General features: G+C 48.0%; 2 protein-coding genes across 5 annotated transcripts; one reads left to right on the top strand and one right to left on the bottom strand.

Annotated features, from left to right (window-relative positions):
- Nucleotides 1–11,803: 11,803 nt before the first annotated feature.
- KAT7 (lysine acetyltransferase 7) lies at nt 11,804–43,654 on the top strand. 4 transcript variants are annotated; one of them, XM_015083371.3, is made up of 15 exons: nt 11,804–11,937; nt 14,383–14,530; nt 16,876–17,052; nt 18,655–18,894; nt 24,254–24,336; nt 27,629–27,718; nt 29,170–29,268; nt 31,951–32,061; nt 33,582–33,773; nt 36,382–36,471; nt 36,701–36,841; nt 37,935–38,028; nt 40,270–40,416; nt 41,031–41,137; nt 42,041–43,654. In XM_015083371.3, the coding sequence occupies exons 1-15, from the start codon at nt 11,923–11,925 to the stop codon at nt 42,140–42,142; spliced, it is 1,836 nt and encodes a 611-aa protein (XP_014938857.1). In that variant the 5' UTR covers nt 11,804–11,922; the 3' UTR covers nt 42,143–43,654. The 4 variants fall into 4 exon arrangements, 3 of the variants coding, with proteins under 3 accessions (XP_014938857.1, XP_026889839.1, XP_014938858.1); XR_008294001.1 differs by lacking the exon at nt 42,041–43,654 and having other exon boundaries at nt 40,270–40,739; XM_027034038.2 differs by lacking the exon at nt 16,876–17,052 and having other exon boundaries at nt 42,041–42,952.
- Nucleotides 43,655–51,750: 8,096 nt separating this feature from the next.
- Nucleotides 51,751–58,467, bottom strand: TAC4 (tachykinin precursor 4). The gene is made up of 4 exons (XM_015083363.3): nt 58,145–58,467; nt 54,592–54,685; nt 53,936–53,968; nt 51,751–52,140 (listed from the first exon to the last, which is right to left on the bottom strand). The coding sequence occupies exons 1-4, from the start codon at nt 58,262–58,264 to the stop codon at nt 52,097–52,099; spliced, it is 291 nt and encodes a 96-aa protein (XP_014938849.1). The 5' UTR covers nt 58,265–58,467; the 3' UTR covers nt 51,751–52,096.
- Between the last annotated feature and the right edge of the window lie 11,350 nt (nt 58,468–69,817).

Here is a 69,817-nt window from a genome sequence, read left to right as displayed (position 1 = left end):
CTGATCAAGGCCTCCAGAGCTCCAGAGCCAAGACTCTTAAGAAATCTCTGTAGTGTGGCAGGTAAAGTGAGAAAGCTCTTTGTGGGGTCAAAAGAGAGGCGACAAGAGGAGGCCCTGTGGAAGCCTCACCAGAGGAGGGTGGGAAGGAGGTCCTGGTAATTGATCCGGGCCCCGGATGCCTGCGTGGCTCTGAGGGTTAAGAGTGGACTCTTGGTTTCAGCTCAGGTCATGATCTCACTGTGCGTGAGTTTGAGCCCCACGTTGGGCTCCATGCTGACAGTGCAGAGCCTGCTTGGGATTCTCTCTCCCTCCTTCTCTCTCTGCCCCTTCCCCACTCCCGTGCTCTGTCCCTGTCTCTCTCTCTTCAAAATAAATAAAGTAAAAGAAAGAAAGAAAAAAAAAAAAGAATTGATCCAGGACCAAAAAAGTGTGCTTGAATTCTGAAACCACCGTAATCAAAAACGAAAGGGACTCGCCCCTGGGACTCTGTCTCCCCATCTTTGGGGTGGGGGAACAAAATAAATTGCACCCTTGCTGGATTGTGCTCTCCACGGCCACAACACACCGGCTACACCGCTTGCCCGGCCTGTCCGACAGCTCGGTGGGGAAGCGTGTGTTTGGCTGATAAATGATGAGCACCGTTGCCTGTTGCCCATTTTCTTTTCTCCCTGCTTAGTTTGCTGTAAACTTCTGCCTGGCAGGGAGCCCCCGAGAGAGGTGGGGTAAAAAGGGTCCTCCGGACAGTATTTAATACTCAGTGATTTATGGGCTGCTGGAAGGTGGGCAGGGGGTGGGGTGCAGAAAGGGGAAGTCCCCGGGACTAGCTGCCACCGTGACGCGTCAGCACACCATTGACAAGAGTCAAAGGTATTTACCTGATACATGTGCCTTCGGTTTCAAGACACCCCTCCTGGGCCCTAAGACTCGGGTACCATCTGGGATGAGACGCGTGCAACTGGCTGGAATGAGTCTAATTGGACATACATCCAACTCTTTAGCCTTTCCTGTAAGCCTCCCACTGCTGGGCGAGGGAAGAAATAAGTGAGGTGGAGAAGCTCAATGGCTGTTTTGGGAGGATTTATTTTTTTTAATGCATAAGAATTCTTTTGAACCCTCCACGGCTCCAAGAAAAACTATTTGAAATGTCCCTGCTTAAGGGGCCAGGGGGTTAAGTGCCAGGGATGGAAGGCTAAATGCCAGAGATGCTGGTCGCAGGGATTCTTGGGATGGGGGCTAATGGCCTCCCTGCTGTGGGCTCAGGAATACCAGGCCCAGGCTTTGGTTGCCCTGAGAGATGCAGCCATTTTTACTTCTGACTGAAGGGCACCACCTTCTGGGATTTTCCCTTCTCTGGTGAAACACCAGAGTAGAATATGCCCAGGGGACCAACAAGGCATGTGCCCAAGAGCCTGGAGGGCACTGAAGAGATAACAACGTGGGGTAGGGTGAGGCCTGTGCTTTATATAGAGTTTGGCCCTTGCTGGTGGAAAGAAGATGCATTTTGTGAGAGCGCCTGGTAAATTACCCTTCATAAGTATGATCTCAAAAGGTCAAGGGATGGGCCTTGAATAGCCCTAATGTCCCTGAAACAGTCTATTGTATAGCTATTGTCTATACATGTAAAGGAACCCTTCTTGGCCCTATTCATACTTCTCTTTCTTTCTTTCATTCTTTCACTCGGCCTTTGGGGTTTCCCAAGTGAATGACTGCTTACTACCTTATCCCCTGACCCAAGATTACCCGCCTTTAAGCTCTAACAACAAAATAGCTCAATAGGCGTTTCTTGAGCTCCTACTATGTGCCAGGCATCCCACTATGTGCTAGGGATCTAGAGATGAACAACACACACGGTTCATTTCTCTGGGGGAGTCCACAGTCTAGTTTTCAAGAGATTTTCCTTTGTGCTGACCTTTGGGGATTTGGTAATCAAAGCGGCATCTGACCCCTCTCCGTTTTCGTACGCATGGCTCAGCCCCTCAGCCTCCGTCTTTCCAGTCTTTTAAAGTTTGTTTCATACTTAAAGTTTGTCTCCACTTTTCCGTTGCTAATTTGCATGACTTTCTCTGGACTCTGACAGGTCTTCCTTGGGAGCTGAGTGACCAGAATCAGGCACTGTCCTTTGTAGACAAATGCTATGTGAATGTGTGCGCGCGAGCAACACTACGTTTTCTGACTTCCTTCATTGGTCTGTTTGCCATTCTTGCAAACATCCAGGAGTCACTGAGTGCCCACTAAGCACCACGGTAGGTACTGCACTGGGAACTGAGGTTGCAATGGTAGGTGAAACGGACACTCCCCTCACGGAGCCTTACGTCTGGGGTGTGTGTTATGGGGATAGAAGATAAAGAATCCAAAAGGCACCGAAATGAACACACAATTACAAACTTGAGATCGAGGGCCGCGAAGAAATGTACAGGGTGCCTCAGAATGTCGAAATGGGGGCCTGGAAATCCAGTCTGGAAAGGGTTCCCTGAGGAAACGACATTTGACCCGAGATCTGAAGGAGTATGGAGGTCGGTAGAAGGGTATGAGGGAGAACATTGCGAGTAGAGTAAAGTGCAAAGGTCCTGAGGTCGAAGGGATCAGCGTGCTCCAGTGAAACTGCAGGCAGGCCAGTGAGGCTACATACAGCACAGAGAATGAAGTTGTGTGGGATAAATGGAAGAAAGACCATGCAGGACACTACGGGCTAGGTAAGGATGCCAGTCGTTATTCTAGAGCAGCACATGAGGCAAATATCTCCGGAAGAGTGGCTCTTTTCCCCCAGCTTACTAATGCTGCTTTTACTTATCTTGAAGGAGAACAGGAACGATGGTCTGAGCTCCTAAGAGCATTCCCGGTGTCCTGGCATGGTGTGGCTATGTTTGCCTGGCACTGGGGAGGCCCAGGACTGATAAACCAGCCCCAGCCTGGCAGCCCTCAGGCCAGGGATGGCCCCTGCTCCTGCGGACAGAGGAGCAGGGTTGGAGGGTGGGTGGAGTGCTTTGCCTGAGCTATCAGCTCCACAGTGACGCTTGGAACAGCCCCAGGACTATGGCTCTTGTTCCTAGATAACTCTATCAGGTATACATACCCCCGTTTAAATGGCCTGCTCGCCCTGCCACCCTTCCTGTACAACTGTTCTCCTCACCTGGTCTGGGGGAAGGCCCCTGGATAAGAACTCTGACTGCCTAGAACCTGGGGTCTTGACCTGCTGAGTTCAGGCATCTGTACTGTCTGGAACTGTGTATATTTACACATCCTTGATAGTTTTCCATGGGAAGTTTTCCTCCTGGAAGTCATGGGAGCAGAGGGTCATGGTGATTGGACTTAGCCTTTCTGAAGGCCTCTCCTTCCTTCCTTCTTGTCCTTTATTTGGAGAATGTGGTTTGGTGTAGTGACATCTACTGGCAAGGCTAGGCAGGTAAGCAAATGACCAGATGCCCACTCATCCTCAAGCAATTTCTAGTCTAGTAAGACAAATCATCCTAAGCCTCTGATGTTGGTTAGAGCAAGACACGTTGGACCACGTACGTGCTGGTTTGCCTTAAATACAGAAATGTTCTTTCTAGTTGTGGTTTCCATCCCTCGCTCTGGCCAGCTGATTCACATTTGGGTACAGTTAGTCACAAGGGAGGCTGGGTAAGCATGTGTAAATGACTCAGAGGGACCCATTCCGAGCCCCCATTCCTGGGAAAGCATCTCCCACCAAAATAAAACGACCCACAGTTTACGCATGGCAAAATTCAGGGTCGGTTCTCATCGTCCTGAAGTTTGACTGGTTTGGGAAATGTTTCTCCCTGGGACTCAGTTTCTCCTAAGTCGTTGGGAAAATGTCGTCTACAGAACCGTCTTCAAGGTTCCTGTAGTTGGCTAAGAGGGACTGGAGTTTTAAAGTGGCTCCTTGACTCTTGCTGAGGTAAAACAGAGTCTGCCTCCTCACTGCTTTAACTCCTGTCACCTGCATACTCTGTTCACTGTGTCGTTCTCTCTCAACAGCACGCACACTTGACTAAGAGTTGGCCCCTAGAGGTAACTGGGAAGCCAGAGCAGAGCAGGACAAAGTACTGGACCAAGGATTACGAAGCGAACGGTCTGCGTTCTTGACACAACTGACTCTGTAACCGGATGTGGCTCGCACGAGGCATGTCTGTCTACCTGTCTATACCTCGTTCGGACTTAAAAAGAAAGTCATCAAGGGGCGCCTGGGTGGCTCAGGCGGTTAAGCGCCCGACTCTTGATTTAGGCTCAGGTCGTGATCTCGTGGTTTGTGGGACCGAGCCCTGCCCTGGGCTCTGCTCTGACAGTGTGGAGCCTGCTTGGGATTCTCTCTCTCCCTCTCTCTGCCCCTCCCTGCCTTGTGCTCTCGCTCACTGCCTCTCTCCCTGTCTCAAAAGTAAATAAAATAAACATTCAAAAAAGAAAGAAAAGAAAATCATCAAGGCCTCAGTAGGGAAATGAGTAATGAGTGGGATTTCATGGAAGAGGAAGCAGAACTGGTAAAGGGACACATGGAAGACTGAAGTATATCCTAACCAGAAATAAAAATCAAAAGGACATTGGAGGGACGCCGGGGTGGCTCAGCCAGTCTGACTCTTGATTTCCGCTCAGGGTTGTGGGATTGAGCCCCGTGTCAGGCTTCATGTTGAACGTGGAGCCTGCTTAAGATTCTCTCTCTCTCCCCGCCTCTGTCCCCTCCCCTGCTAGTGCAGGTGCGCATGCTCTCTCTCTCAAAAAAATAAAAATAAAAATAAAAATAACTAAATAGGGGCGCCCAGGTGGCTCAGTCAGTGAAGCGTCTGACTTTAGGTCAGGTTATGATCTCATAGTTAACGAGTTCAAGACCCGCATGGGGCTCTGTGCTGACAGCTCAAAGCCTGGAGCCTGCTTCAGTTTCTGTGCCCCCCCCCCCGGTCCTCCCCCACTTATTCTCTCTCTCTCTCTCTCTCTCTCTCTCAAAAATAAACATTTTAAAAATAAATAAACATTTAGGGGCGCCTGGGTGGCTCAGTTGGTTGAGCGTCCGACTTCAGCTCAGGTCATGATCTCATGCTCTGTGAGTTCGAGCCCCACGTCGGGCTCTGGGCTGACAGCTCAGAGCCTGGATCCTGCTTCGGATTCTGTGTCTCCCCCTCTCTCTATCCCCTCCCCTGCTCAGGCTCTGTCTCTCTCTGTCTCAAAAATAAATAAATAAAAAAAAAACATTAAATAAACATTTAAAAAAATTAAAAAAATAAATTTTAAAAAGCACATTGGAGGCACAGTTTTTGTTCTGACGAAATAACAAGATCTTTAAAAAAAATTGCAAGATCTTATTAAATGGTAACACTTAATCACTTCTGGGAACAATGTCTTAAAATTGGCACCCTCGCACAATGACGGTGACACTTTAAATGTGGGCAAGTGTTTGGGGAAAGAAATAAAGCAATATATAAAGGATAGACATAGTAACAGGACAGACCTATGGAGGCCTGCAAACACTCGCTACAGCGTTATCTGACCCTCAATAATCTCGAATAGAGGAAAGAGCACATTTTTTATTTTTTAATTTGAGGTAGAGAGAGTGAGAGGGAGCGTGCGCGCAATAGGGAGGGGCAGAAGGAGAGAGAAAATCTCAAGCAGGCTCCACACTCAGCTCAGGGCCCAACATGGGGCTCGATCCCACAACCCTGGGATCACGACCTGAGCCGAAATCAAGAATCGGACGCTCAACCAAGCCCCCCAGGCGCCCCAGAATGAGCACTTGATGTCACAGTACCAAAGCGACATCACACAGCAATTGTAATTTCAGTTATGAAGACCATAGAGACACATGGCGAATGTTGAGAATATGTAAGAAAATGTGAAATTTCATGTAAACGCTGAGTGCGTCTATGAAAAAAATGTGCACAGTAATAAACTGTATGCCTGTGGAGAGAAACTGAACCGCACCCTGCCGAAAGAAAAATAAATAAATAAAAGTAGCTTGGTGGCAGCAGTGAGGTTAAGATGTCTTATTCTCGAAAGTCATACTCTCCCAGCCCCCTCTATACACACTTGTCCTGCATTGTCTGCTCTGGGAGGGGAAGGACCATGTCCGTTTATCCACAGTGTGCACTCAGCTCCCAGTCCAAGCCTAGCACTTATCAGATGCTCAGTAAATATTGGTTGAATAGGGGCGCCTGGGTGGCGCAGTCGGTTAAGCGTCCGACTTCAGCCAGGTCACGATCTCGCGGTCCGGGAGTTCGAGCCCCGCGTCAGGCTCTGGGCTGATGGCTCGGAGCCTGGAGCCTGTTTCCGATTCTGTGTCTCCCTCTCTCTCTGCCCCTCCCCCGTTCATGCTCTGTCTCTCTCGGTCCCAAAAATAAATAAACGTTGAAAAAAAAATTAAAAAAATATATATTGGTTGAATGGGTACGTGAAAATGCCTGCAGTCCAAAAAGTCTCAACCCAGGATCGCTGGGTAGGTTCCATCCTGGGGAATAAACAGGAACTTGGTTTCGCTCGAATAAAAAAATGAAGGCGGGGCTCCCGGGCTGGCTCAGTCCCTAGAGCATGTGACTCCTGATCTCCAGGTTGTGAGTTCAAGCCCTCAAGGTGGGCGGAGCTTACTCAAAAAAAAAAAAAAAAGAAGTCCTATCCATAATGACAATTCCCTGGTTTTCTTGATAAGTGAATTTGGGCATGGAGAACCCAGGGAGAGACAGTCTGTTAGAGCAAACCCAATTACCACCCAGGAACATATGTTGCCCTGAGGCCTCCGCTGCCATAACGACACCCTGTAACTATAACTACAGCCTTGGAGGGCTTTGGCCTTGTCAAATGTGGAAAAGGATGTCTTTATCACAGGCAGGCTTTGTGGGCAGATGGACTCCCCCCCACCGAGGGAGATGGGATCAGGGAAGGGAGGTAGATAAATAGAGGAAGGCGGGTGATGAAGGGCAAGGGTGAGAGAAGTACTATGGAATCAAGATTAGGGTGATTTTTTTTTTTAAAGCCATTTTCAAAATGTGGTGATTTGACTGTTTAGTTTTGGTGGTTATTTATAACCCCAGCTGCAGAGGCGGGGAGCTATGCCTGAGCCTGCTGGGATCTGTCCAATACCTTCCCCCAGGGTGGGGTTGGGGAGGGGTGGTGGCTAAGGGGGATACAAGAACCAAATTCCCAAGTGGCCAAGAAGGTAAGAGAAGTTCCAGGCCACCTCCAAGAAGAGTAAGAAAGACATGACCATTCGTGGCTGCGCTGACTCCATTTTTAAGGCAGCTGTACACAAAAATATTTTAATATGAATTATGGTCACATCAGCAGCCTCTGAGCTTCTCCCAAAGGGATAGAGACTAAGCCAACACCTCTACTTAGAAGTTACGAGACTGGCCTGGCTACCCTAGCCGCTAAAATGGCCAAGGCATGCGTCTCCACCTTGCAGGTCAGCTTTCTGCACGCAGAGGAAACTGCTGTTTCTAACCCTTCCTAGACCCATCACTGGTCAAAAAGCAGGTTTAAGAGGAGAGAGGGTGGCTGGTTCCTGACTGAGCCAACACTTGGCAGTGGCCACTGCATTTACTGGGCCCTTTAAGATGTCAGGCAGCAAGGGAGAAGCTGGAGATGGTGTAGCCAGCCAGGCAAGGCCCCTAACCTCCAGGAGCTCCCAGGCCTTGGAAGGAGACAACCACCAACCACACTTTGCATCTGAAATATGGTACCTATCATTTTACTGACAAGGGAGCATTTTAAAGGAAGTTGAGGGATTTTTTTTTAACATTTTATTTTACGTTTTGAGAGACAGAGAGAGACAGAGCACAAGCAGGGGAGGGGCAGAGAGAGAGAGAGAGAGAGAGAGAGAGAGAGGGAGGCACAGAATCCCAAGCAGGCTCCAGGCTCCGAGCTGTCAGTACAGAGCCCGATGGGGGGCTCGACCCCACGAATGCGAGATCTTGACCTGAGCCAAAGTCAGATGCTCATCCGACTGAGCCACCCAGGTGCCCCAAGGAAGTTGAGGAATCTTTTAAAGAGCTTACACATGTGACTGAGACAAGATACAGACACAAGAAAGAAAACGCACAAGAACATACACAAAAGACTACCCCCACTTCTGACCTTGCTCTGTTCCTCTTCAACTCAGGGTAAGTTATCATAGAGTCTGATGTTTAACCAACTGAGCCACCCAGGCACCCCAACACAGATGTGAGAGACAGAGAATCTTTTTTTTTTTTTAGTTTTTTTTACGTTTATGTAGGTTTTTAAAAAAAATTTTTTAATGTTTATTTATTATTGAGAGGCAGAGATACACAGAGCATGAGCAGGGGAGGGGCAGAGAGAGGGGAGACACAGAATCTAAAGTAGGCTCCAGGCTCTGAGCTGTCAGCACAGAGCCCGATGCAGGGCTCAAACTCACGAACTGTGAGATCGTGACCTGAGCTGAAGTCGGTCGCCCAACCAACTGAGCCACCCAGGTGCCCCTACATTTATTTAGTCTTTGAGAGACAGAGCATCAGCAGGGGAGGGGCAGAGAGACAGAGAGAGGGAGTCACAGATTCCGAAGCAGGCTCCGGGCTCTGAGCTGTCAGCACAGAGCCCGACGCGGGGCTCGAACTCAAACCACAAGATCATGACCTGAGCCGAAGTCGGACGCTCAACTGACTGAGCCACCCAGGTGCCCCCCGCCCCCCACTCTGTGTTCCTTGAGCTGAAGCGAGGTTGAACAGACATAAGCAATCATTAGACCATGTGCACATTCACAAACATTAGGATGCTAGCCATGACTAGGGTGACTGGAATTATAAGTATCAGTAACAACGGCCATTTATTGAGCACTTACTCTGGTCAGGAACTTTGCTAAGCGCTTTACCACAATCACCTCTTTTGAGCCTTACAACAGCCTTGTGGGGGCGGCTATTGGCATCTCCATTTCACAGATAAGAAAACCGAGGCACAAATTCGAAAACTTGTCCGAGAGCACCGCAGAGAGAAAGTGGCAGGGCTGAAATTCAAAGCCAGATCTGACATCAGAGCCCTGTACCGGACACTAGGAGAGCTGATGGACGAAATAAATAGGAGTTATGTTCCCATTATCTGTTTGGAAAGGAGAAAGGGGAACAGGACACCTACCAAGTTGTATAAGGAAAAGTGTAAATATAGTAGTAAGTGCAAAATACCATATCACGGTGCCTTACTACCTTAGAATGAATAAATCAGGAAAGACTTTCTGAAGAAAGTAAATTTTTTAATGTTTATTTGTTTTTGAGAGAGACACACACACACACACACACACACACACAGAGCATGAGCGGGGGAGGGACAGAGAGGGGAAGACACAGAATCCGAAGCAGGCTCCAGGCTCTGAGCTGTCAGCACGGAGCCCGACACGGGGCTCAAACTCACAAACTGTGAGATCATGACCTGAGCTGAAGCCGGACGCTTAACCTACTGAGCCACCCGGGCACCCCGGAAGAAATAAGTTTTAAAGAAAGTTGGGAGAGGCATCCAGACAGGAGGAAAAGCCTGTGTAAAGGCAGGAAAACCAGTGGAGCTACCTACGTTAAGTCTGGTGGATGAGGATGGGCAGGGGACAACTTAGTCAAGAGACTCTGAAACGCAACATCAGTCCCTGCTTCAAAAGCCAATTGTGCCACGATGAAAAATGACCCTCAAAGTAAAGATTATATTTAATTCAGAAAAAGAAAGGAAGAAAAAGAAGCTTTTAGGGTTCTCTCTTCCCCATTCTAAATACGCCTACCCATTCCGCTTTATTTTTTTTTATTTTTTTAATTTTTTTTTTAAACGTTTATTTATTTTTGAGACAGAGACAGAGCATGAACAGGGGAGGGTCAGAGAGAGGGAGACACAGAATCTGCAACAGGCTCCAGGCTCTGAGCTGTCAGCACAGAGCCCGACGCGGGGCTAGAACTCACGGACCGTGAGATCGTGACCTGAGCCGAAGTCGGCCGCTTAACCGACTGAGCCACCCAGGCGCCCCCCATTCCGCTTTAAGTATACATTTTCCTTAGGACCATCTTTCTATCCTATTGATGTTAGTTTTTTTCATCTTTTTTTCCAGAGTGCACATTTTCCAAGGAGAAGAACCATGTCTGAATGAAACTGTACATTCTTCCGTGTCAGCCGCAGTGTTGGAGAATCCAGCGTAAGAGATTAACGTTGAACATTCGTAATGCTGGTGTTCGTATGACGAGTGGTTACGTCAGGATAAGATCTTCTAAAGTGCTAATTTCCAGGGAGGGATATTTCACCATCTTTGAGGGCTATCCATTCTGAGACTGTGAAAGGGTAAACATGATTGGATCGACTAGCAAGCATTTCCTGTGCATAGAGGACCGTGTGGACACTATTAAGGATGACACACAAAACTGAGATGTGCTTTTAGCATTAAGAGCTCCAACAAGTTCTTATGTCCAATTCAACCTAAAGCAGGTTATTCAGAGGTGTTTATACTAAACCCTAGAAGCTAGATACTAAATACTGAAAGCTGCCTGTATTACCACCGGCCCAGAATGCCCCCCCCCCCCCCCCCCAGGAGAGTGCTGGCTAAGGGTCTGGAACTTTAACTCTTCCTAGTTCTCTGTTTAGCGCATCAGTCGGATGTTTACCTTCGGCTGCTGTGTTCTTTAGCTCTGCTCCAGGGTGAAAACTCCATCTTACTTGGCCTCAGGTGAAACTGGGGGTCCAGGAGTCTAACTTAATGACTGAGTATGCCTGGATTCCACCCGGTCGCTCTTCGCCAACCTTTGGTCCTCTCAAAGCATTTCCTCCAGAGAGATTACATCCTCAAAGCCTGCTCTCCACTTGCCAGCCTTTTTAAATTGCTCTTCTCTTAGCCTTACATCCTTGACCAACTCTTCCTTCCTCTCAAGACAGGCCTTATTATTATTATTATTATTATTATTATTATTTAAATATCCATGCCTTTTTTTTGTTAAGCTCCAGCTTTACTAAAAATATTCCTTCCTCTCTTCTTCCCTCCCCCAACTCCTGGCTCAAGCATCTAGATTTCCAGAGTTAACTTGGGCTAAGTGGGGATCACTGCTTCTCCGACTCTCGCTACCGCACCAGCACCCGCCCCCACCCCCGCGAGCCACCCAGGGCTCTCAAACCCACACAGAATGGGGGAAGGAGATGGGCGCTCACCACAGAGCGAATGTGGGAATTCTCTGGAGCTACAGCCTCTGGAGAATGGTTCTGCCTCTTTCCGCGACCTGAACGACTAACTAACTTACTTGCTGTTCGCTACGGGCAAGGACAATGTCTCCTCTACCAGACAACAAACTTCCTGATGATGGACGCTACCCTTCAGTTCCTTTTACAAGCCCCCATTCCCATCACTTTGAGACACGGGATGGCTTTTAAGATGCAATTTCTGGGGCAAAATATTCCTTCCCAACGTTGAGTTTAGAGGATAAACAGAAACGTCCTTTGGTCAACCAGGCAACCAAGGGGTTAAACCTCAGCCACCTGATGGATTCTGGGGGTTTCCTTCCTCTACTTCAGAAATTAAAACGAACGGGAAGGGAAATTTTGCCCAAGGTAAAGATGAGAACCGTTAACTTCAATTGTCAGGCTTCAGCCCCAAACAAGAATGGCTGCCCACGTCCACAAAAGGTGCCAATCCCCTGACTAAACATGGCTGGCCCGGGTTTCTACCACCGCGCTACTTTCTGCCCAATTCTAAAATGGCGCTCACTAGCCTCACCAGAAGGAGCGAACCTCCCAGCACCCTCTCTGGCCCGTAACGTCAGGTGACGCGAGCCCCAGCCGGAAGTGAAGGAAAAAGCGCCTCAGCCCGCGGCGCCTGCGCAGAAGGGTCTAGACGCTGTGAAGCAGGAGGCACTTGGGATCGTCCGCAGGATTGGGACTGCTACAGAGGCCGCCACGGAGCCCGCCGGAGCCACCGTTCCTGCTGCTGCTGCCGCCGCTGCCCGAATCGGAACTGTCGGGCCGCAGCCGCCGGCAATGCCGCGAAGGAAGGTGAGAGGAACAGGACAGAGGGATGGCGGGTGTCTAAGGACAGTCGACTGAGCAACGTGACGCAGTTGGCCACGCCTCACGGCGGTTGGGTGCCAACTTCCCGCTTCCCCCAATCTAGCTCAGCAACCCTCTCTTCTGTCCATACCCGACAGAAAAATGTGGGCCCGATCCTGGCCTCGGCCTATGCTTGCAACTATTCCCGCCCTCTGCTTGCCTGGCTCGGAGGCGTTCTTCTCGGTAATTGGTCGCTGAAACGCCTGGAAGCATATTGATTGGCTGGTGACACCGCCCATTTGGGTCCAACGGTCACCTCCCCGCGTGCGGGGGCGGTGTCGGGGCCTGGCCCTACAGCTCTCCGACTGGCTGTAGAGAACGATCCCTCCTCTCTTGATTGGCTAGACTTGGCAGTCTGTCCCGTGGGGGCGCGGCGTAGCAGTAGCGCGATTGGGGGGCACGAATCCCCGCCCTTCCGGCCGGGGATGCTGATAGGTGCATGGGCGGGGTTTTGGAGCATCCTTCCTCTCCAGGCGGGGGGCACAACAAAGCAGAAGACTGGGTGGTAGAGAACCAGCGCCCACTCCCTAGGGATCCCGCTCAGGCCCTTTTGCATCTAAGACGTATTTTTTTCCTTAGCTGCTCATTTGGACAGCGGCCAGAAAATGCAGTTCGTAAAGTCAAAAACTTTCCACAATTAGATAGGATTTATAAGGTCACCTAGGGACACCCCCATCCCTTTTCTTTGCAGCTGAACAAACAGACGCCTAATGGAGTGCCCTAAGCCACTCCCATTAGGCAATAGCAGAGCCTGGACTACAGAACAAATCTAATTCAACAAATGTTTATCGACTGCTTGCTACTGTGCTAGTTGCTGGGGATTCACAAATTAATCAGACATGATCCCTGGCTTAAGGAGATCACAGTCTGATGGGGAAAACGGACATATAAATAAGTGTAGAAGGAGCTAGTAAATTTTCTACGTGGAGGTGTATACAAAGTATTATGGGAGGGAAGTAAGAGAGCGATTAAGTCTGCTCTGGAGTAAGATGGGAAGGAGGTTGGTGAAAGCCAGAGAGAAGAGCTGAATTCCAGGGTCAAACCAGGAAGGGATGGTCAGGGATTCAAATAACTGGATAACTGGACTAGATGACCTGTAGACTCCCCCTTCATCTTATGACTCTGAAGTCTCTGCTCATTTCTGGGCAGTTTACCCTTGAAATATTTGGAAAGCTGCATGGTGTTCTTGCTTATTTCTGCAGAAATCTTTTTTTTCACAGAGGTGTTTCAAATAAAACATCTGAACCTTTTATTTTCTCCTAAAATGGCCTACATTGGTAGGTGGTATTTATTTATACGAAGGCTAACCAAATGCAGGAATAGTGTTGGTGCCTTGGAATAGGTCCACAGTCCCTTTTCTGCAGTTCCCAAATACAAAGAGCTTTTGAAAATGTAAGTGTTTTTAGTAACTTATTTGGTGGCAAAACCTGTCCTAAACTATCCTGAGGCTACTTATAGGTTTTGTGTGTCTGATTTGGGGCGATTGTTTCTATATTCTGCTGTAGAAATATTAGTGTGTTTGATTATGGAGTGTTACTTGAGGGATATATGCAAAGTATTCCCTTTCCAAAAAGCCAAAAAGTTAGGAATTTCAAGCACAACTGGCCCTAAGGGTTTTGGATAAAAAATAGAGGACTTGTGGTTTGAGGCTTTGTATTGTTTTCTAAGCAAATGCTCTTTCCTTCCTGGCTTAGTAAAGGGTGTAGCGGTAATGTTCAACTGATAAAAGTTACCTTTATGGCTAATCATCTTCAGGAGGCTAAAAATTGACAAACGATTATTGAAAAGATGAGAAAATCTCTGTTCTTAGATATTTACAAGTCTTCACATGCAAGCCGCTTTTTTTTTTTTTTTTTTAAAGCACTTTCAGCATTCACGTGGAGAAACTTCGTAGATAGATAACATAAGAAGAACTTTAGTCTTTTCCTTTAAGTTCTCTTGGGATCAGAGTTGTGGACCCTGGTATTTTGAATTAGTATATGGTTTAAAAAAAAAATGTGATGGCTGTTCGTGGAGACTTTGAACAAAAGCTACTCCAAAGTTAAAAGGGGTCTAGCGCTGACATTTTTCTCCCCACCATGGACTCGAAGTACGTAGTTATGTCAGCCAGACCATTTCGAATTAGGTACTTTTATTTCCAGTTTGTGGTACTGACCTCTAAATGTACTTGTTTCAGAATTAGTGACAATAAAGTAAGAATTAATTCTCTTTTTTATTTAACCAAGGTGCATTACTTGCAGGTTGTTCCATTTAATGCCTTAAATAAAGGGAATTTGGCGGTGGAATCCTTTCTTAGTGTTTTCAGTATCATAATTCATTTTATTTCTAGTGTTAAGACAAACCCACAGAGTAAATGCTTCTGTGCTAATGTCTGGATCTATGGTGTTACAGAGGAATGCAGGCAGTAGTTCAGATGGAACCGAAGATTCCGATTTTTCTACAGATCTCGAGCACACAGACAGTTCAGAGAGTGACGGCACGTCCCGGCGATCTGCCCGAGTCACCCGCTCCTCAGCCCGGCTGAGCCAGAGTTCCCAAGGTATAAGAATTCATTCTTCCTGACCGTGCCTCATAGCCACCTTGCTGGTCATCATATTCTTGTGTGAATGTGGAAACTGGTCCTTTGGCTTGGTGTAGATGACAAAATCTGGTAAAATGCAGGGTCAATGCCTGCAGAAGTATCAGGTTCTTAAAAATGGTTCTGTTGGGGGTTGTCCAGTTTGTAGACCCAAAAGAACTATATCTGATACAATGACTGTGTGGCGTGTATATGTCTTAAGTCATTTAACTTTTGTTTAGAATAATAGTTTTTCCATGAGTAAAATGGGAAGACTATATTTTTACTTTCTGTTAGAATGGCTTAGACTTAGGCATTTAAAATAGTCTCTTGAACTTGTTTTTGGAGGAGGTTCAATACTTCTAAATACTTCCATAACTTATATGTAATTCTGTAATGTGGTCAGACATGATTCATAGACATAAGTAGTTGCATCCAACTACTTTACAGTTGTAAATGCCCAGCAGTTGGCTTTGGTAGTAAAGAATAGAGGACCTCCGTGTTGGAAGGCAGTTTGAAGGTTCTCTAGTGCGATTAGCCATCTGGGCTTTGATTTAGAAGGTACCCCTCATCCCTCCTGGTTCTGCTCTGGGATTCATTTCCTGGGGAGGAAAGAAAGTTGCAGTTAATACAAAAAGCTAATGATCAGTAGCTGATGAGAGATTAAGGGGGAAAATTTTGTAATATGCTTCAAGCACTTAAATAGTGCAGGTCTAGTTACTGCTTTAGGAGCACGTTACAAAATGAGAGAAAAACATCAGTTTTTCAAGGGAGAAAATGAGAACATTCTCAACAACTGTTCCTAACTTTATTTTTGTATTTAACATTTCAGCCAAAGTATAGCTGTTGTCTTTTTGTAAGTTTGTAAGTTTTGTAAGATTCTCAATTTGTAAGTTTTTATTTTTTTAGCATACTGGGAATACTGATAAAAAAACCTACTGTAATTCAGATACTATGCTATGTATTAGAATGCCATGATAGAAAAATCATAGTTCCTGCCCGTAAGGAGCTCACAGTTCAGTGTGAAATATAGTATGTCAGCTGATCGTAGTAATGCATTGTGGTTAAGAGCTCTGAGATGTTTGTATAGCATATTATGGAAGTTCAGAGCTGGGGCCGGTCTCCAAGATGGAAATCTTAAAGGATCTGCTAGGAATTTACAAGCTGAAAGGTGGGAAAACATCATTCTAGGTAGAGAGAACAGTATATGCAAAGGAAAGGGAGTAATATTCTCACAAAGCGTAAATGGCTGTGCCCTGGCCACCTGAAAGTTGAAAATATTCCAAACAGCTAGGAAATAACTGGGTCCTGGGTCACTTCTTAGTTGTTCTACTTCATAACTATGGAGTTGGACAACGCCTAGAGGCATCATTCACAATGTAGTCTGTGTAAGGTGGCTCTCTCTAAAGCAAGATATAGACCCTATTATGAATTGGCTGAGTCCCCTGGAGGCGTGTAAACTGATAACCTAGCTGTGTGCTTTTTTTTTCTTTAACCCAAAAGTTTGAGAATTTCAATTTTCTTCTTTGCAGAATAAGATGTACATATCATCTTAGGATCTTTTGTTGTTTAAAACACACTTTAGTTTCAGCTTTGGATCTTTTTCTAATTCTTTTTTCAGTGTCATCAAATTAGAGATGTGAAAAGGCTGCTGGGTGATTCAGAATAGTTTTGTTATCCAAAAGAATTTCAAAAGCTGTGTTCTTGCCTTACCCTTCATGAATCCATTATGACTTTGCTTCAGAGTATCAGACAGGGTAATCAGGAAGAACACAAGAGATGTCTGAAGAAAGGAAATACGTGTATTGTTCTACCTTTAGAAGTAGAGTTCCTGTTTGATGGTGGGTTGGAATAAGGAAAGAAAGAGACGTTGCAGCTAATACTTAGAAAGCTATAGATCTAGGTACCAGGGATTACGTTAAACGTTTTTATGAATTATCTTACTTACTTCTCACAACAAAGGTGAGGAATGTACAAATAATTTACTTTTTTTTTTTTTTTTTAATAGTTCAGGGAAACAGGCCTGGAGAGATGAACTTGCCCAAGATGTTATAGCTAGTTGGTACGGTGCAGGGGAATTGAATGGGAGTCAGTTTTGATTCCAGAACCTAAAACTATTAATTCTGTACTATATTGGATTTCTATGCCTGATCTAGTCTCTTTAGCTTCCATTTTATTTAATAAAATAGACATTTTAATGATTTGTTGGATTTTGTGAAATACGAAGAGGAGGGCACAGATGGTAATAAGTCATATGGATGAGAAATAAAACAAATTTCCTTCTTTTCTCTTTAATTATTTTATTATCTTTTAAAATTGGGGATCAGATTCCAGCCCGGTTCGAAATTTGCAATCTTTTGGCACTGAGGAGCCTGCTTATTCTACCAGAAGAGTGACCCGTAGTCAGCAGCAGCCTACCCCAGTGACTCCAAAAAAGTACCCCCTTCGGCAGACTCGTTCGTCTGGCTCAGAAACTGAGCAGGTGGTTGACTTTTCAGATAGAGGTGAGTGAGTATAGTATGAATTGGTCAGTTACAGAGAAGATCTGGTCAGTTTCCTCTTAAGGAAGGCTTGGGGCCACTGCAGGTAGATGCCTGGTACTGACGAAATTCAGCTAGGTAAATGCTGTTTGCCGGATTCCTTTCTTGAATGTCTTGCTGAGGACAGTTTTGCTCTAGAGTACTCTTGAAGTTTACAGTCTCTGGAGTATATTGGGTTGGACCTATAACAGGCAAAAGGGACTATGGCCCTCTTACCCACAGATGAGGAAGGCCTAAACCAGATTTTCTTACGTTCATGCTTGTCTGTCCATTTATCTCTGAAATTCTGGGGAGAGGTGACCTTCGGTAATGGGGGATGGTGAGCTGTGGTGATCGTGATTCACCAGCCCAAATCAGAGGCCTTAGCGCATGGCTTCTAGACTGGGGAGCGTCTAGTCTGCCAACACGCTCAGTTGGTTTGCTTGCACAGGGTTCCCATTTCTATTTTTTATTTTTTCAAAGTTTGCTTTGAGAGAAAGAGAGCACGAGCAGGGGAGGGGCAGAGAGAGGAGGGGGGGGCTCTTAAGCACGCTTCACGCTGTCAGTGTGTGGAACCTGATGTAGGGCTTAAACCCACGAACTGCGAGATCGTGACCTGAGCTGAAATCAAGAGTCAGACACTTAATCGACTGAGCCAGCCAGGTGCCCCACTGTGTTTACACTTTTAAAAGTTTGTTGCCAGCATTTGAAAATACAGAGATTTCATATAAAAACCTGAGTTACTAGTTTCCTTTAAAAAATGCAAATCTCTGGGAACATGAATGAGGTAACCCATTCACTCACAGTATTGACTAGAGCGGAATAGTAGTTGTCTCCTTGAGATGGACAATTGGGTCTCTGTTTGGCCTTGCCCAGCTCCTATAGGCATTTGGTTTACAACCCATGATTTATAATCTACGTTGTTAGATTACTCACAAGCTATCTCGAGAGCCAAGTTCATTCACACTCACACACCAAGCCTGTCATCCATTTCTCTTCCATCCTGTGTGTCTCCTAGGAGTGGAATGGGTTATTTTATTTTATTTTATTTATTTCATTGCATTTTTATTTTTGCTTTTTGAGAGAGGGGGAGAGAGAATGAGAGTGCATGCATGCGTGTGCTGTCTAGCGTGGGAGGGTCAGACGGAGAGGGAGAGAAAGAATCCCAGGCAGCCTCCATGCCCAGTGAGGAGCCTGAGGCGGGGCTTGATCCCATGACCCTGGGATCATGACATGAGCCAAAGTTAAAATTTGGACACTCAACTGACAGCCAGCCAGGCGCCCCTGGATGGTAATTTTAAAGAAAAATTTGCTTCCATCTAGTTTTGATTATCCATGGTTGGGGGTCTGTGAGGAACACAGATAAGTGAAATGTATTGGGGAAACTCCAAACTTAATTGTAGTCAGAATGTAAAGTTGCACAAAGGAATGATGTTAGTTTCTCTTCATTTTCATTTATAGCAGATAAGTGGTTAGAAGTTACTGGTTAAACGATAGAGGATCTGGAAAGTCCATAAACTCTTCTGAATAGTAAACCTCAAACAAATGAACTTCATTCATGAGCTCTACCAATTACTTTTGCTTTAGAAACTAAAAATACAGCCGATCATGATGAGTCTCCACCTCGAACTCCAACTGGAAACGCACCTTCTTCTGAGTCTGACATCGACATCTCCAGCCCTAATGTGTCTCACGATGAGAGCATGGCCAAGGACATGTCCCTGAAGGACTCAGGCAGTGATCTCTCTCATCGCCCCAAGCGTCGTCGCTTCCACGAAAGCTACAATTTCAATATGAAATGTCCTACTCCAGGCTGTAACTCTCTAGGTGAGTGCGCCCAGCTTCACGATGCCTGTGTTCTGTGCTTCTTGCCCTCTGGACTTAGGCTCCTGAAGAAATGTTCTGTGTTCCCTTGTGACCTAGCTCCTTAGGTTCTTCAGCGGTGCTCAGAGTATCACTGGGTTGCCCACTTGAATATTTTTGCTTCTTGGCCTGTTGTCCGTCCATAATAACAGATCTGATTGCAAGGAAATTAAGTGGGATGCACCATTCTGCTTATCAAGAGCTTCCCCCCTGTGAAAAATTTCCTCCTTTTTCCTGCAAAAAACAAAGCAGAGGACCAGTTACCTTCAGACAACTCATTGTATGGCGCTTAGTTCAAATTCAATGAGTGTAAGCTAATGCACAACACCGGTTGTGCGGCCACAGCTGTTAAGGAAGTGAGAAAAACAGATTTCTTGTTGCGTGGCTTGAAACTAAAAGGGCACAGAGGAGACCCCGGCCTTTTGTGACTTCAGTGGTTTTAGGTCTTGTGTGCTTAATCAATACAAACCAGACAAGTATTTCTTCTCAGATAAATAAGTATGTCTTTGTTTTCTTATGACCTTGACTCCTGACTGACAGATTCTTATAGTGGTTTAAACCTTATTAATTCTCCTTAGGTGAGCTTCAGTGCACATGTTGGGCATAAGTTTTTGTCTAGAGTTGGAAGGTGCTGACTTGGAGATCACAAGCATTTCTCCACCGGGTCTACTTCTCAAATCTGTGAACTTTTGAATGTGGCCATCAGGTTCAGAAAAGGTAGAACAGAGTGAGCTTCTGCTTTGTGGGCCCACAGTATGTTTTCCCTGGTATTTAATTTATTTGGATCTTTTCCGGGTCTTGGCACTGGTTTCTCAGATAATTTGAACTCAGAATGCACAGAGCGTAAATTCCCCTGAATGTCATACCAGCCTTTGCTCAAAGAAGCTAATTGGTTCAGGCCTAAATCTGTTTCCTTGCGCACATTAATGAAAAAGTAAGACTAGACCTCGTCATATAAACACCAGTGTTTAAGAGCTAGCCAACATGCTCTAAGAGGGTAAGGGGATCGACTTGCTGCACAGCAAGGAAAGGGACTCCAGCACTGCTGGTCACTGTCCGTGCATCCCTAAGTTGTTCCCTTTATGTTGTGTGTTTTTTTTTTTTTTTATTTTTTTTTTCAACGTTTATTATTTATTTTTGGGACAGAGAGAGACAGAGCATGAACGGGGGAGGGGCAGAGAGAGAGGGAGACACAGAATCGGAAACAGGCTCCAGGCTCCGAGCCATCAGCCCAGAGCCTGACGCGGGGCTCGAACTCACGAACCGCGAGATCGTGACCTGGCTGAAGTCGGACGCTTAACCGACTGCGCCACCCAGGCGCCCCTATGTCGTGTGTTTAATTAGCTATTCAGTACATAGTTATTGAATGTTTGCTATGTACCGGACACTGTTTTAGGTTCTGGGGATGTAGCTATGAACATGTCAAAGTTCCTACCCTCACGGAGCTTATAGTCTAACTGGGAAGGTCAAAACAGGTAGGTGTACAATAGGTCAACTAGAGATCATTCTCTGAAGGAAGATAAGGTAGTGCTGAGAGGGCAAGTAAGGTGTTGTGCATATGTACGGCCATGCACACCCACACACACACCAGTGCAAAGGGTATGGGACGGGAGAATGCTTAGGCCGTTTGAGGCACACTTAGGGGCCACTATGCCCAGGGTGGAGCAGCCACAGTGGACAGGAGGAGGTGAGGTCAGAGTCGGGCCTGACCGTGTGTTATCTTTGCTCAGTACTTAACCCCCCTAATGGAGTAGATGAGCGGATAAATACAAATCTGTTGCATCAGAGAAAGTTCACTTTGAATTTTGGTGTTAATCTGCTGGCAAAGTTTGAAAAGTGTGAACCTGAGCTTCCAAAATTATTTTTAATAAGGCGGCACCCGGCTGGCTCGGTCAGTAGACCATGTGGTTCTTGCATGTGGTTCTTGATCTTAGTTGTGAGTTCAAGCCCCACATTGGGCAGAGATTACTTAATAAAAAAAAAAAAATCCATTGCCAAAATTACTTTTGATCCTGTTCCACTCTTTATGTTTGGGAAAATAATGTCGTTAATTTGTGTGTGTGTGTGTGTGTGTGTGTGTGTGTGTGTGTGTGTGTGTGTATAATTTTGGTATAAAAGTATTATGTGCTTGTACAAACTTACAAGCCCTGAAATGAGTAAGTAAAAGTTCTCTCATATCCTCAGATATAAAACTATTCTTGGTAGTTTTTTATGAATGCTTCTAGTAAGTTTGTGTGTTTGTGTGTATGTACGTACACAGGTATATGTACATATATTTCCTTTTTGTTATTCACAAAAGGGAAAATACAGTGGTTGGTTTGGCATCTTGGGTATTTTATTTAGGGTTCCATCTATTTTTTTTTTTTAATATATATATATTTTTAACGTTTATTTATTTTTGAGACAGAGAGAGACAGAGCATGAACGGGGGAGGGTCAGAGAGAGGGAGACACAGAATCTGAAATAGGCTCCAGGCTCTGAGCTGTCAGCGCAGAGCCCGACGCGGGGCTCGAACTCACGGACCGCGAGATCATGACCCAAGCCGAAGTCGGCCGCCCAACCGACTGAGCCACCCAGGCGCCCCAGGTTCCATCTATTTAAAAGAATACAGAGCATTCCATTATATTGAAAGCTTATAAATTAAAAAAAAATTTTTTTTTAATGTTTATTTATTTTTGAGAGAGAGAGAGAGAGAGACAGAACATGAGTGGGAAGGGGCAGAGAGAGAGGGAGACACAGAATCGGAAGCAGGCTCCGGGCTCTGAGCTGTCAGCACAGAGCCTGACGTGGGGCTCGAACCCATAAACCACGAGATCATGACCTTGAGCTGAAGTCGTACGCTTAACTGACTGAGCCACCCAGGCACCCCTAAAGCTTATAAATTTTTTAAATTGTACAGTATAAGTTGACTTTAGATTTCTCATTTTTAGCTACTTTGAATATTACTATAGTGGATAGTCTTGTACGTATGTAGTTTGATGTCTTGGTAGAAAACCTGTGGAATAAATTTGTAATAATAGAATTGCTAGATCAATAGATTAGCTATCCTATTTATAAAACTTTTAATATAGACTCATTTGATTGGTTTTAGTTTATTTATTATAAACTAAGACATTTGAATAATTTACTCAGAAGATATAGATGAATAATATCTTAGAAATATCTACAGAAATATTTTTTAGAAATAATCTACAGAAAGAAGACTTTCTAAAACATGGATGCTTTACATTTTGTACACGGTGTTTGATCACTGAGGTTAGTTTTTTGTGTGCAAGATAAATTGAACAGATCTCTAAAATCACATTTTTAATAACACAATCCTGGAGAAATGGCAGTCCGCATAACATGTATTAATTCCTGTCTCTCCCAATACGTGAACTATTGTTCTTTAAAGCTTACTTTATAAATCATATATGATTTTTAAAATCCCATTGTCTCTATTACCCAAAGGCTTTATAAGCTTTTTGGTTAAAGAGACGTATAAAAAGGAAGTAACGTTCAGTTCCCTGTGTGTTTCCCAAAACCACATGAAAAATTAAAAAGTGAAGAGATACCCCTTTAAAGTGAGCTTTTTGTATTGTTAACTGCTCACGTTATCCCTTCATAAGAAGGAGCTTTGTGCTAACTTGTGCCTATGTATTTGTGTTACAGTGGTATATTAGTTTCAGGTGTATGATATAGTGACCCAGCAATTCTATACATTACCCAGTACTCATGAAGCTAAATGTACTCTTGAACCCGTTTATCTGTTTCACCCCTTTCCCACGTGCCTTCCGTCTTTGGCGTCACCACTTTGTTCTCTGTATTTAAGAGCCTGGTTTTTTTGTTTGTTTGTTTGTTTGTTTGTCTCTTTTTTTCTTTGTTTGTTACTCTGAAACAATTCCACTTATGAGTAAAATCATATGGTATTGGTCTTTCTCTGACTCACTTATTTCACTTAGCATTATGCCATCCATATTGTATAAAATTTTTTTTTGAGTTTATTTGTCTTGAGAGAGAGAAAGCACAAGTGAGGGAGGGGCAGAGAGAGAGGGAGAGAGAGAATCCCAAGCAGGTTCCGTGCTGTCAGCGTGGAGCCCAATGTGGGGCTTGAACCCACGAGCCGCGAGATCATGACCCAAGCTGAAGTCAGACACTCAACCTGCTGAGCCACCCAGGTGCCCCTATACCATCCATATTGTAAATGGCAAGATCTCATTCTTTTTTATGGCTGAGTAATATCCCATTATTAAAAATACCACCTATTAAAAAGTCTGATTACAGAAGCCTAAATCTTTAAACAAAATCAGCCCCCTTCCAAAAAAATGAATATATTTAATCTGATTCAAAATTATCAACATATGTTTATTTGCAGAATAGAAGAGTCCATTTTCTTTTTCATTTTCCAGAAGTTTCTTTTGATTATTGAAAGAAGTTCAATTCGGATTGGGTAGCATTGCATAATAGAAAGGAAGAAGCACTTGATATACATATAACTTGATAATTTAGCAACAGAAAGTTAAGTTTCACCAAAAGAAAATGTTTCTGTTTGTAATCTTGTTCTTTTTATAAATATATGGCTTTATGATTTTTTAGAATTTGAGAAATACATTATCAGAACAGAAGGAACTGGGGTGCCTGGATGGTTCAGTCAGTTAAGTGTCCAGCTTTTGACTTCGGCTCAGGTCATGATCTCACAGTACCTGGGTTCGAGCCCTGCATCCGACTCTGTGCTAACAGCACAGAACCTGCTTGAGATTCTTTCTCCCTCTCTGTCTCTGCCCCTCCCCTGCTTGCTCTCTATCTCTCTCTCAAAATAAGTAAAAAAAAAAAAAAAAAAAAAAGAACAGAAGGAACTACAGTTTATATTGAACATACACAAGTATGTTCAACGATTGCCAGATCCCTCCTGTGGCAAAAAAGAATTCATCAGTGGGTGCAAGTTATGGCCCTGGCAGCACTTACTTTTGGTGGATTCAATCTGTGATCAGATACATATTGGATAGAAATGATACAGCCAAATTACACAGTTGTCCTATAGAAAACTTATCACTTTGGGGCGCCTGGGTGACTCAGTTGGTTGAGCGTCCGACTTCAGCTCAGGTCATGATCTCATGGTCTGTGGGTTCGAGCCCCACATCGGGCTCTGTGCTTGACAGCTCAGAGCCCAGAGCCTGCTTCCGACTCTGTGTCTCCCTCTCTCTCTGCCCCTTGCCTGTTTGCTCTCTGTCTCTCCCTCAAAAGTAATAAACATTAAAAAAATTTTTTTCACACAAAAAAACCCACGTCACTTTATGAACTTAAATCTTCTGTCTCGAGATAAAGTTTTTTCCTCTTTTAACAGGACATCTTACAGGAAAACATGAGAGACATTTCTCCATCTCAGGATGCCCGCTCTATCATAACCTGTCCGCTGATGAGTGCAAGGTAATTGTATTCATTATTTGACTCTATACTTAATCTAGTGAGTGCTTTTCCGTTGCCAGGCACTTGGCTAAACACTGGGGATACAATGTGAACAAAATAGGCAAGGTCCTTTTTCTTATCTTCCAGTGGAGGAAACAATAAAAATACAGCTGGGTTTTTTAAAGAAAGATTTAAACAGATAAATAAAATAATTACAATATGTAATGACTGCTTCGAAAGAAATTAATAGGGAGATCTGGAACATTTGGAATATCATCCTTGTGTGCATTGATATTTTCCTTCGAAAATTGACTTCGATGAGGCAGGGACCTTTTCCACGAGGAATTAATTTGCCTAAATATGTGATCTCAGTATTTATGCATTAAGTTCTCTTCTCGTGAATCTGTGAAGACATTTTGCTCTTTAAATTTTTGCATGATTATTTTCCTTTGGCTCTGTTTCCACAGAATACGTTTCCTTTTTGTTACTCTCAGTCACACCCACTCTTCGCCAGTTTTTGTCTTAAATTCTTGAAAAATATAGTCCTACGTAACTTTTGGGATTTGGGGGTGATGGATTTAGGAGAGCCTAAGACCCTATTTTGTGGGCTCTTGTATCGGCTGCTGCTACCAAGGATGAAACTAATAATGGGGAAGCAGGAGTTGCAAACACGCTTCATTAAATGCATTGCGTGGGTAGTGTTTGGACAGGTTATCCAAGCTCATGGCATCAAAGTATTAACTGTTCCTGTGGTTGTTATTTTCTAACAACGCCAAGGTCACAGATTTATTCCTGTCTGAGCCAGTTTCATCCTAAGAAAAATGAGAATCCCTAACTAACACTAGTTCTTTCCGAGTCAGGAATTTGTCCTCTTTTTCTTAACGAGACCACACGATGGGAAGTTTCTTTGCATGTTTAGTCTTTCAGCAAAGTAGTAGACTTTGAAAGCTTGCATGGATTTCAAGGTTGAAGACACTGTCATTTTTCTTTATTCCAAACCTCTTGTGTAAGCAGGCTCATTTCTTCTGCTCTGTGTAAGAGTGAGTGGTTGGTCTGCCCATTATCTTCCCATTAGTCTGAGACCAGATCCCAACAGGAGCAGCTCTGCCGGTATCTGCAGCAGAAGCCGACAAGGCTTTGGGTCTTTCGTTCTCTGAAAATAACCGTGATCTCTTTTTTTGGGAGTCGCCCTCTACCTCTTGACTTTAAGTATCGTGATCCGATACTAAGCGTGGTCTCGCATTGACGTCTTCCTCGGGTACAACTTTGAAAAATTGTTGGCTTGTAGCAATGTGAACGAGTTACCTTAAGCAATTTATTTTTAAAAAAGAAAAAGAAAAATGCCAGTTTGGGGAAGAAAGTTCTGAAGAAAAGGAAAGCATTTCCTGAATTCTTCCTCTGTCGTGTTTTCTTCTTTGCAAGAGAAATCAAGCTCAGCATAATCCATCTTGACTGCTGGAACTTGGACGATCCAGAGAATTTCTGAAGGATATAGTTTTTATTATATTTAGAATCCCAAGTGGAAGAATTATAGACTAACTCCTCACCTAAATTGAAAGCTCTGTCATTTTTTTTTTAAATTTTTTTTTTAACGTTTATTTATTTTTGAGACAGAGAGAGACAGAGCATGAGCAGGGGAGGGTCAGAGAGAGAGGGAGACACAGAATCTGAAACGGGCTCCAGGCTCTGAGCTGTCAGCACAGAGCCCGACGCGGGGCTCGAACTCACGGACCGTGAGATCATGACCTGAGCCGAAGTTGGCCGCTTAACCAACTGAGCCACCCAGGCGCCCCGAAAGCTCTGTCATTTTTAAAGTACTTGCCTATAGGTGGTCACTCTGAGTTTCCCAGTGGACAATTGCAATCAACGTTAGGACCGTTTTTATTCAGTTCCAGATTGCTGTGCCAAACGCTGTGACAGATATCTGTGGGTTCTGTGAATCCAGTAAAAGACTGCGTTCGAGGAGCTAACGTTCTCGCAGGGGGAGGCAAAACACATACAAACTAATCAGTGAAGAAGAATTTCAAGCAGTGATAAATGCTGCGAGGAACCAAAAAACTACAAATACAGAGAGTGGCTGTTTGGGGGTGACGGGGATACGGCACTGCTTCCGCTTGGGTTGTTCAGGAAGACCTCCTGGAGGAGTTGGCATCTGACCTGAGACGTGGCTGATGGGCAAAGAGACGGTTGTGTCCGGATCTAGGAGGAGAGACGTTAAGTGGAAGGACGAGCAAACACAGAGGCCGAGAGGTGGGGGTAAACGCCTGGGTTTGAGGGACCAAGAGTAGGCCAGCGTGGCTGGAACGTGATCGGGAATGCGGAAGCCGGATCCAGATCATGAAGGACCTGTTAAGGCCTTGGCGTTGGAAGTGCGTCTTTACTGTGATGGCGGCGGGACGCATTTGGAGGGCTTTAGCAGAGGTGTAATAGAATTTTCACGAGCACTTTTTAAAAGTCACGGGTGGTTCGTGGTGTGGAGAATGGACTGGAGGGGGCAGGCGCTGACCCAGGTAGACTAGTTGGCAGACCGCTCTGAGCTCAGGCAGGAGCTAGTAGCCCGGACTGGCGTTGTATCAGTGGAGATAGTAAGAATTGATTGGACTCGGGATATGTTTTGGAGGGGAGCAGCCTGATAGACTTGCTGATGGATTTTGTGACGCGAGGTGTGAGACAGAGAGAAGCAACGAGGGCGACCTTCTCGTTTCTGACGTGGTGAGTTGCTTAGAAAGCGTTGCTGTTTGTTGATAGACGGAATGTTTGGGAGGAGCTGATCTGTGGGAAAATGTCAGTCATTGTGTTTTGACCTGCCAAGTCCTAGCATGAAGTTGAACAGGCGGTGGGATACGAGCCCTCTCCTTCCGGGAGATGGTCCTGAAACGGTTGGGAGAGCTGATGTGATCCGTCTTAGGATCACCCGACTCCAGAGGTCAGTTTCCCTATAGACTTGACCCCGGGCGTCCGCCCTTTCCCTCGCACTTCTTTGCCCTGTGTTTGCACTTCCTCACGGTTTCTTGTTTCTTACCGCTGTATGGTGGGAAGGGTCCAGGCTCAGAGTCCTCAGACTGAATTAAAATCGTAGCCTTACCACCAGTCAGCGGTCTTGGTTTCACTTCTCTGACTCTAGTTCGTGGCTGAGGAGACAGACTGTGACGCCTGCCCCGCCTATTCTTGTAGAGATTGTGCTAATAAACGCGAAGACCCTTTGAAAGTGAAAGTGCAACGTAAATTCAAGGGATGACCATTGTATTCTTATGCTTTCAGTAAACTTAGTCTTAGAAGCAGGTGGATTTATTGACGTTGTTGATGGTTGCAGGTGAGAGCACAGAGCCGGGATAAGCAGATAGAAGAAAGGATGCTGTCCCACAGGCAAGATGACAACAACAGGCATGCAACCAGGCACCAGGTATGGGCCTTGTTAAACTCTGGCCGCTCACAGTCTGAGAGCCAAGTCTGGGATCTCCTCTGCCCCGTTAACGGTCTTTAGGTCTATCTGTGCCTCTCGTTCCCTGTGGTATTTCTAAATAACTGGTCTTCAGTCATGAACTCAGAAGCGTTTTTGTTTTGTTTTGTTTTTCCAAAGAGTAAAATTTCGTGAAACAAACACCTCTGCCTCATAAATGAAGGACTCGTGTTATTTATGATAATGATAGTAATAGTGATAAAAGATAATCCTCATTCTTTGAAAGATACACTTGCTGCTCTGTTTCCTCACTTTGCATCTACTTTTTAGCCCTTTGTTACTTTCAAACCCCTTCGCTCTGCTGGCATGTTTCCGAGGTCACCGGTGACTTTTCCTTAGCATTTGACACTTGTTGGTCATGTCATTTCTCTTCCATTTCTCTCTTCCCTTGGATTCTTAGACGCTGCTTTGCCCTAATTTGTCTACCTCTTTGAACGTTCGTGCTTGTTGATTACGCTTAAATTCCTAGTTCTTCCACGAATGCCTTTGGTCTTTGGTCTTGCTGTTTTTCTGCCTAACTCTGTGCCTGTACCAAGAAGAAATTCTGCTTATCCTTCAAGGCCTTCAGCACCTCTCAGCTGTGGTAGGAATTCTTCCCAGATCTCCTATCAAGAATGAATTTCTTCCTCATCTGTTCCATCGTAATGTTCTCAGAAGGCTGGTTTAGCCTTCATCACAGTTCATCATACGGATGTCTGTTTTTGTGGTTAGATTATAGGTGGATAGCAGAGGAAGGCATGGTGAGGAGGGAGAAGTTTGGGTTTGGAGCCAGACAGATCTGGATTTGAATACTGTCATTCTGTGACTCTACCTGTGTGGTCTTGGGCAGGTCAGCTAACCTCCCTAAACTTTCTGTCCTTGTAACACACCTGGCATTTTTTTGTTAATAACAACGAGTGAAGAAGAATACCTACCTGGTAGGGGCGTCAGCTAACAAAATACCTATCCCCAGTGCTTGGCAGGTAATACGCACTCTGTAAGTGGTAGCACTACTTTTTTTCATTGTCTGTCTTGGGTTCTAATCTTTCTCAGTGTAAAAATTGTATTCCTTCTCATATCAGTACTGGGAAAACAGTAAACGTTCAATAAATGCTTACTGAATTGAAATCATCTTTATTTTATTCGTGTTGCTCTGGTGGAGACGTCCCTCAACATCTGTTCTTTTGGGCTTAATATTTAAAATAAATATGAACTGCCTGTAACCACGGTGGTCTGGGAACCCAATTTGGAATTTTAAAATTGCCGTCATAGGCATAGGGTGGACTTCACACGTCTGGCGTTTTTTTCTTCCCTGCCATGTTTTGTTTTGTTTCGTTTCGTTTTGTTCTTCATTTTGAAACTTACTGACATAATGAGTTTTCTGGCTAGCTTCTCAGTTTTCTCTTTCCTTTCAGGCACCAACAGAGAGGCAGCTGCGGTATAAGGAAAAGGTGGCCGAACTCAGGAAGAAAAGGAATTCTGGGCTGAGCAAAGAGCAGAAAGAGAAATACATGGTGAGAAAACGTTGACCATTGGCATGAACTCTTGTAATTGCATGTGATTGCTTTTCGTTTCTAAACTCTGCTTTTCAGATTTGCTGTAAAAGGTTAAATTTAGCCCCTTGAACAAATACCAAGATATTGGAGATGTCTGTATAAGGAAAAGTATTCCAACTGAGTGAGAGTCTGTGTATTTTTAATGGGAAAACAAAATTCCTACATGATAAAGGGTATTAATTGGGGGATGCATTCTATATAATAAGATTTCTTTGGTAGTATTTTAATTTTTTTTCTAGTTTTAAAAGTAATGCACATTTGTAATAGGGAATACAGACCAATTAAGAAAAGTACAGGGAAATAGGGACGCCTGGTTGGCTCAGTCAGAAAAGCATCTGACTCTTGATCTTGGGGTTGTGAGTTTGAGCCCCACATTGGGTGTAGTGGTTACTTTTAAGTAACCACAGTTAGTGTTTGGGGGGAGAGCCTCCTGACCTTTTCTGACCTTTTACATAATGCCTTATTTATGTCATTTGGATATTACTGTAAGTACAGCTTTGAATTTCTGTGTTTTCACTTAAATGGTTTGAACTAATTTCCTCAAGTTCATGAAAAATTCTTCAAAACATTTTTGCATAAAATTTAAATAAAGACTTATTGTAAATGTGATATATGAATATATGTAATTGATAAAGATTTATAAATGTGTTCATAAATGCTTACTATTGAAAATACCAAAGGGCACCTGGGTGGCTCAGTTGGTGAAGCATCCGACTTTGGCTCAGGTCATGATCTCGCAGTTCATGGGTTCGAGCCCGCGTGAGGCTCTGAGCTACCCGCCTGGAGCCCGGAGCCTGCTTCAGATCTTGTGTCTCCCTCTCTCTCTGCCCCTCCCCCACTCGCACTCTGTCTCTCAAAAATGAATAAACGTTAAAAAAAAAGAAAGAAAATACCAAAAATACAGAGAATAAAAATCACCCTCTGAGATGTAACCCCCTGGGTGTTTTGCTGTGTGATCTCTGGGTCTTTTTCTGATGTTTATTTTTTCATGGAATTGGAATTTTGGCTTCTTGAGTCATCAGACTAGATGGGTTGTGAGTGCTTAGACAGTTAGCGTGGCTTCACTAAGGCCAAAACGTGCCAAACTACGTATTTACTTTATTTGGTGGTCCTCCCTGCCCTGAGAATGAGAATCTTACGAATAAATGGCAACAGCCAGTAGGAGATGGATGGTGGGCTAATTTGTAGCTAAACACCTACACCAGACTGTTGGGTTTGTAGAGGGAAGGTTCTGGTATGAGGCTGACTGCTGCTTCCCTTGGCCTGGTTCAGGGCTTTTATTCACATGTTGGGTAGATGGGGCATAAATAATATGGTAATAGCATTTATTGAGTGCTTGTGTGTTAGGTGTCATGGTTATGTTGTTCCCATCATTTCTAGGACAGCCCTCTATGACGGATGGCATCTTACCTATTTCGTAGATAAGAATGGAGAGGTTTAGAGAGGTAATTTGCCCAGAAATCATATGGGTATAAGGAGTGTCTGAAGGAAAAGCTCCTGAAGTTTATCTTACAAACATCTACTTTGCAATAATTTGAGCTAGGTGATGGGGACCCAACCTTCCTGTTAAAAATGCTGGGTAGGGTATTTTTTTTAACTTAAAAAAAGATGTGTATGAAACTAGAAGAAATACTTTTAATACTGAGAACCTAAATCATAGATAACAGAGTCCAAATTCAAAATATACTGGTCAGATGGGCCCAGAAGAACCTGAAGAAATTGTAATAGCTTCAAGATATTGGTGAATGGTTTTTTCATATGCTAATATGTGTGTGAACTCTATAATGGTCTCCCTAGGATGAGCCATCCACTCCACTTAACAACCATTATCTCCTATTCTCTGGGTGGGAGGTGGAGTCTAGGATCAAGTGGGAAGGGCTAGAATTGGAGGTTTAAAAGGGAAGTTTCCCTCGTGCCCTTCCTTTCCTGTGCAAGGATACTTTACTATCATGGTGAGATTTGATACTTATTAAGAACTGGGTTATTTTTATGCTTCGGATTTTCTATGAATATTGCCTCTTTCTTCTTGCTTAATATTTAGTAAAATGTTTTTTAAAGAGGCCATCCTCTTTTGCCTGTGCACTTGGGTTGGAGATCTGAGTCGGGAGCTTTGGGCCTTTGGCAGACCGCAGTGGGTGCAGCGACTCGGGACAGAATTTACCAAGGACTCCTTAGCGCAGCTAACCCTTCCCCTTTGCAGCTTTCCCTTTCAGTCTAAACTCTCAGACTCTGAGTGTCAGAGATTTGGTTTTTTGTTTTTTGTTTTGTCTAGGAATGTGTAGTGCCTTTGGGTTTGTTATATTTTTATTTATTTGTACTGTCATGCACATTTTCAGATGAAGAAATGGAGGCATAGAATTCTGATCCTCGAGGTGCTCATTTAGAGATAGAAGAATGAAGCTCCTTTTTGAAGGTGTAGGAGCATTTTCTTTCTAGATTCATTAGGGTGGATAGTGGTGGTTTTTGGCATTAACCTGATAGTGCGTCTTACGCTCAATTCCTGGTGCCGAGTATAATGCCTGGCATATAGTAGGCACTAAGTAAATAGCTTATAGTTGTGCTTGGCCCTCTGGTTGGCATCAGTTGAAATAGATGAAGTTCTTAGAAGCAGAGAGAATCACGCTCTGGCTATTTTCCTAGGAACACAGACAGACCTATGGGAATACTCGGGAACCTCTCTTGGAAAACCTGACTAGCGAATATGACTTGGATCTTTTCCGAAGAGCGCAAGCCCGGGCTTCAGAGGATTTGGTGAGTATGAAAACCTTCAAGCTCTGGACCACTTGGGAAGGGCATGTGGGACTGCCAAGAAGAATGATCAGCCATCAGTTGGCCAGGAATTAAACAAACGTACTTTGCCGCTTGAATCTCTTCCCCCTCCCCCAGCTATCCAGCTTCGAGGTGATCCACCCCATTCATAGTTAAAATTAATTACCCCTCCTCCCTTCTCTTTCCTTTGCCTGATGGGTTTTCTCTCTCCCTTTCACCTCCCGGAAGGACCAGTTCGGGTGTAGAGGTATTGAGGCTGGTAAAGACAATAGGTGCCCCTGGGTCTCAGTTGGGTAATTTGCAATTCTGAGAGCCTCTGGACTGGTTGGTGAGCCTCTCTGTTCTCTTAACCCCCTGCAGGAACTTGGCTTAGGCTTAGCAGTTTCTTCAGCCCTTCCAGGCTAGCTCTAAAAGAACAGTGAAGAGGAATAATGGAAAAGACTGTAGGTGGATATTTTAGAAAATTCAGCATTGACCTAGCCAAGTTTCATACCTGAAGCTGGTTTTGTGTTCTGCTTTTTATTTACAGTTAGTTTTACGCGTAGTTTTGATACCCTAGGCAGAATTTTCAACAACTTTGCTTTTAAAAACTGGTACCTCTGATTTAACAGATTAAATGTGTTTGGGGAAACTTAGCTTAAAACCTGAACATCCCGTTAAACCTTTTTTTTTTTTTTTTTTTTTTTAATTTTATCAAACACTTAATTTACAAATCCTCCTATAGACTTATTGGAAATGTAGAGGACACAGGGTTTGATAGCTGCCCTGGGCTGGGCTGGGTTGGGCTGCTGTGCTATGGCTGGCTTTCTTTGTTCTGCTCCGGAACAGAGCATTCCCCAGGTTAGTCTGTTTCATCGCTCTCCACCTGGTTATGCTGACAAATTCTAGCGACTGAGTAGAGATAGATCCCCAGAAGTATTTTCTACTTTATCTGGAGTTTAGATTACAGAATTAAAGCACCCGTTCATGTTTCAGGAATGTTTTTTTTCTCAGGGACCGATGTTGAGAGGATGGCCCCCTATCCCAGTAGATTTCTGTCCCAACGATCCATAAGCTTTAGAAGCAGATCTCAAAGCACATTCTGGATCTCTTCTGTTTCATTTTAGAAGTGTCCAGTAAGGGTGGGGCATTTGCATTCTTGGTAGATTGCTTTAAAATTTGGTTTGGTGCAGGCTGGTTAAAAACAAAATTTTACCAAGGACTTGTTCTGAGGTTCAAGAGACAAGGCCTGGAGCATGGTAGGGGGAGCAGAGAGAAGCCGCTTGCTGTCTGTTGAGACCTGTGCCAGGCAGTGTGTAGACAGGAGTTTTCTAGAAGCCTTCCTGATTATCCATGCCCAGGTAGGTAGCCCTCCATAGTGCAAATTTCTCGTGAGTTAGAAGCCAGTTCTATTTTTCTCCTAGCCTAGCGTGGTAGTATGCATAGTAAGCTAGCTATGGGTTTTTTAATAACAAAGATGATCAATTCTAATCTTCTGACTTTGGATTTCTTCTCCACACTAGGAGAAGTTACGGCTGCAAGGCCAAATCACAGAGGGGAGCAACATGATTAAAACAATTGCTTTTGGTCGTTATGAGCTCGATACTTGGTACCATTCTCCCTATCCTGAAGAGTATGCACGATTGGGGCGTCTCTACATGTGCGAATTCTGTTTAAAATACATGAAGAGCCAAACGATACTCCGCCGGCACATGGTAAGTTGTCCGGGTCTGGGGTTCCGCAATCATGATGGTGATGAGCTTTGGAGCTCTAGATATTGCTGTCTATCTGGATGGCCTTTATCCATGCATCTCTCCGTGGTCCATAGCAATGAGATAAAGGCATAGGAAATTGAAAGCCACATTTCAGGGTTGGGGGATTCAGCCTGTGGCAAGGTGTGCTGTGTGGCACCTGAAACAACTGATGTCCCTTAACCACATCCTGTCATACACATTGCCTGCTCCTTTCTATTTCTCCTTGAGATATAAATGACCTGCCTGCAGTTTTTATGTGTCCCAAGCTAGATGAAAACAAATAGACTTCATTAGATTGACTTCATTAGACAGAGCAAGGACAACGTTGACTCACCTTTGTATATCCCTAGCAACCAGTGTGGGCAGTAAATGCCCAGTGACTGTTGAATGAATGCTTATTTAAAGGAGGCAAGTTATGAAATTTACAAAATGGATCCTTTGGTGCCTTCTCAAGTTTAGTGCTTTCTGGTTCCTGAACATTGTCCTTCTTATTTAAATAGGAACAAAGACATGACACTCACTTTATTGGTTACTAGATATTTTGTAGCTTGAAGCCATTTCTCTTTCCCTAGTTGTGGGGTGAAAAGTCTTGTCTGAAACATGGGAATTTCTGGGAGCAGAGATGGGGAAAGACTGGAGCGTTTCTGGCAGGGAACCTTCCTCTCCCTGTTTCTGCAGTCACAGCATATTTGGCTCTAAAACCTTTCAGGGTGTCTTTTCTTCTGTTCCGTCCCCCCTTATTTTCCAGGATTTCCATATGGCCAGCATCTACAACCCAGGGTTTCTGTCTTTCCACTCTTCTCCCTAGTTGGGTTGGGGAATAACTGCATTTTTGTGTTCCCATCGCTGAACACGTGGTCTGGAGTGTTGTGGCCCAGAACCGCCCCTGTGAATTAAGCCATTCAGACCCCTGCACGCTTGACTTCGGGTAGAGAGGGACTGCTGGAGAGATGGGCAGGACTGGTGGAGACACCAGTGTGGGGAGAGGGTGGGGAGCAGTACCAGAAGGCCTGGTCTCCAACCGTTGTAGACCACGAGAAGCTAAAATGCCGTGCTGCTGCGTGAAAGTAAGGCTGGTATTTTTATGGATGTGAACTTCTTACCATTTAAGTCTTTCTTCCTTTTTGTTTGTGGTTACTTAGTGGAATTAACCAATGAAGTAGTCCAAAAGGGCAGGAAATAGTAGCAGAAGGGTGAAAAAAAAAGGGTTTGGATAAATCTGAAGGTCAGGTAAACATTATGTGTATTTGAGGACCTCCTGCATTGAGGTGCAAGAATCGAATTTCCGGAAATGAAAACCTGTTTTCGTCCACACCTCCTCTGATTCCCATTGCTTTAGGGGTAATCACTGATGTGGGCCTTCTTTGGCCTTTTGGCCAAGAGTTTGGCTTCTGTTTCTAAACAAATGAGTGTCACACTAATTAGGTTATTGGAAAGAGCCAGCGTGAATAAGGAGGTGGATATAGGAACAGACTGGGTGGAGCTTTCTCGAAGTAATTCCTATTAATACTTGGATTTACATGTGACCAATTGGGCCATGATTCTTGAGTTGACCAAAAGTCACGATAAAACTTGGTAGAAAATGTTCCACGTGCATGCGCTTCTTAAATGGTATTTCAAAATATATTCACATAAAACTTTTCAAAAGAATTCATCCATGTACAGCAATGGCTGACAGCCTGCATTAAATTGGTTAAGAGGGGCACCTGAGTGGCTTAGTCCATTGAGCGACTGACTTCAGCCCAGGTCGTGATCTCAAGGTTCCTGAGTTCGAGCCCTGTGTCTGTGCTGACAGTTCAGAGCCTGGAATCTGCTTCAGATTCCGTGTCCCTCTCTCTCTGCCCCTCCCCTGCTTGTGCTCTGTCTCTGTCTTAAACCTTAAAAAAAAAATTAGATCTATTAGCCATTGAAGGTGAGGAAAGGGGGGGGTACATTGTGCCCCCTTGTGGCCGGGTGCCCATCTACCCCTGCAGTTTCTTGTTGCTTGACTTTTTTTTGTCCTTTTTTTTTTTTTTAAAGCCACAGAAAGGACTTGCTCCTCCTATTCCTTATATACCAAAGGGAACACTTTGGTGTGGGGGTAGTTTTTATTACAGGCCTATTTTCTGATCTGAAAACAAGACTAATGGCTAGGTGGTAGCAAAGTTTACTGGTAAAGGTGAACGTCAAGTATTCTTGCCCTTACTTAGCAACTCTAAGCTGCTGGAAATAAGCTGCTTAAGAATTTCCTGTTGGCACAAGTCGTTTTATAATAAGGGTATTTTTTTATTTATCTGTCTCTTTTACGTAGTAGATGACTTTAATCTCCTGGGTTGAAGCAGGGCCAGAATACCATCTAGAAATCTTGTTCTAAACTGCTATAAAAATACCATAAAAACATTACTATGATTTTAGAAGACTTTAATTGTTTTACTGAAACAGAAACTCTCTCTTGCTGTACCTCCTCAAGCGTGTCAGCTGTCTGTCCTCTCCGCTAACTAAAGTTTGACCTGTGATTCATTTTCCCTCTTGAGCAGTAGTCTTGTTGGGGGAAGCTTGTTTCCCTGATATGAATTCCGTTCTCCTGCAGGCTAAATGTGTGTGGAAACACCCACCCGGCGATGAGATCTATCGCAAAGGCTCCGTCTCTGTGTTTGAAGTAGATGGCAAGAAGAACAAGGTAAACAGTGGCAAGAGGGGCGGCGGCGGTGGTGGTGGTGGTGCATATTCACAGGCTTCAGAAGGCGTGTGTTTGGTCTCCATCTCGCCCTGTAAAGAAGATAAAGTTCAACTCTTGACCAAAGTACACTTGCCGTTTCATCAGCAATAACGATCTTTAATTTTAGGCCTTTATCTGATAAGTGTAGGAGTCGCTGGCCCACACATGAATTCTGTTTCTCGGTTTCCAGATCTACTGCCAAAACCTGTGCCTGTTGGCCAAACTTTTTCTGGACCACAAGACATTATATTACGATGTGGAACCCTTCCTGTTTTATGTTATGACTGAAGCGGACAACACCGGCTGTCACCTGATTGGATATTTTTCCAAGGTCAGCAGGATCTGGAGATTAAGAAGCTAATGGCCACAGCAGGGGTGATTGATGTTGGCATATGGGGACCCAAATCACTGACAAGGAAGAGGCAGTACCCTGGACAGTGATGACCGCCCTTCCCTTGCAGGGGCGGGGGCTCGGGGCTTGGAAATCCATGTATCAAAGGTTGTTTAATGAAAATGTGCAATTCTTTATTGAAAGCTTCTGGTTTATTCATTTCTGGACTTGAGGGCTGGAGCTGCCTATTAATTATTGGCCAAGGCCCTGCCTGCTAACCCTTAAAACCCACATTTTGTAGTCAAGCCAACCCTCCTGGCTCTGCCCTCTGTTATTAGCCTAAAACCAGGAATATATTCCTTTTGCCTGGCTTTCTAGCTGGGCTCTTTTCAGTGATAACCCCACTGTGCCTTTGAAGACCGAAGGCCAGATTTTGCTTAGGACTTTTTAATACAAACTTTATTGAAGTGTAATCCACATACCATACGAGTCACTCATTCAGAGTGCATACTTAAGTGGTTTTTTAGTAGAGTTGTGCGGCAACAGCACAGGCCCCACTGTTTTCGTTACCCTGGCGAGAAACCCCTAAGCAACATTCCACATTTCCACCCAACCCCTCCCAGCCCTCTATCTCTAGAAGTGTGCCTCTTGTGAACATTTGACATAAGTGGAATCCTACAGAATGTGGTTTGCTTGTTGACCAACCCCTTCCAAACTGGGGGCTTACTGTTTGGGGTCTCCCTCCTTTCCAGTGGGCAACCCCCTTTTAAAAAAATTGCATTTACAGAGGGTTGCCCGAGACCAACTCAGCAGTCGAAACCTCAGACCTCCTTGCCTTGCGCTGTGACTATAAAGAACTCCGAGTCCGCCCCCTGAAAATGAGACTGATCCCAAGAGCTAGGGAAACCCTGGGATTAATGGCTTTGGCCATACCTAGTAGGTGCGGACGTAACAGCTGTGAGCCTGCCAGCCACTCCCCGGGACTGGTTAGCCAGATATTTTGCCGGTGCCTAATTCTGAATCTGTGGGACCGCAGACCCCTCTGGTTCCAAACCCTCGTGACCTGCTTCCATCTGTTTGCTCTTGATTTCAGGAAAAGAATTCATTCCTCAACTACAATGTGTCCTGTATCCTTACCATGCCTCAGTACATGAGGCAGGGCTATGGCAAGATGCTCATTGATTTCAGTAAGTGACACTGCTAAGGCCCACGCTCCACAAGGGGCGGGGGCTATGGGAACATTGTCATCTTTCTGTCCTGTGGTCCCTGTAGTTCCGGGCAGGCATGTAGCAAGTGAATGAATACGTGGAGAAAAATCTGAGCAATTCCGGCCAGCCTGGTATACAATGAACCTTCGTTGGACCAACCCGGAGTTGGTACCTGAGAGTAGGAGAGAGAGAGGATTAGTGAAGTAAGCTTTTGAGGATTATCCCCGTTTGAGGCTTAGGAACAGCACATACGTGCATAAGGCTTCAAATCTGCTCCTGGATTAGGGATTTCGGTTTTGTAAGGCCTTGTCTAGAGGCAGTCCATATATATATACACCTGGTAGAGGCTTCGGGCCGCATCAATAGTGTATTCTGTATTTAGGAATTTATTTTTAAACCCCAAGTCAATACTCTCGGCACTTTTGCAGTCACTTGTAGACACGCACACAGCAGCAAAAAGTCACTGCATTTTCTCAGCTCCAAACAAGCAGGTGCCTTGTTTCGGCATTCGTGGTGTAAACAGATGTTTGTTTCACGATCCGTTAGTGCTACATTTTTCATATTTTTGTGCTTTTTGTTGCTGGTTGTATTTGTTGTAAATTTTTTTTAACACTTAATTTTTGAGAGAGAGACAGCAAGTGTTTGTTGTAAATTTTTTTTAACACTTAATTGTGGGAGAGAGAGAGAGAGACAGCAAGACAGCATAAATGGAGGAGGGGCAGAGAGGGAGACAGAATCTGAAGCAGGCTCCAGGCTCTGAGCTGTCCACACAGCCCGACGCGGGGCTCGAACCCACAAACCTCATGACCTGAGCTGAAGTTGGACGCTCAACTGACTGAGCCACCCAGGTGCCCCTGTTGGTGATTTTAAATTGCCCCTAAGTGTAGTGCTGAAATGCCATCCAGAAAGGCTGTGGGGTGCCTCGCAGAGAAAATACCCGAGTTAGGCAGGCTTCATTCAGGCGTAGGTTGTGGTGCTGTTGGCCGGAAGCTGGATGCTAAGGAGTCAGCAATGTATGTTAAATAAGTTGTGAAACAGAAACACTTACAACAAGGTTGCATAATGGCGGGTTGATGAAAATATGACCAAAGGCTCATAGAAACCGAACCCGGTATTTCCCGTAGGAGCGGTGGTGCGGTATTTGCCGTGACTTCAGAGAACATTTAACTTCTTGTAAATGATGAGAATCAACTGTATTCTGTGCAGGGTTCACTGTCCTAGGACACGTTTTGGTCAAAATTAGAATTCTTAGAGTTAGCCTTCCAGCTTTTCCATGTTTAAACCACCTGGGAAGAGATGAAATCAGGAAGTGGAACAGTCCCACTACCGGGGTGGGGGTGTGTGTGTGCCTGTAACTCTGAAGAGGTAACACCTATCTTAGAAACTTGTCTTCATGGAAAATTTCAAACATGCGTAAAAGGAGAATCATTGCCTAAAACCCTCTATAATGAATGATTAGCATTTTCTGGCCAGTCTTGGTTTACCTCTGTTTCTACCCTCAATTACTTTGCTGTCTCTAAAAGAAAAGATCTATTTCAGATTAAAACATACACAAAACCAAACCTCCCCAAATCCCTTAATAACCTAAGTTAGAGTATTCAGATTTCCTTAATTTTATGATTTTGTTCCTTTAAAAAGCACGCATAATTATTTTTACTTCATTCCAAAGAGAATTGATATATTGGCATTGATAGAAGTGGCTTGTAAATCACTTGCAGTCTGAAGGTTCCCACTCCATCTGTTTCTTGTTTTTCTTTGCTATTTATTTGTCGAAAGCAGGTTAGCTTCCCACTAAGGTTTCTCAGAGTGGAGTTTGTGGACTGCATCCCCATAACAAGATGTGGGTACTGAGATAATAATCTATTTAAAAAATTTTTAAATCTCCAAAAACACACAAAGTGATGTAATGAAATGGCTTCCCGTCTCTGTGCCCACTCCCCTGTTCCCAACACACACCTACAGGTAACCATGGTTACCAGTTTCTACGTGTGAAACCTTCTCGAGTTTTCTTCCTGTCTCGTACAAGTAAATATTAACATAACATTCTTTCTTTTGGTTTATCCCGAGGTAGCATACCATACAGCAGCCACACTGTATTTTGTTAATGTCTGAATCCTAATGTACTGCACAGCAGACGGTTCTCGTTAGGCCTGCCACGTTGGCACAATGTCGTTTGCCGTTCGGATGAAATAACAGTGTGTGTGTTCCATTCCCTGGCAGGTTATTTGCTTTCCAAAGTGGAAGAAAAAGTTGGCTCCCCAGAACGTCCCCTCTCCGACCTGGGACTCATAAGCTATCGCAGTTACTGGAAAGAAGTGCTTCTCCGTTACCTGCATAATTTCCAAGGCAAAGAGATTTCTATCAAAGGTTGGTGTTTTGACTCTTGAAGATGGTTGGTACCCAAGATGTTAATGCCGCTGAATAGTCCAGCTTTTCCACTGGCCCCGATGTGCGTGTAACCTGCAAAGAGAATGCCTCATTCTGTGTTTCATCTGAATATGAGAATAGAAGGCCCACTGAATACGGGGCACTGCAGAGACTCTCCCTAAAGGTGCCTACGGGTTCCAGAGCGTTTGGCCCTTTGGGAATGGTTATCGATTTGGTTTCACAAACCTGGGGTTGGTAACAAAAGTCCAGAAAGAAGAAAAACGTTTATTTTCCATCAAGTCTTTTGGCACACACAGGAGCTGGTAAGACATCCCTGTATATTTACGCCAGGGTGGAAGAATATAATCAGGTCTGTCTTTGACCTTGATTTCCATAGGGGCCGGAGTGATTTCTTGCTGTACCATTCCTCTTTTGTAGTTATTAGAACCGGTCAAATGAATGTTCTGTAAGCTTTTTCTGAACAGGTTGGGTTGAGTATCAAAGATTCCAACCATTTGGATTTCCTCTAAGGGGGGGGGTGGCAGTAGGGAGGCTCAGTTGGGGGTTTGAGGGTTTGCACTTTGGCCAGGTTCTCAGTAGTGCTTCTATTTCAGAAATTAGCCAGGAGACAGCTGTGAATCCTGTGGACATTGTCAGCACTCTGCAAGCCCTTCAGATGCTCAAGTACTGGAAAGGAAAACATCTAGTTTTAAAGAGACAGGTAAAGTTTTTGTCAGCTGCTGGCTCATGGCTAACTGTCTCTTAAGGCTTAACAGCGAAATGGGGGCTTAACACCCAAAAGGCAGCCCTCTCTTTTTTTCCTTTTTTTTAATGTTTAGTGTTTTGGAGAGAGAGAGACAGTGAATGGAGGAGGGGCAGAGAGAGGGAGACACAGAATCCAAAACAGGCTCTGAGCTGTCAGCACAGAGCCTGACTCGGGGCTTGAACTCACGAACCATGAGATCACAACCTGAGCCGAAGTCAGACGCTTAACCGACTGAGCCACCCAGGTGCCCCCCGCCTTCTCTTCTTAAAGGAGGAGTTTGCTTAGATACACCTTTCACTGGGTCTCTCTCTCTCTCTCTCTCTCTCTTTTTTTTTTTCATAGGCAGCAATGTCTGTTAGGCTTGTCTCCCTCCTATCTTCCCCTCTCAGAAACTTTGGGTAAGCTCTTGTCTCAGATTTGGATGACGCAAGTGAAGCCGCTCAGTTAAGCAGCTTTGTGTCCCACAGTACTCGTGTCGTTGCGTGATTTTCTTCGATTGGAAAAAATTGCCCATCTGTAGAGGGGAATCTTCGTAGACCGCAGGGCTCGTGCAAGTGCTTTTAAATTCCTTTAACAAATTCCATCTCAAGTCATGGCCACTTTTAATTTGATTTGGTTGACTCCTGTATAAGAAGGGAAGATGAATAATTTTCACTTCTTACGGAGGACACAGTAGGAAGAAACGGATTCTGCAGGAAAGCATTTTGTAAATCAGGAGATATTTTTATACCTCTTTCGCACCTTAGCATATCATTAAACTTGGGGCGATTCCTTCCTGACTGACCAGCATTTTGGAATCTGTATGTACAAAGACATTTTCGTTGAACGCGTATAATAATTTTTCCTGTTCTCCCCCAGGACCTGATTGATGAGTGGATAGCCAAGGAGGCCAAAAGATCCAACTCCAATAAAACCATGGATCCGAGCTGTTTAAAATGGACCCCTCCCAAGGGCACTTAAAGTGACCTGTTACTCTGAGCCAGCGAACCCCAGCAGTAGGAATCCGTACCCTAGGGATCTGTCTGTCATTTCTGTTGCTCTTGTGATTGGCAAGTACAGTATCCTCTGGGAAGGCCACGCCCCTCAGGACTGTCCTGGCTCCGAGCCTCACGTACTCTGCAGACGCTGGTTCTGAGGAACTGTTGTTTCGGCCTCAGTGAGGTTGCCTGGATGGGATCTCTAGTAGACTTGAGCACAGATCCCTCGTAGCACTGACCCAAGGTGTTCTGTTTGGTACTGTACCTGTCCAGTCACTGGTTCCCCTCGTGCCCTCTAGCCCCTTCAGGTTGTGTTGTGTCTCCCGAACTTTGTAATAGTGCTTCTTGCTGCCCCGGTCACCAGACTTCCAAATAACGGTTGTCGCCACCAGGACCTTTACAGTTACTCCTTAAAGTGTATTTTTTTTTTTTTTTTTTTTGAAGAGCAGGGAAGAGGGAACGCTTGTGAGTGTGTGCCCACTCGGAGGGGTCCATTCCCTTGGGATTTTTATCTCCCTTGCAGTTTTTTCCCCCCACCATTTCTATTGAAAGGTCTGGTTTTGGTCAGCATCCAGCTGACCAGAGACCAGTAGTTTTTAACTTAGTAACAGTATGTAATTTATCCGAATGAAATGGAGAAGGAGGGTCGAGAGGTGGTGATTCTGTCCCTGGCGTTCACCTGCAGTGAACTTGCAGTGTCTCGGGGGAAGCCAATGAGTGCTTCTTGCCTCCCCGGGAAGTGCCCAGTCCTGAATGTATTCTCCTCCCCTGACTCCCCGCCCCGTTTTATGTACGTCTGTGATTTTTTTTTTTTTTTTTTTTTTTGGCCTGGACATCCCTGGAGAAGTAGGAAGTGACCGCGAGGGACTTCCGGATCTCCTCTCAGCCCATGACTCAGCTGGGCAGAGTGGCCACCCCCCTGCCAACGTTGGCTCCTCTTCGACAGTGCCTCACCCTCCCCTCTTGAACTGAAGCACTCCTGCCCTTCCAAGAACTCCTCCATTTCCTTTTTTGGGGTCTGCCACCATTCCTACCCAACCTCCCCCCCCCCCCCCCCCATTCTCCGGTCTCCTATTTTTGGTTTCAAGCAAAGGAAGAGATGCTCCCTCTAATTTCTGTCCGGCCCATTATAACCTGCTATCTTGGGGCAGCTTTTGATGTAGGACCCGCCACCCTTCCCAACTTGGTCGCCTCCAACACCGCTGTCTTCGTGTGGAGCCCTCCCCACAATCCCGACTCTGGTCATTTGTGCCTTTCTCCTGTCATCTCTGTACACTACTTACACTCACTGTGGGTTGGGGGGAGCTAATTTTAAGCATGTTCAGTGGCAGCTCCCTGCCAGTTTCAGTGTCACTGTTAAAAGTTTATCCAAAAGCAACTTCACTGGGGGTTTTCTTAAGGGGTAAAGGCCTTTTATCGAAGCTAACCCTTCCCCACATGTGGTAGAATGTGCTGTTCTATATCTACTCCTCAATAAAGCATGTTCTCTGCTCAAGCCCGTTTTGCGCAGGAGCCTTTCTTTGGACGGGGTGCCGAGGACCCGGCGCTCCTAGTGTGTGCACTTGGCATTTATCTTCCCCAGCAGTAAGCTGACTGTTGAGGGATGTGGTTTGTGGCTGTGGAATTTTTTTTTTTTCTTCTCTGATGCAGGCTATCTATAGAGGGAGTGATTGCTCCGAACTCTTCTCAGTGGGATGGCTTCTCTCTGCCTCACTCAGTTGCCGCTAATAGGTATGCATAGCAGTGATTGGTCGGTATTGCTTTTTTTTTTTTTTTTTTTTTTTAAAGTAAGCTGTATGCCCAACATGGGGCTCGAACTCCTAAATCCGAGATCAAGAGTCACATGTGCTACAAATTGAGCCAGCCTGATGCCTCATTGTTATTAGTGCATTTTCCTGTGATTCCAAGTGCAAAGGAACCAGCAGGAAGTTGGATAGCCGGGATACAGTGGCTACTTGGAGTGGAGTGGGGACAGGTTTCCCTCTCTTCACTAAGTTCCTTTGCTAATAGCATTGTCTCCTCCCGGTCGCTGACTCCCAAGTTGAGAGGATGTCTGAAAGGAGCTCATTTGCCCTGGAACGTTTACCCAGTGCAGGAAAAGGAAGGCTGGCACAGTTGAGTGGCCGACTCTTGATTGTGGCTCACGTCATAGTCTTCCGGTTTCCAGAACAAGCCCCTGGTCGGGCTCCACGCTCATAGCACGGAGCCTACTTGGGATTCTCTCCCTCTCGGTCCCTCCCCCTCTTGCTTACTCTCTTTCAAAATATATAAATTCTTAAAAAAGAGGGGCGCCTGGGTGGCTCAGTCAGTTAAGCGTACGACTTCGGCTCAGGTCACGATCTCACAGTCCGTGAGTTCGAGCCCCGTGTCGGGCTCTGGGCTGATGGCTCAGAGCCTGGAGCCTGCTTCCGATTCTGTGTCTCCCTCTCTCTCTGCCCCTCCCCCGTTCATGCTCTGTCTCTCTCTGTCTCAAAAATAAATAAACGTTAAAAAAAAAAATTAAAACAAAAACAAAGACTCTTCTTAAACTCTTAGAATGATGTATACCCAAATCTCCCTATTCTAGATATTTGTATCAAAGGGAAATTCTGCTCACTCGCATTTCTTTTTTTTTTTTTTTCTGATGTTTTTATTTATTTTTGAGACAGACTGAGCATGAGCAGGGGAGGGGCAGAGAGAGAGGGAGACATAGAATCTGAAGCAGGCTCCAGGCTCCGAGCTGTCATCACGGAGCCCGACGCGGGGCTTGAACCCACGGACTGAGATCACGACCTGAGCTGAAGTCGGACGCTTCACCGACTGAGCCACCCAGGCGCCCCTGCTCGCTCACATTTCTAAAACATTGGAATGCGTCATGTGAGCCATGAGCCTGGAATGCTGAGGTCAGGGCACTAGAAGTTTTCTTGCGCAGTCCGGATCCCAAGACTCAGCTGATTGCCACCCAACGTGCCTTATGGAAAAGTAAAAGATTTCTCTGGTTTAAATCCCTTACAGGTATGGGAACAGAGTGTTCACTTCCTGGGCAATTTTGTGTAAGACTGACCCCTCTGACTCCTTTTACCTGCACAAAAGCAACTCGGCTGCTTACGCTCTTTTCTAGCAGAACAAGTCTGGAATTATTCCTGGATCCAGCTCCTGAAACCCTCTAAGTGGAAGCACCTACTCTTAACGGAGGAGAAGGGAGCCCTGGCGTGTGCTGGCTACTTCCTGTATATGCTTGGCACTGCTATGAGCCTTCCCACTGCCTCTGACCCTCATGTCAGCCCCACGCAGGAGTAATTCACACTGGTTCTGCAGGACGCCTGGAGCCTAAGGTGACCATAAACAATGAAGGCAGAACATTCATTTTGTAGTCTGTCCAGCGTGAGAACCTAACACCCTACCCTCTATCTTTCCACGTTTTTGGTTCCATGATCATCAGTCATCCCCCCCACCCCTCCACTTTTTAAAAAAAAAAAAAAAAATTTCTTTTAATGTTTATTTTGGAGAGAGTGTGAACAGGATGAGGAGCAGAGAGAGAGGGAGACACAGAATCCGAAGCAGGCTCCAGGCTCCGAGCTGTCAGCACAGAGCCCAACGGGGGGCTCGAACTCACCAACCGCGAGATCGTGCCCTGAGCCGAAGTCAGACGCTCCACCGACTGAGCCATCCATCCATGCACCCCAGTCATCCTCCCCCTTTTGGATTTCCTTGCTTCAGCCACAGGCGCCCATACTTCTAGTGGTTTCCGTTGCAAGAAAAATAAACGTGGAAACTTTCAGATGAAGGAAAGGACTTCAGTTGATCCTATAAGCAGCAGCTGGGGGCCAGAGACCTGAACCAGGAAGCAGAAGCCCTGCCCTGTTCTGGTGCTGCTGATTTTAGGATTGAGCTATTCAGTAAGCATCATCCCTTCCTGAGGTTTCCTTCCCTCCTCATACCTCGCTGCTCTTCATGGGAAAATTGGAGGCTCAGAGTTCTTGCTGCTGGATTATAGAAACCAAGTTCTGATTCCAGACCCGTTAACGATGCCGTCATGAGCCCCGTGATCCCTCTGCCTGTTATTCCCATTTCTCCCAAGGAAGTAGAGGGAGTCAAGTGATTTTTTTTTTTTTAAAACAATATGGTTTACCCTGTATAGGCCAAGATGACGCTTGTGATTGTTAGCTTTGTTTTTGTCCCTGTAGTTTTGGGCAGATGGCCTGCCTAGGGTTGGGAATGGTCTTGCATGGAGTTGATGCGAAAAGTAGTTGGTTCAGATGGAGGTTGGGGCTACGTATGAAAGGCCAGTAGGAAAATAGACCTCAGCTTACGGTACACATTTCTGGAATATGGAATGGGATGGAAAGCATCGACTTACAGGTGTATTAGTAACTTCACCTTCCTGCCTTTTCATCCAAAGAGCCACTGATAGGCCAAATGGCATCCAGGAAGTGCAGGTTGTGTGACCGGTGCCGGGGTCACGCATCGGAGCTCTCTGCAGAGACTATCATTTTTTTTCTTGAGAAAAACTAGCCTTGGATCTTCTGGAATGCACGCGATGCGGAGACGCACACATTTGTCTACAGTTCAGGAGACCCTGCCTTCGAAGTCCATTCCTGCATTGAGGTTCAGAAATAAGAAACCTTGGTTTGTGAAAGCTTCTGTGAGCAAGTGTGAACCCTGCCTTCACACCCCCCAGAGCCCTCAACTGGCTTGTGCGTGCAGGCTCAAATGACCGGTCCCACGGAGTAAGGTAAAGTGACGGCTGAGGGAGCGGGCCTGGCTCGCTGTGGCTCTCCACTTCCTTCCGTGGTCTCCCAAGCGTGCATATACACAAAATGCGGCACGGGGTTCTGCGTGTTAGGATAAAGTGAAAACTCCTTGGCTAACTGTGGGGTGTGCTAGGAGTCGTAGACAACGATCTTTGGTCTTCAGCCGGATCATGGAATTCTAAGCACTAGACGAGCTGGATTTGCCCCGGCCCTGTCTGCTCCAAACTTGTATGACTGCCTCTCCCAGGCTGTCTCCTGCCGAGGGGGGCAGTGTAATTGCCCACTTCCTTTGTGGTGTCTTCCAACCAAATGCCAGTGAGTGTCACCGAGGAGGAAACAAAGGACCGCCCGGTGGTGACAAATGCCCCTGGTGCTGAAATATCAGTTTGTCTCCTCGGCCTTGTGCAAGACCTTAGAGATGCAGGTCATGTGGCCGCCATTTGCGAGTTTGGGGGTTTATTTGTACCAAGGGTGGAGAAAATAACCTGTGCTGTTGCACAACACGGGCTCCGTTGCTCGCCCCAGACAGTCTCTGTGAGATATAAACACCTTTATCCTTGACCCATCACGTTCATTCCAAGCAGCCTTCCCTTCTTCACTGGGGGTTCGTTTCTGGGAACAGCTCACCTTCTATTTGTTCCAGAGTTATTAGAAACCTACACTCTTGTCTCTATCACACACACACACACACACAGGTGTGGTAGATCATCTCCAGAGCTGGCCACCAGCAGTCTCTGCCATTGCTGGCTATGTGTTCTGTTCCTCCCAGCAAGAGCCATCCTTTTCCTTCTGGAGAGTGGGCTGGACTCTTCACTTGTTTTGACCCCTTGAATGTGGCAGAAGTGACAGGCTGGCGGCTTCCGCTTTTGCTGTGGGAAACCAGCTGAGATGTTTCCACACCCGAAGCTTGAGCGAAAGTGAAGAGTGAGGGCCGTGCAAAGAGAGACCGGGCGTGGGAGGAGGTGCAGAAGTGGAATACCGAGATCCCAGGCCTCCCTCCTGAATGCGGCCTCGGCAGTGACCCCTGCTGGCACCGCTTGAAACTAAAGAAACGCAAGGGTGAAATACCGTTCGAAGCCCTTCCTTGCAGACGATTTTGACAGCGTTGGGCAAGGGCAGAAGAGAACTTTTGAAATGCGAGGACAGGAATTGAGTTTGGCCTGTAGGTTGCCTCAGCTGGTTGCCTGTGACTGGAAACCAGATGTGCCTGGCAAAGGGCCACCCCCTGTGTAACTCCAGGGGCACGATTCCTAGGCCTTACTAAGGCAGCCTGGGAGCCACTTCGAGCCCGGTGTGCCCATTCAGCTTATTTCAGCTGTGAAGTTGCTTCTGAGGTCCCTGCCTGGCCTTGGAATCTCAGCTACCTCCTTAGGGAAGCGGGTCAGGAAGAGTGGAGAATATCCTGCTGTCCAGACGTGGTTCGTCGCCTCCCTGCTCATCCACGGGGCTTTCCAATGCTTGTTGGATTAAGGTCACATTCATCCTGGCTTTCAAGTCTTTCCATGAGCTGACTCAGCTCACATGGCCTTGGTGGTTCCCCTACACACAGCCTCAGAGTGCAGCTGGCTTAGTCTCTACCCCCTCTCCTCTTTTTCCTGGATAATCCTCCCCTAAGTGTGTTCCACTGAACCCCATAGTATGGGCAAAAAGGATACTGTAGCCACACAAGCTAGGAAATCAACTCCGTTAAAAAGTAGCCGTACGTTTCTTGAAGTCAGAGCTTCTCAAAACCTCCCTCTTGGACTTTTCCTAGAGGAAAACACAGTAACATTTCCTAAAACGATCCAATCTGGAAGGAGACTCCTGCAAGACTGGTATGCTGGGGGTGGGGGGGGGGTGGGGGGTGGTTAGACATTTGGAAGTTCCCCACCAATTGAAATGGCCCAGCTAAAAAGGAGTTCCTTGTGAACCCTTAATTCTGCCTGGGACTTGTCTGTACGGTTATGGGCGTAGACCAAGCGAGTGGAGGGGTTTGCATGTTTGGAGCGAAGGCACCTTGACTCAAATCCTGGGTCTGCCATTTCCCGTGTAACTTCAAGCGTGTGGCTTATTGTCACCTGCACAGTGAGGATAGTAACTATAAAGGGAAATTGTCTTGCAGAATGCCTGGCTTATACACAGATGTTCATTTGTCCAAAAAAAAAAAAAAAAGGCCTTGCAGTTTCCTGGAGGAGGCAGATAAGAATACATATGACTTCTAATTGTGATCAGTGCCTTGAAGGGAAAAGGACCGGGGGTGGGAGCAGCAGTGGAGGCCGCTGGTTGAGCTTGGTTATCAAGGAATCCCTGAGAAGACCCTTTATCTTGAACAATGAGTTGGCCAGGGATGGGGGCAGCTCTCCCAAGGCAGAGAGCGCCTAGGTATGGAGCCGGGTGTAGGTGAGCCCTGCTTGGTGTGTGTGAGGGCCTGAGAGAAAGCCCGGCTGTGGGGGAAGGAACAGCACAGGGACTTGGAGGCCTTGACTGTCGGGTTTATCCCTGGAAGCTGAACTGCGGCCAGCGGGGGCTGGCGGGATCCGATTTCCCATTTTAAAAGGTCATGCTCTGGGTGGCGCATGGATGGGGGTGGGTCTGGCAGTCAGGTGGGAAAGCAAGGAAGTGGGGGGGGGGGGTGTCGCCCTCCCGGCAAGGGAAGACCGCGGTTTGCACAAAGGGTGGTTGTGGAGGGGGCAGGAATTTGAGATGGATTTTGGAGAAGCCAAGAACTGGGAGATGTATTCGATGTGAGGCACGAGGAGTAGAGAGAGGGTGGCTCCCAGGTTTCTACCGGGCACGCAGAGGTGCCATTTGTGGAGATGCCCACCACGGTGGGTGGGGGGGCCCCAAAGGGAGGAGTGCCTTTGGGGCGGTCGGTGAAGAGTTCAGCGTTAGCACCTGCTGAGGTTGAGAACCACACGGTATGTGTGTGATACGCTGTGGCTGCGATTATTTATCTCAGGTACTTGTATTAAGTTTGGCTCCCTCATGGCTCTCTAGAGACAGAGACTCCCCGAGGACAGGAAGTGTGAGCCCTTCTGTCAAAACACTCTCCAAGGACCTCTTAGGCGCCAAGCCCTACTTTGGCTCTGGGATAAAGACCCATGGGATGTGGTCCGCGTGCTTGAGAAACCCTGCTGACGGGAAGTGTGAGCTAGAAGATCCTATATTGAATGATGTCATGGAAGTATGTGCAAGGTGCTTTGGAAACTCAGAGGCGGGAGTGAATGAGTAGTTCCCAGCTTGGGAAAGCTTTTCAGAGACATTGACCTCTAAGAATTCCCCAGCATGGTAGGTGCGGGAACCAGAAGTTGAGGGAACGTGGTGGGGGGTGAGATCAGGATCAATGGAGAGCAGGGAGTGGCCTTTGCACATCTCAGTCCCCCCTGTAAGGTCGTTAGATCTTCAAGGACAAATCTGTGTCCCCCTTCTTCCGTCTGAGTTCCTGGCCCAGTGCCGGCACAGAGAGGATGCTCACTAAATATTTGGTGACTTCAGTTTCTCTTAAATGTCCCAAATTTCAGTCTTCTTTGCCACTCCTTCAAGTTGGACTATGACAGTGACCTGCCTCTTGGGACCACGGCACTGGGTGAGGGGACGGGGGATAGGAGTTCAGGAGTGGATGGAGTAAGGGGTGCATTAACTGGGGAATTCTGCAGGGGTGTCTGGAGAGGGCTTGCACCGCCCCCACTCCCATCTGGCTCACTGGCCGTGCGTGAGGTGGGAGAAGGAAGAACGGGGAGACCTGAGGTTGATTCAGGGCTCATGATGAACAGGATGGAGGCTATTTTATTACAGGTCGAATAGAGGGATCTATCTTAACTGGTTGTGCTGACCCCATCTGGCTGCCCCTTACTGGTCTCTGCTTTCACTGAAACCTTCCCTGGCACCCAGATGAAGGGCCTGCCCTCTCCTCCAGTGCCGTCTTCCCCTCCCTTTAAAAACAGCCTGGGGGCGCCTGGGTGGCTCAGTCGGTTAAGCGTCTGACTTCGGCTCAGGTCATGATCTCACGGGTCGTGAGTTCAAGCAAGCCCCACGTCGGGCTCTGGGCTGACAGCTCAGAGCCTGGAGCCTGTTTCAGATTCTGTGTCTCCCTCTCTCTCTCTGACCCCCGCCCCATTCATGCCCTGTCCCTCTCTGTCTCAAAAATAAATATTAAACATTTTTTTAAAATACAAAATAAAAACAGCCTGGCCACTCCACTCCCAAAAGATCAGATGTACCCCTCCCAAAAAACCTCTAACCCGTTTTCTTCTTTGTGGAGAGAGGGACACAGAAGCTAAATGTTATGTAGCCTAGGGAATTAATGAATTGTCTTCTCCTGAGCCCACACAACTCCTTACTCGTCCCTTTACGTAGCCCCTCCACGCTTACTCCCTAGCTTTGCCCTCCGTGGTTTCATTCTGGTTGGCGGGCCTGTTTCTAAGTATCCCAGAGTCCTCTGTGCCCTGCCTGCCTATTAACCCCTGGGGCTGCGACAGTTGTCTCCCCATCAGACTGGGGGCTCCCTAAGGGTAGGAAGTGTTTCGTTGCTCCGGAGCTCTCCCCAGTGCTCAGAGCATGAACTAGCTGCCTGTGTCCCAAAAGCAAAGCAGTTACTTGAAGAGCCCCTTTTTATACGTGAGAATTGATGAAGGAGGACCTGGGATCCAATTCCTCTCCAGGTCAGTGGACCCATGGATTTGGGTCGTTGAGATGATGACCTGTGAGTAGGGAAAAGGGTGTCTGCTTTCAGGCTGGGGCTGTCCTGCTTACCTGTGTCCCAAAGGTGGGGACCAGGGCTGTTTAGAATTTCCCTTTGCGGTTCTGGAAAAGACCGCCTGCTGCCCTGCCGGGCCCCTGGGCATTCCTGCCATCTACCCTGTGCCAGAGAAGAAACTGCTCACCGTTTGTCCGTTTATTGAGCCCCTACTGTGTTCCAGGCACAGGAGATGTGGAAGCAGGTAGCACTCGGCCCTTGCTTAGTCGCCAGATGGGGGCTGAGAGCCGAGGGAGGGCAGGGTCAGCCCCAGCTCACGACTGAGACAACAGTGCCTTTATGCGTCACCATTGCCTAACACTGAAGAGTCCTGGAAGGAACCGCAGTGAGTTCAGTGAGCCGGCTGGGACACGGCCGCGTCGGGGCGCAGGAGACGCACGGAGAAGCACGTTGGCCTGGCCGCTGTCAGCTGTAACGTCCAGGTAAGGAGACGGGGTTTCGGCCCCTGGGAAGTGTGCGGTGGGCGCTCTCACTCTGACCCGTGGTCCTTGTCCCCTCTGCCTGGGAAGGGTTCTGTGCATGACGGCGGCGGTTAGAAGAGCCTTGTCTGTCCCACCCCACCCCCCACCCCTGGAGGGCTTCCCCAGTGACTCCCCTCTGGGCCCTCCACTTCCCTACCCCCAGGCTGTACATATGTTGGACAAATGACAAGTTCATCTGTCGGGTATTGTATCTTCCCGGATTCAATCGTAAGCGCCTCCAGAGCATGGATGGGCCAGCCCTCAGCTATTCTGTCTAAAAGAAGGGCAGTGCTAATCCAGTATTTGAAAGGCCAGAGGCCCTCCTGGTGATGTATAAGGTGCAGCGGACTAGGCAGCAGGAGACCCAGCGTTCGTCCCTGCTGTCCTCAGCTCACTGTGTGACTTTGGGCAAGTTGCTTCCCATCCCTGCAAAATGACGATCCCTGCCCCACACTCTGCATGGAGGGACACTGATCCTGTGTTGGTACTGAGGTGACTTCATGGCCCTTCGGATGGAATCGCTCAGACATTTAGAAAAGTCTTGGGGTGGGGGGGGGAGGTGGGGGAAACAGGGGACTTGCCATCTGGATGGAGAGGGTCCAGCTTCAGGACTACAGCTGTCTCGGGCCTGGATCATCAAAGGGACCGCCTCCCTGCACCTCAGCTGTGTTCTTCTATGGGACATCTGCCTAATGGCTGGTGGGGACCCTGCTCTGTTTGTCCAGCTGCTGGGCCCCCACCGTGGAGACGCAGTGAGGCGTCTGGTCGCTTTCTCCTGATGCCCTTGCAGTCCGCTGGAGGCTCTCACCTACCTTCTCTAGAGGGTCCTGCCCTGCCCAGGAGGCCCCACGCTCTTTGTGCCTGCTGGTGGGTGCCCTGGGGGTGGAGCCAGAAGAGACAGAAAAGAAGGAGAGCAGCACAGTAAGGCCGTCCTGGGACCCAAGAAGGGCAGGGCAGGGCAGGGCCAGCCCTGGGGCCTTGTACATGCAGTCGTTCCTCAAGCATCCTGGGAGTTGAGGAAGAACCGTGGATTGGTTCATTTCGCTCACTGATTCATTCATTGATTTCCACCTCTTTCTCCTTCACCGTCCCTCCCTTTGCCGTTCTTTCCACAGACACCTAGGGGGCACCTCTCACTGATGGAAACTCGCGTTGTGGGTACAAAGGAGACAGCAGACCTGCTCCTGCCCGAGGTGGGAGGGGCGCCACTCTGGGGACACCAGTCACGTGACCCAGCAAGGCAGGGCAGGGCAATGTGCCAAGGACAGCACGGCGCCCAGGGTAGAGCAGGCAGTGGGGGAAGGAGAGGTGGGGCTTGGAGTCAAGCCCGTGAGAGCAGCCCGGAGGATGTGGTGAGTCGTCAGAGCATTGGACTTGATCCTGAGTCCTGAGGGTGTGGTGGGTCAAGGTTGGTCGGTTTTCTTTTGATTCTTCCCCCCCTTTTCACCAGGGATTTGGGGCAGGGTACCGGCTGCTCAGATTTGCACTTTTCAGATCCTTCTAGGCTCAGTGTGGGCAATGGATTGGTTAGTTTTTCCAATTCCAGGCTTTAGACCCAAAGTGATTTTGAAACCTTTGGGCAGAACTGGCTGCATCCTGTCTCTTCCTTATCCCTGCAACTACTCCCCACCCCCCGCCGCCCCCGACCCCACACGCACAGACCACCTCTCTAAGGAAACCGCCAGGAAGCCTGGTGTGTGGCCAAACCAGGCTGGCCCCACCCTCTCCGATGCCAGCCTGGCATGCCCCCGGCCAGAACATGTCCCCCACCTCTGGCTTGTTAGTGGCTGGGACAACTCCGCCCTCCCCAGGGAGCAGGCTGAGAGGAAAGCTTAGACAACACTTACCTGTTCTTCTCTCTGGCTGGATAGGAGGTATTCCTGGGGGGAAGAGAAAGAAGGAGTGAGAGCCACACTGCTTCCCTGGGGGCTTGGCGAGGCAGGAAGGGTTGGTGGCTCTTTGGGGCTTGGTGCCTTTTTTTTTTTTTTAAATGTGCATTTTTTTTTTTTATTACAAAAGCAGCCTTTGAATACATGCCCACTATAAAAAGAGTCAAGTAATGAGAGGTTTGTGGAGTCAAAATTAAAGTCCCTTTCACCCTCTTCCCCTCACCTCCACTTCCCAGCCTCGATGTAACCACTGTTGACAGTTTGATGTCTATCCTTCTAGAAATTTCCGTATCTGTTTGCATATGTATGTAAGTATGCAGTTGTTAAAAAAACAAAACAAAACAGGGGCGCCTGGGTGGCTCAGTCGGTTGAGCATCTGACTTTCGATGCCCTCACCCTTAGGGTGGCTGCACCCCCACATGCCAGAGGCAGCCCCGGTTTTCACACCTGTAGCCTGGCCTAGTGAACTCTCCACAAAGCGTCGTTGTTTGACGATCATTTATATGGACACCCTATGGCACGGGTGACCCCTACCGGCCTGGTGCCTGGGCTTGGTTTCACAGAACCTGCTCAGAACCACCCCTGTCTGGACAGCGCCCACCTTTGTCACTCACCTTCCACCCGCTTCCCCATCAGCCCAAAGAACTGGCTCGTTTTGCCCCTTTTCACCTCCTGAAGCGTGAGCTGAATGTGGGGGACGACACCGTCCTGGGGAAGTAAAGAGTTCATCGTTAGAGGCCGGAGATGAGACCGGGAGCGCAGCCTGAACACCAGCAACGTCGTGACCCTTGCTCCGTGCGGGCACGCGGCTCTGGTGCATTCTTTACCCAATAGTGTGCCTACTAGACGCAATAGATAGCTAACGTTCTGCCTGTTACGTTCCTCACACGGTTCCTGGCGCTTCCGCATATGAACTCATTTCATCCCCGCTGAAGCCACACCAACTAAGAACCGGTATGGTTACCAGGTTACAGACAAAGACACCGAGGCACGGAGAGATTGGTTTGTCCAGAGATGGAGCCAGAACTTGAATCTGGGTCACCTGGCTCAAAGGCCAAAATCTCGTTTACTCTTCACAAACACCATATGAAGTAGTGACTGTGGTTTATCCCCACTCTGCAGATGGGGAAACTAAGACTTATGGGGGGGAGGGTAAGTGACTTGTCCAAGGTCACACAGGAAGTGGTGGAGGCAGGATTTGAACCCAAGGAGTCTGCCTCCAGGGCCTGGGTTCTGCTCGATCTTAGAAATGTCTCCAAGCAGGGGCGCCTGGGTGGCGCAGTCGGTTAAGCCTCCAACTTCAGCCAGGTCACGATCTCGCGGTCCGTGAGTTCGAGCCCCGCGTCGGGCTCTGGGCTGATGGCTCGGAGCCTGGAGCCTGTTTCCGACTCTGTGTCTCCCTCTCTCTCTGCCCCTCCCCCGTTCATGCTCTGTCTCTCTCTGTCCCAAAAATAAATAAAAAACGTTGAAAAAAATTAAAAAAAAAATGTCTCCAAGCATAGACAAGGGGCGGGGGGGCAGCTGATGAACTCATGGTGGGCACCTGGTAGACAAGGCGGGAGACCTCCCCCTGCACCCTCACTCCCACTGCTTCTCCCCTGACTTCCCCCCACGTGTGCCCTACCCACCAGCCTGGGTCTCCCATATGGAACATGGCATGAGGCCTGGGGTAGAGGCCATGACCCTGGGCAAAGGCATTTTCTTTCTTTCTTTCTTTCTTTCTTTCTTTCTTTCTTTCTTTCTTTCTTTCTTTCTTTTCTTTCTTTCTTTAGTTTTTTTTAATGTTTATTTGTTTTTGAGAGAGAGAGACAGACAGAACATGAGCAGGGGAGGGGCAGAGAGAGAGGGAGACGCAGAATCCGAAGCAGGCTCCAGGCTCCGAGATGTCAGCACAGAGCCCGACGCGGGGCTCGAACTCACGAACCGTGACCTGAGCCGAAGTCAGACGCTCAACCGACTGAGCCACCCAGGTGCCCCCAAAGACCTTTTCATCCTTGAGCTGCTGGGCTGAAAGTTCTGGGCCGAGGGCTATGGGTTGAAGTTCTCATTTTTCCATCAGCCTTCGTGATGTGGGCTAATGTCCTCTCACTTTCTGGCCTTAACCCCGAAGGGCTTGCTCAGCTCTGCCGAGAGGGAGAGAGGCTTGCTAGTGGAGAGAGTGACAATGGGTGACAGTCATTAGACCATCTTCACATCTCTGTGCGCCCAGTACCTGGCACAGAGCCTAGAACACAGCAGGTGTGGGATACAGAATGCTGAAGAGGGGCCCTTTCTCTGGCAGTCTGGGAAGAGGGAGGAGGATGGGGTCTCCTTTCCCAGGAAGGCTGAAGACAGGCAGCTAGAGCCCTCAAGTAACACGAGCCACCTGGCTGGAGTCGCCTCGCCTGGCCTGGAACCGGAAAAGCCTCCTTGGAGATCTGGACCTGTTTCTGAAAAGCTCATGAAAACCACTTTGGGTAAAAGGCGGCCTTCAAAGGCAAGCTGGAGAGAATGGCTACTTATGAATTAAACAAGACTCCCCTCTCTCCCACCCTCCTGGGTGGCTGGACACTGGTCCCCATTTACCCGGGACAGACTCCTCCCCCTGCCTGAAGCCCTCCTCATGCATTTAACCCAAATCCCCAGCTCCAGGGATAGCTGCACGTGGGGGATCCCTCAGAGCGGGGGAGGTGACAAGTCATGCTGACCCTGCCTTGTTCCTTCCTTCCGTCACCTCCCTCGTGGAAATGGTTCCTCTACTCCCAGCTTCCGGGGGCTGGGAAGCCCAGCAGACCGGGTGAGGTGCTGTTTCTCGCATGGCTGCGTAGAGAGCTCCCTGTCACGTGGCTCGGTGTCCCTGGGCCTGGGCCAGGTCCCGTGATGTTTGGCACAGATGCTGCAAAGCATGTCACAGCTTGCAGAGAGTCTCGGGGATCATCTTCCCTCGCCTCCCATTTTACAGGTGAGGACACTCACGGCCAGAGAGCAGCCGTGACCTTCCCAGGGTCGCACAGCGTCAGTGGAGAAGCGGAGACTTGAACCCAGGACCGCCCACCCTGCTGTCTTCTCGACCACACTCGGGGACAAAGCAGGGGTTCCTGGAAATCCACCACAAATGGCTGTTCCTTCGATGGCTCTCCCAGTGACCCCAGGGTCCTGACCATCCTGGGACTGGGAGAGCCAGGCTCAGGCTTGCCCCGTCTGCCCTCCTAAAACCCTTCACGGAACACTGGTCCTGTTTGCTCTGCTGGCCTCACTCCCCTGTCTGGGAGCTGCCCAAGGTCAGGGTCTTTGTCTTCCCAATCAGATGGAGTCGGGGCACATGCTGTGTGCCTAATTTTTGGGTTTCTCCCCAGTTTAGTAGAAGATACTGGCAATCAAACTCTTATCAGGAAATAAGAGTTTCTATACAGAAGATGAAACAGTGGTCCCGCCCCAAGTTGGCCCTCCCTTTGAAAGGAAATTCTGGGGCAGTGGGGGGGGGGGGGGGCGCCTGGGTGGCTCAGTCGGTTGAGCGTCAGGCTTCAGCTCAGGTCATGATCTCGCAGTTTGTGAGTTCGAGCCCCGCATCCGGCTCTGTGCGGACAACTCAGAGCCTGGAGCCTGCTTCGGATTCTGTGTCTCCTCTCTCCGCCCCTCCCTCACTTGTGCTCTGTCTCTCAAAAGTAAATAAATGTAAGAAATAAAAAAAGGAAGGAAATTCTGGAAAATGTCCTCTGACGGACGGATACACCAAATCTGACCTTGGGCAAATGTGCAGTTGTGCTGCTGAATCTGCATAACCTTGCACAGACTGTTTGACCTTTCTGTGCCTCAGTTTCCTTATCTGTGAGATGGGGATAGTAATGGTATCTTCTCCACAAGGCTGATAGGATTAAACTGGTGAATATTCATGAAGCATTAGGCCAGTGCCAGGAACATAGTATATGTTAACACACAAACACACGCACACACACCCACGCTCACCCCCCCCACACACACACACGCACACACACACACTCACCCACTGTTCCATGTACATGTGCCCCTTTGGAGGTCTGCCAGGCCAGGGGCTATGGCCCTGAATCTACCCACAGAGGGGAGTCAGACAACACAGCTAACAATGTACAACCTACTCTCCTGGCACCGGCAGAAGGGATCTTCTAAGCCCTCCACCACGGACCAGCCCCTGCCTCACCCCAAAGGTACCTCCTCCAGGGTCACGGTTACCCAGGACCCTGCTTCAGCTCCGAGTGCCAGTTTCTCGTCAACTGTCCCGGTGCATGCAGGCAGCCCCATCAGGAGAAGCAGGGGGAGGCAGGGCAGCATGGTCAGTAGTGTTCAGTACTGGGACCCTCTGGGAGCCCCTCTTGGCCTGTAGATGCTGCCCGCAGGTCTGGGTCCTCTCTCTGGCTCCTTTCGTGTGTGTGTGTGTGTGTGTGTGTGTGTGTGTGTGTGTGTGAAGCTCCACCTATTCTTGGTCCTTCCAGCTACCCTGCTTTTCCTTCAGCTTATCTGACCCCTGAGGCTACTTCCTGTGACTCCCACCCCTCCCTCCCCTGCTGGAAAGGCCAATGATACCAAAGGAGGGACCAGACCTCTTCCATTGCTGCCCCAGCACTTGATCCCCGGGCTCAGCGCTCTGATGCAACACCCGCCTCGCCTTTGGCTGCATTCCCTTGGTGGCAGGTGCACAATGGGGCACTGTGTGGGGCCTGGCTACAAGCCTGAGGGGGCCTTGTCACCCTGGAAATGGTGGGTGACAAGGGAGGGGGACTGTGTGGCTCCTCCCTGCCTGGTGCTCTGCTCCCCTGTAAGAGGGGCCTCTCCCCAGATCTTAGGATCCTACCGCTTGTCTCCCCATTGCTGAGCCCTTCCCCCCTTCCTGCTGTTCCCTTCTGTCGAGTCCCAGGGTGTGTATACAAACCCACGTCCTGCCCTGAGAGAAGGAACGCGGTGCTTGAAGGAGTGGAACTTCTTGAGAGGGAGAATTGGAATTCGCCAGAAGAATGGCCTCCTGCTGAGGTGTCATCAGGGCTAAACTACTTCCCACTGCTGTCAGAGTGATTTTTCTAGACCCCTAACCTGACCTGTCCTCCCTGCTCACAGCTTTCCAGTGTCTCCCCCATGGCTCCTGGCATAATAATGTTGGAGCTCCCCCAGCATGGCATCCAAGGCCTTTCTCCACGTAGTTCCTGTCTCCCATCCATCCATCCATCCATCCACCTAACCACCCCCCCCATACTCCCAGCCCCCAACCCCCCCATCTATCCACCCATCCACCCATCCATCAATCCATCCATCCATCCATCCATCCATCCATCCATCCATCTTTCTGTCCATCTGTCAGTGTAGGTCAAGGGCCATGCGGTCAGAGACCTGAATTCCAATCCTAGCTCCACCACTAAATAGTTATGTGACCTTGACACATTACTTAACCCCTCTAAACCTTAGAATCCTCATCTGTAAGATGAGATTAACAATAGCACTTATTTCCAAAGTTGTTGGAGGATCAAATGAGATCATGAACGTGAAGCACTTAGCACGGGGGCGTGATGATAAATCTTTCACACCTTGAGCTATTATTCCCGTCACTATCATCGACTGGGTGAGGCACTGGGCCACAGGGGATGAATGAGACCCCAACCCTGTCCTCCAGAATCTCGCAGTCCAGGAGAGGAGACCTCTGGCTGGCAGGTAAGCTCTGTTCAGTTTGGTAGGTGGCCGCATAGAGACGGGAGCCAGAGAAGGGCATATCCCCTCCCCAGTCTGCCCGGAAGCCATTCCCTGGTCCCAGACACGCTGCATCACCTGCTCCCAGGACAGGCCGAAACTCACCGCCCCTTGCTTCGACCTTGGGTTGTTGCCTTACCTGGGCCTCCTTTCCCACCTGACATAGTCCCACCCAGCCTTAAAGGTCCCGCTTCACCATCACCTCCACAGTAGAGTTTTTCTGCGTCTGTTCCTGACTCCAGCAAGAATCGATTGGCTCTTTTCCTCTGCTTTCCCAGTATCTCCTGCTTACATCTCTTGCAGCCCTGCATGGGGGCAGGTGGGGGGGGGGTACTGGGGAGTGCAGGGTGTGGCCTGCATGGAGTGGCAGCTGATGGAGAGAGCGGATGCGAAACCCATCCCTCCCTCTGTTCACCAAGCTGCACAGTCTGGCTTGGGGCTTTGCACCCCTGGAGGAAGGCACTTTGCTCCCTTTCTCCCAGAGGGGACAGCCGGGCTGAGGATAGCCCTGCTGGTCTGCCACGAGCTCTCTGAGAGCGGGGCTGGGATATACATGTGCTTGGCACACAGTGGGTCCTTAGGAAAAGTGCAGTCAAGGGGCGCCTGGGTGGCTCAGTCAGTTAAGTGTATGACTTCGGCCCAGGTCAGGATCTCGCCGTTCGTGGGTTCCAGCCCCACATGTGGGCACATGAGGGCTCTGTGCTGTCAGGGCAGAGCCTGCTTCAGATCTTTTGTTCCTCTCTCTCTGCCCCTCCCTGCTCCCCCTCTCAAATATAAACATAAAAATAAAAAAAGAAATGAAGAGAGAAAGGAAGGAAGGAAGGAAGGAAAGAAGGAAGAAAGAAAGAAAAAAGAAAAAAAGAAGGGAAGGAAGGAAAGAAGGAAGGAAAGAAAGAAAGAAAAAGAAAGAAAGAAGAAAGAAAGAAAGGAAGGAAGGACGGAAGGAAAGAAAGAAAAGAAGGTAAGAAAGGAAGGAAGGAAGGAAGAAAAAGAAGGAAGAAAGAAAGAAAGAAGGGAAAGAAGGAAGGAAGGAAGAAAAAGAAGGAAGAAAGAAAGAAAAAAAGAAAGAAGGGAAGGAAGGAAAGAAAGAAAGGAGAAAGAAAGACAGGAAGGAAGGAAGGAAGGAAAGAAGGAAAGAAAGAAAGAAGGTAAGAAAGAAAGGAAGGGGAAAGAAAAAAGAAAGAAGGAAAGAAAGGAAGAAAAGAAAGAAAGGCAATAAAGAAAGAAGAAAGAAGGAAAGAAAGGAAGGAAGGAAGAAAAAGAAAGGAAGGAAGGAAGAAAAAGAAAAGAAGGAAGAAAGAAAAAAGAAGGGAAGGAAGGAAAGAAAAAGGAGAAAAAAAGAAGGAAAGAAAGACAGGAAGGAAGGAAGGAAGAAAAGAAAGAAAAGAAGGAAGGAAGGGGAAAGAAAAAAGAAAGAAGGGAAGGAAGGAAGGAAGAAAAGAAGGAAGGAAGGAAGAAGGAAATAAAGAAAAGAAGGAAGAAAGAAAGAAGGGAAGGAAGGAAAGAAGGAAGGAAAGAAAAGAAAGAAGGAAAGAAAGACAGGAAGGAAGGAAGAAAAGAAAGAAAGAAGGTAAGAAAGAAAGGAAGGAAGGAAGAAAAGAAAGAAAGGAAGGAAGGAAGGAAAGAAAGAAGGTAAGAAAGAAAGAAAGAAAGGGAGGAAGAAAAAGAAGGAAGAAAGAAAGAAAAAAGAAAGAAGGAAGGAAGGAAAGAAAGAAAAAGAAAAAAGAAGGACAGAAAGACAGGAAGGAAGGAAGAAAAGAAAGAAGGTAAGAAAGAAAGGAAGGAAGGAAGGGGAAAGAAAAAAGAAAGAGGAAAGAAAGGAAGGAAGGAAGAAAAGAAAGAAGGAAAGAAAGAAAGAAAGAAAGAAAAGAAAGAAAGAAGGGAAGGAAGGAAAGAAGGAAGGAAGGAAGGAAAAGAAAGAAGGTAAGAAAGAAAGGAAGGAAGGAAGAAAAGAAAGAAAGAAGGTAAGAAGGAAAGGAAGGAAGGAAGGAAAGAAAGAAGGTAAGAAAGAAAGAAAAAGAAAGAAAACAAAACAAAAAAAAAAAGAAAAGAAAAGAAAGAAAAAGAAAGAAGTGTAGTCACTCTGAGTCCAGGCCAGGTTAGGCAGCCATGGATAAGGGCAAGTGTGGGGGTTGGGGGAGGACACGCTGAGCCACCACCTCCACCTCCCCTCCAGGAATCTCTTTGGTGGATCCTGATGGCTTGCGAATCCCTGCCTGTGCTAAAACAGACTCCCTAGCTCCGCCCTATTCTGCAGCCAGCCCCCCCCCCCCCCCCCCCCTCCCCCCCCCCCCCCCCCCCCCCCCCCGTCTCCTCTCGGGTCGGTCTCAACACTCCAGGCGACAATCACTCAGCCTCCCACTGAACTTCCCCAAGGGCAGGGCAATTCCACCGTCTCGACAAGTTCTTCCTTACGGGGAGCAGGGTTTCCCTTCTAATCTCCATTTTACAGATGAGGAAACTGAGGTCGGTTGGGTTTGCTCTAGGTTACAGAAAGAACCGGGGGGCGACTAGCATCCCAGACCCCAGTCACCTGCTTCCCGCCTCCCACTGGGGCCTCAGCCTGTAAGGGCAAGCAACACAGGGCTGGTGGCAGCGTGACAGCATGGACCACTGCATGTAGGAGATGGCTTCCCATTTCGCAGGTCCAAACTGGGTGACCTTGGGACTTAAGGAGCTTCCCTGGGCCCCAGCTTCTCCATCTGCAAACCGGAGCTGCTACTCCTTGGGTGGTGGTCAAGATTCCAGGATTTCCCCGCTTGTAAGAGGTCAGAGCCGTGCCTGGCCGGCACATAGTATGAGCTCAATTAATCCTAACAGGTTTGGCGGGGGAATTATTCGACCTCTGGAACCCTGGGCCTCGGCGTGGACTCCCGGCCCCGCCAGCGGAGAAGCCACCCCGCGTGGGACAGGATGTGGCGGGTGCCCAGCAAGGAGGAGGCGGGGGCGGGGGGGGGGGCACGGGGCAGAGGAGAGGGCGGCGGGAAGAAGGGAGAGAAAATCCCAAAGGTCCGGAAGGCCGGGAGGAAGGCAGGGCACGGGCTGGAAACCGCGGCTATTTGCAGCGTTGCCTTCGGGCTGCGGTCGGGCTGGCGCTCGCGGCCCTGGGGGCCGAGCCCGCCGCCCCGCCCGGTGCCCTCGGCCACCCGGGCACGGCCCCGGCCCGCGCGCCCCGCCGGACCCCGGTCCTCGCGGCCCCGGCGGCCGGAGGGCTGGGGCGCGGCGGCCGGGAGCCGGGACGAGGCTGACGGCGCGGAGCCGGGCGCGACCCCGGAGGGCTGCGTGGAGGCGGGTGCCGGCCGGTCGCGCGGGGCAGGGGCGGGCGCGGGTGGCCGTGTGCCCGCGGGGCGGGTCGCGGCCGTGGCGAGGCTCCCGGGGCGCCGGGTGGGCGCGCAGGATTGCTAAAGGCTGCGGTTTGGCAAAGCCCGCGGAGCCGAGAAGAGAAAGGGCGCAGGAGGGAGGGAGTTTTTTAAAGCTGAGGGCGAGCAGCGAAGAGGGAAACACGAGAGGAGGGCGGGATGCGGGCAGGAAGCTGACGTTTCCCGAGCGCCCACTCTGGCCCCAGGAGGAGGGAGGATGGGCCCCGCGGTGCCGGCCGCCTCCAGGAGGCCGCCCCGGGATTCGAACCTGGTGGGCCTGCCACCGCGTGCTCTGTCACCTTGACTGAGAACGCAGACGCGAGCCCGAGGGGAGAGGCGGGGCCCGGAGCGAGGAAGAAGGGAGGCTGGGAGGGGAGACTGGGGGTGGGGGGCTCCAGGGAGGGGTCGCGGCTGCCCCGAGGGGACACTTGCGGGGAGAGGGGCGGCCGTCAGGCTGCCTAGCTGGTTCCACCACCCCAGATGACGCCACAAGGGCCCTGCTTCAGTCTTTCCCACGCCCTTTCAGCGCCCCCATGTGGAAGCTTCTCCTGAAGCCTGGTCTCCCCTCCTAGGTCTCCGAGTGGGCGGATCCAGGTAGGGCAAGAGCTGGGTGCCGGTCCCCCTGGCCTGTCCTCTGGATAGAGGGACAGGAGGTGAAGGAGGGGCTGGGCCGACAGAGGGGGGCGAGGCTTCTCAGCGGCAGCGTGGTCCTTCTAAGGGAGGGCGATGGATAAGAGCCGGGGCGTGCTGATCTGATTCGGCACAACCCTCTGAAAAAGGCAACTCCTCCGCACCTCAGAGGTTACACTCGAGCAGGCATTGATTCTGGATTGACTGAGCACCTTGCAGCATGGGAGTTGTTCCAGAACAGAGATGCAGGAAACAGACAAGTATCGATAACAATTTAACTCAGTGTGGAAAGCGCCATGGAAAGGGCATCTGGGGAGAAACGAAGATTCCCGGACCCCCTTTACCCGCATTTATGGTGCAGGCACACTCCAGACACTTGTCCTAGACAGGACACCATGGGTTTGGAAAAGTGAGCGTCTACACTCGGAGCGCAGAGGAAGCAGACAGAGCCGTGGCCCTCTGCGCCCAGAGGTTGTGTGGGCGGATATCTCCGCCCAGAGTCATGGCAGACGTTTGGGCCCAAGCCTGCCTTGTTTTTGACATCTAGCCCCTCAGTTGTGCCCCGAATATCTCCGGAAAAGCCTGGGGTTATTGCTCAGTTTCAGAAAGAAAATTCTCCGAGTCCCGAGAATGATTCAGAGCAGCCCCTGACCTCACTCACCCTTATCGGCAGGCACCTCCCCCCACGGTAAAAAGCACATCCTGGCCCTGGGAACTTCCCACCCTGTCTCCTCACCTTTCTCCATAGGGCCTTGGCACCCACTTACATTTTTTTTTTTTTTGCAACCAGGCTCTGTAAGGAAAGACACACGAGCAGAGGTGGGGGGGGGGGGGAGCGGTATTTGTCCCCAAGAAGGATTTAAGTGACGAGTAGAAGCAAACCATGGTTAAGAATAAGACTCCGGGTTCAAATTCTGACCCCCTCACTTGCCATCTGTGTGACTGCAGGCAAGTGATTTAACCTTTCTGAACTTCACTTACCTTATCGATAAGGTGGGGGTAATAAGATAGTCACTTCAAAAGGTTACTGAGATGTTTAAATGAGATAATGCATAGGAGAACTTCACGCAGCACCGGGCACATTGTAAGCCTTAATACATGGTAGCAGTTTATTGCCATTAATCATGTAATTGAACAATAACACTCATCCATGTTTTACGGGAAAGCCCAGATTAAGGAAAGTGATTTCAGGCATTTCCTGATATTTTGCCATCGGACTGAGACTTTCCTAAGGACAGGGTCTGGGTCTGACCTGTCAGACTTGGAGTTCCCTTGTGGCCAGGTCTCTTAGACAAGGTTCTGTGAGCCAGGTTTTAAAGGTAGGGTTCAGGGGTGCCTGACTTCGGCTCAGGTCACGATCTCATGGTTCGTGGGTTCAAGCCCTGCATCGGGCTCGGGACTGACAACGCACAGCTTGGAGCCTGCTTCAGATGCTGTGTCTCCCTCTCGCTCTCTGCCCCTCCCCCGCTCACACTCTGGCTCTCAAAAATAAATTTAAAAAAAAGGTAAAAAATAATAATAAATAAATAAAGGTAGAGTTCAGAAGCTTCAGGCCTGAGAGCCGAGGGAGGCGGGTGAAACCCCCCCTTGTTGGTGGATGTGGGTTCAGGTCCCGCCCCGCCTCGACTGTGGGGTGGGAAGAAGTCTCTTCTGTCTGCTTCTCCCAGAGCCCATGAGCAATACAGGCATCCAGAGTCTGACCCCATTAGTGGGAGAGGCGAAGCTCATGATGTAAATCAGCTCTTTTTTCCTGGATCTTGGTTAGCGAGTGTGGGAGAAAAGTGAACAGCTAATTGAAAATATAATTATAATGCACTGTCCTTTGTCTACCGAGTGGAGCCTCCAGACCCCACTGTCTGCGGAACAGTTTGTTTCTCAACTCCAGGAGGACCCTGGAGCCAGCCACCCAGAGACAGCACCCACGGGTTGGGTAACTTGGCAGGTTGTGGCAAGAGGCTCAGGACTGAACCTCCGTCCTGCTCTCCCTGACCACTGTCTGGAACACCTGAGCCCACGGAGCTCTCAGAAGAATGCTGAGTTCAGGAAACCCTGAGCAGGCTTCCCTGGGAAGCCAGGAGGAGGGAAGGCTGGGGAGGGCAAATTTCACCCAGCAGACACTGACTGGGGAGTCACTGAAAGCTGGAGAACAAAGGATTTGTATGGGATTTTGTTGGTGGTGGTTTTTTTCCCCCCTTCATGGGTTCCCAAAGCCGCCTCCTCTCCATGGGGTGACCAAGAGAAGGGGCTGAAAGTGGGGAGGAGTTGGAGACAGGAAAGTCTGTTAGGAGGTAATCAGGATCATCGTCTAAGGAGACAGGGGCTGGAGGAGGGCTGGCTCAGAGCATTGCAGGGGGGCGTCAACAGGTCTGAGCTCCGGAGGGACGGGGGGGGGGGGGGGGGGCACTGGGATGACGAAAAGGAAGGAGAACAGGCTCCAGGAGTGTGGGGGAGGAGCTGGTGGGTGTCACTTTGGAAGGTGACAGTTTGAACTATCTGTGGATGGACCTGGAGTGGACCAGGAAGGGCTGGGGGCTTAGGGGCCAAGGTCATAGAGCTTCAGGAGGTCAGCATACCACGATGGTGAAGCGAGGGGATGACCCAGGGAAATCTCAAATAAAAGAGCTGAAGCTGGACATCTGAGCAGCCTCAGTACTTAAGAGGCAGGTGGGGGACAGGGCGTGGGGCAAGAGACGACACGGGAGAAATTAGAAGGGTGGGTACGTGGGAGAGAGGAGAGGCACAGACATACAGGCGAGAGATGCTTATGAAATACACATATGGATGTCAACAAACGTGTATGTTAATGCCTAGAAAAAACAGTGCAGAACACGTGTGGTTTGGCGGTGGTACTTTTGGGATGGGCGGCAGGTAATGGGGTTTCCATGGTCTGTTCGATATCCTAACATTGTCTGAATATGTTACAGTGAGATACGTGCATGCGTTACTTTCACAATGTAAAACAAGATAGGAGCGGGGCCTGGGTGGCTCAGTCAGCGAAGAAATGTCCGACTCTGGATTTGGGCTCCGGTCTCGATCTCACAGTTTGTGAGTTCGCACCCCGAGTCAGGGCTCCGCACCGTCAGTGGGGAGCTCGCTTGGGATTCTCTCTCTCTCCCTTTCTTTCTGCCCCTCCACTGCTCGCGCTCTCTCTGTCTCTCCCTCTCTCAAAATAAATAATAAATAACCTTAAAAAAAAAAAAAAGATTCTCTCTGTCTCTCTCCCTCCCTCTGCACCCCTCCCCAGCTGGCGCAGGCGCTCTGTCTCTCTCTCAAATAAAAAGAAGTAAATAAATGAAACAAGATAGGAAGTCCTCAAACTGTCCATTAACAGGAGAAGGGATTAGTCAGTTGTGGCCACGGAATACTCTACAGCAGTGGAAATGAATCAGTTAGAATGTGGATATCAACTCGGATATCAAGTGTTAAGCAAGAAAAGCAAGTTGCAGCCTACCTATTGTATGATTCCATCTGTGTAGAATTTAAAAACATAGATCCGTATTATAAATGGATACATAAATGTGTAGTGTGTGTGTGTATGTGTGTGTGTGTGTATATATATATGTGTATATATATATAATATATAATATGGACACAGAAAAGACTCGCGAGAATATGTGATATGTTCAGAAGAGAGCTTGCCTATGGGAGGGGGAGGGCAATTGGGGGACACAGGTGGCTTCGGTTTTCTCTGTAATGACTCATTCAGTAAGCTGGGTACTGAGTATTCATGTGTGCTGTCCTATTATCTGTACATTTAAAAAAATTTTTTTTAACGTTTATTTATTTTTGAGACAGAGAAAGACAGAGCATGAATGGGGCAGGGGCAGAGAGAGAGCGAGACACAGAATCGGAAGCAGGCTCCAGGCTCTGAGCCATCAGCCCAGAGCCCGACGCGGGGCTCGAACTCACGGACCGCGAGATCGTGACCTGAGCTGAAGTCGAATGCCCAACTGACTGAGCCACCCAGCCGCCCCTATTATCTGTACATTTTTATGCGCTGGGTATTATTAATACATTTTGAAAAACCAGAAGGGAAATATGAAAAACCATGGGGGAGAAGGGTTTTATGAAAGAGGGGCAGGGTGGACAGTATGAATAGTAAATTAGGGGCGGCAGGTGGAGCCTGGGTTGCCCTGGGGTGGGGGGGTGCCCACCAGCGTTTCCGGCCCATAGGCAGACGGTCTGCTTTCAGCGTTCCTGCTAAGACCCCTGGTTTTGAGACCCCACTCTCAGCCAGTGGTCCAGCTGGGGCCCCCACCGCCTCTGGGACACACGCGGGGACACTGAGGCTCTTGGATGTTGCTGATGATGACGCAGGGAAGCTGTCCTCTGTCACCAAAGAGGAAATGCAGTTATCACCCTGGGAGAGACTCCTTGAGGATCAGAGGGGTGACAGCAGCCCTGCGGGAGGCGTAGATTGATTGGCCCCGAGGCAGGGGGATGACCATGCTGCGGCAGGAGTCAGCGAGTCTCTGGCGCCCAGGGGGCGGGTGGGCGAGGACAGTGTTGAGGCTTGAAGGTTTGAGGAGGCAAAAGCCAAATCCTGGTGCCCAGGCATGGAGAGTGGGCGATGCCCGGGCTTGGCAGACAGCGGGCTGAAAGATGCAATGCCAAGCTGGGGAGAGGGGTTGCCAGGGCCGGAGATCAGAGAAGTGGATGGGGGAGGGCCCAGACACTGTCAGGGCTTGAAGCAGGAGGCTGCCGGGGGCAGGGTTGGGGGGGGAGGAGGGAGCCCTAGAGCTCACCCTTTCCCCTCCGTCTCATTCAGTTTTGCGACAAAAACAGATGCCTCTTGTTGATGAGCTATAAAGCCTCTGTTGGTGAGTTTCAGAGTCCACAGGGCCCTCTGGGCCATCTTTTCCAATCCCGTCTTTGTATAGATGGGGACAGTGATGCTCGCAGTGGGGCGCTGGCCTTTCTGGGGCCACCCAGTGAGAGTAGCCACAGGACCTGGACCCAACCCGCTTGTGTGTCCTTGTCTGTATACCTGTGGGGGTACTGGGTCCGGGGTAGGAGTTGGGGTGGGTGTGCCCGGAGTGAAGGGCTCCAGTCTTGGCCAAGGGAGCCAGGGGTCTCAGTGGGAAGGCAGGCAGAACACATGCAAACCCAGCCAGCTGTGGAATGGTCGCCTGCACCCCTGGGGAAATGTTCTGGGGCAACAGCGAAGTGTACCTCCTGTGAGCTGGGACCTTTGGGAGAGGGGTGCCTATGGAAGCTATAGCTTCGGCAGAGCTAAAAAAAAAAAAAAAAATGGAGAGGCACTAAATCCATTAAGAATTAATTTTCAGTGGCAACCAAATGGCCTACAGTACCAGAAAAGACTTTGCAAGACAAAAGTACATCACGAAGGTGGGATTATTACTGGCTGTCTGGAGCTGACCTTGGTTGACCCAGGGTGTCAGGGTGTGGGTCTTCTGATCAGCAGATAATCCTGAGGCCCGTAGGTCTACTGGGGGACACAGCGAAGTTTTCTCTTAATTTTCCTCCACTGCAGGCCCAGGAACATGTACTGTCAGCCAAGGAGGAGGGTCAATTGGGAAGTGGCCCTGAAGAACATTGATCCCCCTCTTCATTAAAAAAAAAAATGTGGGGTGCCTGGGTGGCTCAGTCGGTTGAGCATCTGACTCTTGGTTTTGACTCAGGTCATGATCTTGCAGTTCGTGGGGTCAAGGGCCCGCGTCGGGCTCTGTGCTGACAGCTCAGAATCTGGACCCTGCTTCGGATTCTGTGTCTCCCTCTCTCTCTGTCCTTGCCCTGCGCATGCTCTGTCTCTCAAAAATAAACATTAAAAAAAAAAGTTTAATTCTTTATTTTTGAGAGAGAGAGAGCACGCGCAGGGGAAGGGCAGAGAGTGAGGGAGACAGAGAACCCCAAGCAGGCTCCCTGCTGTCAGCGGCAGATCCTGACCTGGGGCTCGAACTCACGAACCGTGAGATCGTGACCCTGGGGCCGAAATCAAGAGTCCGAGACGCTTAACCGACTGAGCCACCCAGGTGGCCCTCTCCCTCCTCATTTTACAAAGGAGCAGATTGAGGCCTGGGGAGCAGTAACATAAATCTGCAATACGACCATTTTTTTCAACACTTCGTTTATTTCTAAGATGTGTCTGAGGCCTTGCATGTGAGCAAAGGCGTGCTTGGCATTCTGGGAGGGCGTTGGC

Source organism: Acinonyx jubatus, chromosome E1 (assembly GCF_027475565.1).
Source record: "Acinonyx jubatus isolate Ajub_Pintada_27869175 chromosome E1, VMU_Ajub_asm_v1.0, whole genome shotgun sequence".
NCBI classification, from domain to species: domain Eukaryota; kingdom Metazoa; phylum Chordata; class Mammalia; order Carnivora; family Felidae; genus Acinonyx; species Acinonyx jubatus.
The sequence above is the reverse complement of the archived record's forward strand: the minus strand, read 5'-3'. Positions and strand labels throughout refer to the sequence as shown.

Excerpts from the sequence above, each read along its gene's own strand:
- KAT7 (XM_015083371.3), top strand. Across the intron at positions 24,337-27,628 it reads TGTCCGCTGATGAGTGCAAG|GTGAGAGCACAGAGCCGGGA; the intron begins GTAATTGTATTC and ends TGATGGTTGCAG. Across the intron at positions 36,472-36,700 it reads TAGATGGCAAGAAGAACAAG|ATCTACTGCCAAAACCTGTG; the intron begins GTAAACAGTGGC and ends CTCGGTTTCCAG.
- TAC4 (XM_015083363.3), bottom strand. The coding sequence starts at position 58,264 with ATGCTGCCCTGCCTCCCCCTGCTTCTCCTGATGGGGCTGCCTGCATGC. Across the intron at positions 54,686-58,144 it reads TAACCGTGACCCTGGAGGAG|GACGGTGTCGTCCCCCACAT; the intron begins GTACCTTTGGGG and ends TTACTTCCCCAG. Across the intron at positions 52,141-53,935 it reads CCAGCCAGAGAGAAGAACAG|AACCCTTCCCAGGCAGAGGG; the intron begins GTAAGTGTTGTC and ends CGTCATGCACAG.